This window comes from Amborella trichopoda, chromosome 8, assembly GCF_054954075.1.
Source record: "Amborella trichopoda isolate Santa Cruz 75 chromosome 8, AtrichopodaSantaCruz75HAP2 v2.0, whole genome shotgun sequence".
NCBI lineage: Eukaryota > Viridiplantae > Streptophyta > Magnoliopsida > Amborellales > Amborellaceae > Amborella > Amborella trichopoda.
The window spans coordinates 14,599,275-14,671,363 of record NC_142343.1 but is presented as its reverse complement, the minus strand read 5'-3'; the positions used below and the strand labels follow the sequence as shown (position 1 = coordinate 14,671,363).

At 35.8% G+C, this 72,089-nt stretch overlaps 1 protein-coding gene across 1 annotated transcript; it reads left to right on the top strand.

Annotated features, from left to right (window-relative positions):
• Positions 1-36,554: 36,554 nt before the first annotated feature.
• On the top strand, positions 36,555-48,284 carry LOC18434155 (protein yippee-like At3g55890). The gene is made up of 5 exons (XM_088874593.1): positions 36,555-36,996; positions 47,279-47,322; positions 47,626-47,734; positions 47,836-47,891; positions 48,031-48,284. Exons 1-5 carry the CDS (start codon positions 36,901-36,903, stop codon positions 48,125-48,127), a joined length of 402 nt encoding a protein of 133 aa, XP_088730719.1. The 5' UTR covers positions 36,555-36,900; the 3' UTR covers positions 48,128-48,284.
• Positions 48,285-72,089: the final 23,805 nt, after the last annotated feature.

Genomic DNA, 72,089 nt, shown 5'->3' with positions numbered 1-72,089 from the left:
CACCTAAACCAAATTTGCCAAAAATCAGTTGATTCCTGTCTAGGCTGATTTTGAAGCTATCAGGATGCCACCTGCCAAAAATCATCGAATTTGGGTCAATCTGAGCTGTGTGTCGCCCAGACTAAAAACTGCCCAAAATCGTAAATTTTCAACTCTGGGAGGATCTACGGATTCTTTTGATGCTTCCAGCTAAAATTTGGGTCAAAACGAGGTATTTTGCTATTTTTAATATATTTTTACCAAAACAGGGTATTCTATAGAATTCTAGATCACAAGGCAGGTAGTATGGACTATGGTGGACTATAGTCTGGGGGTTTAATGGGATAATGTGGTCCAAAGGGTTCAAGAATATCACAGAATATGCCAATTTTAAATATAAGGTGTCTACGAATGTGAAAGAAAATAAGGAGTAGCAAATGCTTACACTAAAAGGATGCATACATCGTTTTTCTGGTAGCGATGACACCCAATAACATGTAGAGAATGTGAGAGCTTTGGTAGGTGGCCGGTCTTGCCAAAATAACACGAGAGAAGGCTAGAGATAGGGTTTGGATGTTAGATAGAGAAGTTAGAGATAGATTCCGAAGTCTGAAGCTTAGAGAGAATTTGTGTGGTTCAAACAGTTAAAAATCGGATGGAAAGAGGTATCCAAATGGAGAGAAGAATAGTAAGAGTTTCCAAAAAAATGATAAAGATATTCTAACCGAAGAAGAGTCTCTCCTACAAAGACTCTATGGTCTCAGTCAAATTTCCTCATGCATGGCGGTGTTGTGCTACCTTAAAAAAGAAGCAGAAGAGAAAATAATAATTATAATAAAAGCATAGCATGTGTACAATCAATATGAACATACCAAGGTTGATAAATATGCCACAAACGCAGAAATTACTTTCAGAGATACCCCTTTTTTGTTTTATCTTATATAACAGAGGATAGAAGTTTTAGCAAGCTCATATTTAGGTGCTTCCTTAATATACACCCAAATCATGGTTTTGAAATTTAAGGTGCTTTTATGGGTAAGGAAGCTTGTGTAACTCTAATATCCAATGCGCTGCCAAATGAAGACTCATCCAGGTTCGCTCTCAAAGTGGCCAAGGCTGTTATATACACTTTTTTAGTTCTTCCATGGTGTATAGTTGGGTTTCATCTCGAGGTTCATGTAAAAGAAAAACCAAAAAAGAAGAAAAAAAACAGAAATCAAGACAATATACAATATCAAAAGAAAATGGAAATCAACGTAGAGAAAAAAACATGATTGCCTTAGAGAGAAATAGCATAGTTGCATTTGTCGTGTGTGAAGCACATGTTAAAAGTTGAGATAGAGAGAAATGAGTGCATTATCAATAGAGTAATGCTATTTAAATACCAGTCTCTACGGCATTTATTAAGAGTAAAAATAGAGAGAGAGAGAGGGAGGGAGAGTTGTGGGGTGCATAAGTGAGGGAGAGAAGAGAGAGAGAGATGTGGGTAGTTACGAGAGAGGTAGAGAAAACATAGGAAGGAGAAACGTGCGTAGTTATGAGAGAGGTTGATCAGTCGGTATTTTTTAAAAAAATATTAAAAAAATATAAATAAAATCCCAAAAATAAGGAATTTGATTTCTAATACACTTTTTTATATTTTTTATATTATGGTAAATATTAAAAATCATTTTGGTCATTGATACTTACTTTTATATCTTTCCATCTTTTTTGAAAAAAAATTTAAAAATATCTCTAGGCACAAATCGATTCTTTAAAATCCATTTTTTCCATTAATTTTCAGCTTCATTTGAATGTGTTTTGTTTTAATCACTCTTTATAAGATTTTCATATTTTAGTAGTTTTTTTTTTTTGTTTTAATCAACAATTTGACCGTCCAGGACTAGCCCGGTTAGAACGGTTAAATTAGTCGGTTTACCGGTTAGGCCGGTTAAACCACATCTGGCCCCATGTCGGGTTAACTATTCCGATTCGATTTTGCGAACACTGAATGGGAGAGAAATACGTAGGACAAGGAGAAAAATATGGGAGACATAAATCTGGGGAAGCGAAGAAAAATGTGGGAGGGAGAGAGAGTAAATCATGAAGCGAGAGACGAATTTATTTAAATTAGGAAGAGAAATTATAAATTAGGGAGAGAGAGAAGATGAGGCATCACCACACCAAAAAAGGAGGTACCTAGAAGATGAGAAATCATTGTACTAAAAAAAGGAGTTACCTATTTTTATGTCTTTGCATGAATGTAGGAAGGGAGAATGAGAATGTAGAAATGCGGGAGAGAGAAAAGATGGGTAAACAGATCAAGCAGGAGTCTCAGTCAGAATCACTCTACTTTATTGTGCCACAGCTATTATAAAGAACTTTCCTCCATTCATTACAAAAAAAAGGTGGTTTGCTTTCTTTCAAGCCTACAACGACCCGCCCCATAGCCATCCACTTTTGGTAGACTCGTTCGTTAGTCCATAGACAGGATCATCCACGGCCTCTTTGGTATAGGTAAAGGCCGTAAGAATCGGGCTTGTCTGTCTTGCTGGCAAACCAGACAAGTCCTCACATACTACATTAAGATTACCATCTAAGGAGCTCCGTTTGCTATCCAAAAACTGCTCAACAATAGTCGGACAAGTGGGTAATATTGGGGTGAACCATAAAATTTTGAGTAGAGCTGGATCTAAATGTTAACTAGGTAAGCGTCTTGTAGTAAGGGAGCAGAGCGTCCAATCCAAGGACCACGAGACGGCTAAGGGCTTAGCGACCAGGGAGCATTTAGGCAAATGACTTGGTACCAGGTAACTCGGGTAGCGTCCAATCCAAGGTTCTTTTTCTTTTGACATGAAGGATTTTGAGTTCAGGCTTGTTCCCGACGAATTTTGGAGCCAGGACCTGTCGCCCATCGAGGATTTTGACGAGGCAGCAATCCGCTGGCATGACAAACAAGGGCGGGCATTATGATCAGCAACTCACTCTCTTGAGAATTGCATTGCCGCCGTATATAGCATGGGGAATCTGATTAGCAATAAACCCACATTTAGGAACAAAAGAAAGAATCCATAGCAGGCGGAGCACCCCTCGCCTAGCAGTTATCCTTCTGCAGCCCTTTTCTTGAATTGATTCATCAATTCAAGAGCCAAAAAGGGGTTATATGTATTTGCATGCATGTATGATGGGGAGATAGAAATAAAAAAGAAAAAAGTAGAAGAGTTACCTATTAGTGTAGGATGGAGAGTGAGAGAGAGATAACGGATAAGTGTGGGAGTGTTGGAAAGAAAAGTAAATTAAAAGAAATAAAATACAGAGAACTTTTTGAACCATTTAAGGCACAAAAAAAGCCTAGTGGCAGCTTGGATTCGAGCTTTCAAACTGCTTGGGAAACAAAAATTGTCTGCTTAGCTCAAAATTTAGATGCCTAAGCACTGAAAAAACTAATGCCTTTGGACCTTAGGGTTGTTTCAGTCCCAACTTTTAAATCACCCACTACATTAGTTTTTTGTATTTTGGGTAGTTTGAAAATTCTCAAACCAAACAAACATATCGTTACTTGGCCTAGTCTGAGTGGAGTCGCCTTCGTCCTGCACAAAAAGACCCTAAAAAAGAAAAAATTAAAAATAGGTAAAGAAAAAAAAAAAAAAACTTTAAAAAGCTAAAATTAGTCTACAGAGATAGAAAAAATGAATTTTAAAAAAAAATCAATTTACAGTTTGGGACACTTTAAAAATTTTGAAAAAATAAAAAATAAAAATAGAATTACGGAATCTTTGCCAAAAACATGAAAATCATATAAAAACTTTTGTACAATATTTCTACATTTTTCAAACACTTTTTAGTTTTCTTTAAAATATTTTTATACACCCCGAGTTGTACAGAGAACTGGGGGCTACTCGTCTAATTAACTCACCCAAGTCCAAGTAGACTCTGCCAAGTCCTCAAACACTATGACCCAAAATATAAACCATCTTAAAATACTTTTATCTTATTTTGGGTCGGTACGTACATTTCCCTCACAAATCAGTTTTTGACGAACAATCAAGCAGAAAGAGTGAAATATTAGTTACCCAAGAAAGAGTGAAATATTAATTACCCAAAAAAGAGCTAAATATTTCATTCTTCGTGTTAGATAGTAGAGCACAAAGAACTCAAACTTAGGAGAACGATTTAAGATATGTCTTGTCAAATAGTAGATAATGTTTGTGGTTTCTGATAAACTTGTCTTTCGGTGAATTGAATTACTCTCTCCCACTCTTTCGATAAACTTGTCCTTTTGTGAATTGAATTACTCTCTCCCACTCTTTATGTGGAAAGAGAATGGTAAACAAAGCTTCTTTTCCTGCGTCAATCAGTGCCCAGTTGAGAGATTTTGCCCTTATCAATTTGGAGATTAATAAATTTCTCAAAATTAATTAAATATCCTAATAAATTTACTCAAAAGAAATACTTCTATAAATATTGTGGAAGGGCATTGAGGTCTTCTATTGCAAGATGTTGAGTTGTCATAATCTTTCTAAATTACTATTTTCAAGTAAAGGTCTATCTGTGGAAAAAAAAGATAATGTTACCCTCATCAGCCTTCTAAAACAAACGGTCCCATGAGAATAAGTCTGGGGTATTTACCATACGAACCTTCATATTTATCAAGTTTCGAATGTTTCTAATTATTAATTTAAGAAATAGAGGCAAGAAGAATTGCTTGGTGGCCAAGAGTCCTTAAATTTAAGGAGACTTTGTGATAATTAACTGTACTAACTGCTATTAATATTGGGATTACTATGCCATGGAAAGTTGCCTAAAAAAGCTCTAAAGGAGGGACAGTACAGGGTGTAGAAAGGGAAGTGAAATAAAAGAGTTTCAAAGGGAAGAGGAGAGCATTCGGTGAACCTAAAGGGAAGAGGAGAGCACTCAAATAGATATTTGAAATAGTAAGTATCTTCATAAACTCTCTGTTTTATCTTGTGTGAGAGAGAGGGAGCACAGATGTCAGGAGTCATGGTTATTAAGCAAAGGGATAAGAGAGGAAGGTTGTATAGGTGCTACTGCGGCAAGGTCTTTCCGAAATATCAAGCATTGGGAGGTCACATGTCAAGCCACACAAAGCCTCGTAAGCCGAAGGCCGAGAAGGGGAAGGCACAAAAGCACCAATGCCAGTTGTGTGAGGCCCTATTCGATATGGGTCAAGCACTAGGTGGACACATGAGGCGACATAGGGAATTGTTGATGAGGATCAAAGATCAAACTCAACAACATGGTGTTGGTGAGGCTGAACCATTAACTGATAGCACGACGAACCACAGGGAAGAGTTGAAGTTGATGACACAAGCTCAAGCTAAAGAAGAAGACAGAGAAAATAAAGGAGACGAAGAAGAAGAAGTAATGGAGAGTGGAACTGGTAGCAGATTTGTGCATGCCTTTAATCTCAATGAGCCTCCCGAAGCTTCTGAGATTATTGGAGACTCCCCTATGGTCTGATTCTGTGTAGCAGAGAGAGAGGAGATTATTGGACTATTATTCATTGTTTTGTTTAGGGATTATTAAGTCATGGATTCTTTCTTTTTAGTCATGTTATCTTGGATTGAAGGAGAATGGTCCCTTGGTTCTTTGAAACTTTGAATTTACTTTCTGATTTCTTTCGTTCTTATGGAAAGTATAATCTAGTTGATGGATTATTTTCCTTGAATTTATTTTCTTTGTTGATTTTTTTGTTCGTATTAGAGAAGTACGCCTAAATAGAGTGATGGCAATTCTATTTATCCCCAAAGATTGACGGTGAAAAGATAATGTGATCTTGAAAATATATGTGATAATGGCAACTTCCCAAAATTGGATATGAGTCGGCCAACTCATACGCGGAACCCCTCTTAAACCATCTTGCAAATAGATTTTTAATGATCTAGGTTAAGATGATGAGGAACATTAAAAAAAAAAAAAAAAATTGATTTTTAAAATGTGATTTTTTTGAAAAACTTTCTACACCTTTATAAATCTTGTGAGTTTTTTACAACGATTGGTGAGTCAGCAGGCCCTTGTACGCGCTGACTCGTGAAGGACTTTTCCTCCAAAAATTTTCTCTCCAATCTAATCGTTGGCTCTCACTAGCCTATACCTTCCCCCCTCTCTCTTCTGAGATGTGGACATGAACCATAAACCTTCCTCTCTCTCTGCGGAGATGTGGACATGAACCATAGTAAACGAGTGAGATAATAAATCAGTGCGACAAACGCATTCGCATGTGTGGGCTATAGCATGTGTCGATCTAATTTTTGAAATATTTTAACCATTCGACCACACTTATTCAATATTTATACGATTCATATTCATACGATTTTGAGTGAACAACGTCGACATACTTCTTACCAATGTTGTGAAACCCAATTGTTGGACATAACATTTATCTTACAAACTTCTTACCAATGTTGTAAAACCCAATTATTGGGGCATAACATTTAAAATCCGGGTTGGATCACTAGATCGGCAAATCGAATATTTCTTACCAATTGTTGAAGCAGAACATTTATCTTACAAATCTATGTTGGATCAGTTGCCATTCAAATCGGATCTTTATCGGTCTACATCCGTGATCCAAAATAATATTATAAAATAAATTAAAAATGAAAATCTAAATAGAGCTTTATAAGATAGAGATATAGTGGGGAACTAAAAAATATTTAAAAAAATAAAAAGAAAATTACATTAGGGGATAGGGTGTAAGTGAGCTGGGACATATACTATCCCTAAATTGGTTTGATCCTGACCAATTCCCAGGATCTTGAAACACTGCTTCTTATATTCACTGGGCCTTGAAACAATGCTTCTTATATTGGCTCCATTGAAGGGAAAGAATGAACTCGTTTCATTTTCCTCTGAAAGGAGCCTCTAACACTTACTCCGTAACTACATTGGAGTACAACCAAGCAAACAAAACATCAAGCTAGAAAAGAGTAGTACCCAAAGCGTTTCTATGAACTCGATCAGACAAAAAACATCCAATCGATTTAATAGATTTCTTTTTTTTACCATCTTTATGTTTTGTTGGACATGAATACACTCGTTCTAACGAATGGATATCTTATGTATGCATTGGCCATTCTGGTCTAGATCAGGGGAATCGGATTTGGCCAAACACTAGTCAAATTTTTTCTAATATTTTTCATATTTTCTTTTTCATTTTACAATAATCTGGCCAATCAATTCAACTAACAATCGTCCTGTTAGTTGATATGATTTTGAGGATATATATATATATATATATATATATACATATATATATATATATATATATATATAAAAGTGGAGGAGGTCATGCGCTAAAGCCTAAATTAGAGTCGGTGATAAGAGTTAACCCAAATTTGACCCTCCATGCCACGTGCAACTGCAACTTCTTGTATAGAGTGGTCATTTGTCACATGTTGTTACATGATCTTATGTAATGAAATTAGCTTAATTGGAAGTTCTACGGAATTATAAAGCTATACTTCAAAGCTATATGCTGTTATGGAATTTGATTGACTTTGTAGTGTATAATTCTAAATAAAGGTTCAAATTAAAAGATACTTTTATGGTGTGAAAATAATATATAGTCGCATTTTTTTCTATTATTATGAGCAAGTGGATGAAATGTTTGTATTTTTTAGTTTGAAATATATTGTGAGTTATTTTGAAATGATATAGTTTCAAATGTCATTTTCCTAATTTCTTAATAAGTAGCGAGAGAGAGAATGAGTGTTGGATTTTAGTCCCATATTAAAGATTAGTATAGTGTGGGATAATCAATCTCTTACAGAGTTGTTACGTCTCTATCTCTCACATTAATCTCTTCTGATTTTAGAGGTTTTTATTAACATCTCTCTCTGTTATACACGGACATAAACATACATGTTTCTATTAGCATCTCTTTCTTTTGGTTATACACGAACATATACATACATGTTCGTCTATGAAATGGAATTTATTTATTTTTTAGATAAATAATATTTACTTTTCATTTTTTTAATTTATAGAAAACAAAAGTACATACAGTTAAGTTTTAATTATACGCAATTATAAAAAAAAAATTGCATACAATTAGTTTACAAAATTTTTAATATAATAGTTTACGCTCGAATTTGTACCGAACTCTAAGTGAGATCAACTCAAATATATTGCGAAACGAGTTAGTTGTAAAAATTAGTAGAGAGAGTGGAATAGCTCAAATTATAGGTTTAGGGTCGTGACAGATCTCTAAAGATCTATTTCTCCTCCAAACCTATTGGCAGCACCAGCTCCAGAATCTATTTATTAGACGTTAAAAATCTTCTAAATTTTAAATAAATCTAAGAAATAAAAAAATATCAAGAAAAATAAAATGAAATAGAAAAATAAAGTTAATAAAAGATAAGATAAGATCACATACCTGAAAAACCCAAAGTTAGTATCTGAAATTTTTTAGGAATTTCCTAAGGACTTTTGACTATTTTTGGATGAATTTTTTTCTTTGAGGGGGTATTTATAAGTTTAAACTAGGATTAGGCTTGTAATTAATTGATGTAGTCTCCTAGTTCAAGTTTGATTAGGAATATGATATTTTTCAGATTTTTTCAGAATATTCCGGCCAAAACTGACCCAAAATCTAGTCAAAAAAGGATTAGGGCACATTTAGATATTTGGATATGTCCTACTCAGGCCTTCACGTGTCGAGTCGCGCGTCACGCGCGAGACAAGTATCATGTCGCACATGGGACTAAAATATTATTTTTGTGAGCAATTTTCCCCGGGCCATATCTTTCTAATCGTAAGTCAGATTTAAGAGATTCTTAGATCGTTCGAAAATTTACGATCTCCTCTATAATTTGGAACCACATTTGATCAAATTTGAGTTATTTCTTAAGGGTCTATAAGGCTAGGACTTTAGGATCTCGATTTTAGGTTTTTGGGCGTTAGATTGATGTTCAGGTCAATTTTCTTGATTCATAAGGCTTATGGGTGTCTAAGACGATTATTTGATCGTCTTAGGATAGGTTTGGGGTGACTTTCGAACAATTCTAAGTAGTCTAGGTTCATTATGGCTCAGTTAGTTTACTGTGGTTCTTAGGTCTTAGAACCAAGGCTTGGGAATCCTATTAGGCTTGGGAATCCTATTAGTCAGAATTATACTAGTAACATAATTATTGTAATATATTACAATAATTATATTACAATAATTATATTACTGGTATATTACAATAATTATTAATAATATAATATACTAGTAATTAGTGTAATATACTAGTATATTACAATAATTACTAATATATTATATTATTAGTAATTATTGTAATATAATTACAATAATTTATTATTATTGTAATTATATTACAATAATTACTATTATTATTGTAATTATATTACAATAATTACTAGTAATATGCAAGTGCATTACATGTAATATTTAATATTAATCACTTAAATATATTTATCATTGAAAAAGAATTCAATAAAACATGGCCGTAGAGAGAATTTAATGCATTTATCTTCACAATTGAATATTTTATTAATTAATAATAAATGTGATAAAATATTCAATAAAACATGGTCTTAGATCACATTATTATTAAATTAATAAAATATTCAATTGTGAAGATAAATGCATTAAATTCTCTCACTAAGCCCACGTTTTATTGAAATTCTAACTAAGTGGATTCCTAAGCCTTGGTTCTAAGATCTTGGGACCACAATAACCTAACTTAGCCATAGTGAAACAAAACCCTTTAGAATTGACCCAAAATCATCCAAAACATATCCCAAGACTCTCAAATAATCTTCTTAGACACCCACGAGCCTTATGAACCCAAAAAATTGAACCCAAGATATTTGATGCCCAAAAACTTAAAATCGAGACCCTAAAGTCCTAGCCTTGTAGACCCCTGACACTTAAAGTTTTAGAGAGAAAGATCTTCTTAAAATTTTAGATAGATAAACTATATCAAATTTTAGAGAGAAAAAGTACCTGAAAATTTCTAGAGATAGAAACTTTCTTAAAATTTTTAGAGAGATAAAACATATCATATCTTAAGTTTTAGAGAGATAAAATATCTTAAAATTTTTAGAAAAAAATATTATCTCAAATTTTAAGTTTTAGAGAGAGAAAGTATATAAAAATTTTATAGAGAAAAACTACAAGAAAAAATTTAGAGAGAGAAACTATCTCAAAAATTTTAAACAAGAGAAACTATCTCAAATTTTAAGTTTTAGAGAGAGAAAGTATTTTAAAATTTTAAAGAAAGAAACTATATCAAATTTTAGAGAGAGAAAGTATAAAAAATTAGAAAGAAACTATCTCAAAATTTTTAGAGAGACAAACTGTTTGAAATTACACATTTTAGAAAGATAAAATACTAGAAAATTTTTAATGAGAGAAACTAGCTCAAAATATTTTGAAAGACAACCCATATCAAACCTTAAGTATTGGAGAGAGAGTATTTTAAAATTGGGAAAGGTTTCTATGCTTTCCCTACAACATAGAAGTTATATCCTCCCCTTACCATCAAACCGTCCAATTTTGATCAAGAGAGCCACTCACCGTTTGATCTTAGATCTGACGTCTCAAAGTATTTTATTTTTATTTTTTTATATAAATTGTATGAATATAAAATTTGTTACATGCCATCTTCTCATTCGGGTGCATCTATAAAAAATATTAAAAATAGTTTTTCAATAAAATATAAGGACCAAAATACCCCTTGAATCTTTCAGGGGTATTTTGGTTATTTTATTTTATTGAATACTTTTTTTATATTTTTCACTAGTGCGAGTTTAATAGAGGAATGGACGTCCAAATTTTGGTGTCAAAATATTTTATAGAAAAAAAATTATAAAAAAAATAGTGTAGAGACGTGACATTGTGATTGGGGCAATCTTAGCCCTCCATTCAGAATAGACAGTTGGATAAGGGGGAGGATAAAACTTCTATGTTATAAGGGAAGCATAGAAAGGTTGCCCTTTAAAATTTTATCGAAAGATACTATATCAAATTTTAGAGCGAGAAAGTACTAGGATTTTTTAGAGAAAGAAACTATCTCAAAATTTTTAGAGAGTAAAACTATTTCAAATTCTAAATTTTCGATAGAAAAAATATATTAAAATATTGAGAGCAGTGATTTAAAAATGGATCAGTGCCCCGGATCAGGCACCCCAAAAACCCATCCGGATCGGTGAATCGGCGATCCAGATCAGGAATCGATCAAGTCGGTTGGAATAAACATTAAAAAAATCTAAATAAAATTATTAAAATTCATTATAAATTTTTTTTTTTAGGAATCCAATAAGAAATAAAGGTACTACATTATTAACTTTCATTTTTTCATCAATATGTGAATATTGAGATGTTCTTTCCCTATATGAACTTATATTAACCATTAAATTTACATCACACAGAAGAAAAATCATAGAATTATCATAGATGAAGTATATAATAATATATGGACTACAATAAAGAATTGATTAAATCGATGAAAAAATGGCCACCCAAATCTGGAATTGGTGGAAATCCCTAATCTGCTAAAAAAAAACCCAAATTACTACAACCCAACTAGCTATAATCCAAATTTATTACAACCAAATATATACTGAAATTGAAATTGTTGGTTTATATTTTATAATTATTCTATAATAAAAATAATAACAAATCCAAAATATCTTACAATATCATCTAATTTAAAATATATTATTGACAATTGTAAGAAATAATAGTACATTACATAATTTATAATGTAAATAAATTAATAAATAAAATAGAAGATTTCGTTATCAATGTAGAAATTATTAGAATGTGTACCAATTTTCGAAATAAAACTTTATTTTTTTAAAAGTCTAATTTTTAAGTTTCAAAAATCAAATTTATTTAGGTTTCTAGAATAATCGCAGCTCAAATGCGTGCTTGAAAAGCATGATACTTGTTGTATTATTTTTTATTTATTTTTAAAGGTAATAAATACTTATTGTATTACCTCTTTTTTTTTTTTGACAAGAAAAATAAGAAGACGGTACTCCCCAGGTAAGTTATATGTTTTTGTCGAGGTAATTTTATTTTTTGTCATAACTTTTATTTTTTAGTCAAGGTAACTTTTTTTTGTCAAGGTAATTTTTTTTTTTTGTCAAGATAACTTGTATTTTATTTTTTTGAACAAAAAATTATTTTTGGGCAAGGTAACTTTGTTTTTTGTATGTAGTTAGAGAGAGACGCTTGCGTTTCTTAAAGATAGAGAGAGAAGAACGTTAGTGTGTTTTAGAAAAAGAGGAACTTTTAACGTTGACTTAAGAGGGAGAAGAGGGTGGGATTTGGTGCAATGTTGGACATTGCGAATTGTCCCACATTGAAGAGATGTAGGACGAAAAACTTCTATATAAAGGTTTGCAATAGCCCCACTTGTTAAGGGTTGGTTAAAATGGGGGCCACATGCAGGGTGTAATGCTTCCTTTTTGTCCATGCGCCAGGGCCCACGAGGCCACGATTTGTTCACGTGCTTGGGCCCATGGAGGCACATAATTTTGTGATGTCAGCATGATGTCATGTGACAGATTGGTCGATCTGTGATGTCATATGGGTAGTTCACTGGTCAGAACCGACGATTCCCCTCTAGAACCGGGCTATACCCAGTTTTACATAAGAATCGCCACAGGGTGACGGATTATTGTGTCGATTCGGGCGAGTCCGTTGCAACTCGTCGATTTTTATAACACTAGTTGAGAGTGAAACCATATCAAAAGTTAGAGAAACTTGCATAAACGTTTTAGAGAGATACAGACCATCTCAAATTTTGAGTTTTAAACAGAGAAAGTATATTAAAATTTTACAGAGAAAAACTATATCAAATTATGTTACCAAACAATAGACATGGAAATAATTATAAGAAATTAATTAATTTTTTGTTGTATATCCAAACAAGAGATTTGATGAATCCATAATAAGAATCCTTGATATTGGAAATCCCTAGATTTTCTAGAACTTCAAATATCCCAAATTCTTGATATCCTCCAACCGACACGGGCCCTTAAACAGCGAGCGAAGAAATCCAATCGCCCTTGCTCTAGCCCTCTCTCTCAACTTCCTCTCTCACAGTGAAAAGGAGAGAGGAAGATAAAGAGAAGGCTGACAAAGACTAAATAGATAAAGCTACAAAACAGTATATATGGGTAACCATGTGTTTTATGTTGGGAATATCATCCCATGAGGCAGGGACACCAATGAAATTGTTATTTTGATGAATGGCAGTTCTAGAATATGGAAAATGGTGACTTATTGATTAAGTCTTTTTTCCATAATAAAAGGATCTCATGTGATGGCTTTTAATATAGGAAGGTATTCATCATATCTCTTTCCTAAAAGAGAGATAGAGATGACCCCTTTTTAAGAAGTTATGAGATACACTTCCAAATATGGTTAATATCCCCTTGAGTCGATATAAATAGAAATCACATGAGAGGCTTTGGGTGCTATTGGTTGGTTTGACCAAAATCATCTCTCTTGAGTCATTTTGGGCGTTCATCTCTATCTGGCCATTCTTTGGGCGGACTCTTCGTGGTATATTAGAGATACAGGAAGCCTTCTTTTCCATAGAAGAAGAAGATAAGAGAAAGAAAGTCATTCTTCTCTTAAAAAGATGAAGAAGAGAGAATTTTATCCTTCTCTAAAGAGAGAAGAAGAAAAGAGAGTTATCCTTCTGCTTAGAGAGACGAAGAAGATGAAAGAGAGTCAGTGATCCTTTTCTTGAATCTTTTATTTGTTGTGAGAGAAAAGATGGAGAATAGAAGAAAATGAGATAAAGAGATAACCTTTTCTTTTAAAGAGAGAAAACCTCTAGAAAGAAAGAAGTCTCTAAGATCTGAGAGGGAAATCCTATAGAGAAGTCTTTAGATGAAATCAGTGATCCCAAGAAAGGTTTTTTCTTGGAAGACTATTTTATCTAGTGAGTTTAATAGTGGATTCATCTCTTTCTCTCATGGACGTAAACTTAAAATGTGAACACGTAAATCCAGTGCCAGTAAGATTTATATCTATATATGCTTTATTGTATGTTTTCCCACTCATACACATACACATCGACTTTGGCATTTTTTGTGTTTCCATATTTTTTGGTTCTGCTGCGTGCATCCGCATTCGTATGAGAGGGCTCTAAGTGGGTGAGCCCAACAGGTGATATCAGAGCGTGTTGTCCTTTACCACTATGTCCCCCTTGTCATCGTTTTACGGTATAGTGAACCTAGCGGTCATAGGACGAGTGAGGAAGAACACAAACCCGGCACAACGATCGGGCGGCAGTAACAATCGGATGACACAACGATTAAGCGGGAGTTCACGATCGAGGGGCAGTTCACGATCGGTGGGCAATTGACGATCGAACTGCACTTCATGATCGAGCGGTAGTTGCGATCGGGCAGTAGTTCGCGACCGAGCGGTAGTTGCGATCGGGCGGTAGTTCGCGATCGGGCTACAGTTCATGATCGGGCAGCAGTTCACAATCGGTGGGCAATTCACGATCGGTGGGCAGTTCACGATCGGAGGGCAGTTCATGATCGGTGAACAGTTAACAAAAACGATCGGGCGATAGCTAATCATATCGAACAGGGGATAGACAGTGTGTGTGGATAGATGGATTCATGTACCGGGAGTAGAATGATATCTCTCAATGGTAATAACTGAATCTTCTGGAAGCCACAGATGGAAGATCTACTCTACTGTCGGGACTTTTACGCACCCATTGCAGGGGTAGACACAAGCCCGAAAGTATGACGGACAATGAGTGAAAGAGACTGGATCGAAAGACTCTCGGAACTATCCGACAATAGTTGGAAGAAAATGTGTTCCACCATGTGTCAATGGAGACATCCTCGAAATCATTGTGGGTTAAGCTACATGACTTGTACGAGAGGAAGACCGCCAGAAATAAGGCGTTCTTGACCCGAAAGTTAATGAACATGACGTTCAAGGATGGGGAGTCCATTGCAGAGCACCTAAATGAGGTGCAAAGCATTGTTAACCAACTCGCAACGATGAAGTTGTTTCTGAAAGATGAGCTACATGCTCTGTTTTTGCTCGATTCACTGCCGGACAGTTAGAAGACACTTGTGGTCTCTGTGAGTAACTCATCACCAGTTGGGATAGTGACCATGAGTCAGGTCACTAATAGCCTACTGAATGAGGAGGTGAGAAGAAAAGCTTCTAACACATAGAACTCGTAAGCCCTTGTCAAAAATTGAGGAAGATCCAGGAATGGGGACTAAAACCGATTGAAGATGAAAAGGTGGACCAAATGTTTTCATTGTGGCAAGGAAAGGCACATCAAGAAAGATTACCGGAAGCTCAAGAATGAGCGGTATGAGGACAATTCCATAGATGATGGCAGGAAAACCACTACAGTGACTACATATGTTGTTGTGGTTGGAAACTATGGTGAATGGTGCATTAAAATTGCATCATGCAACTTAAATTGAGTTACGGATATCGGAGCATCGAAATCATTTGGTGGCACATCATACCTCGTCACCTTCATCGGTGATGCTTCATGAAAGGCATGGGTGAAACCAAAAGATCAGGTGTTTGAAATCTTTCAAGAATTTCTACACATGGTGGAAAGGGAGACGTGAGCTGCTAAATTGTCTCGGAGTTAGGAGTATATTATCCACCACCAAGGTGTATTGGGGTGAAGCAGTCCTCACAGCATGCTACCTAAATTGATCCCAATTGTTTTCTTTGGATTGTTAGATCTAAAGGAGAAGTTCGACCATAAAAGATATCTCTTATTCACAATTGATGTGTTCAGGCCATTGGTGCACATGCTAAGAAACAAAGATCCAAGCTTGAATAAGAAATGACTCTTATGCATCTTCTAAAGGTACTCAAATGAAAAGTTCAGCTTAGGTTGTGGGATCCTGAGTACAGGAAGGTGATCAAGGGTATGGGTAGTCTTTCTAGAAGACCTGACTATTGAAGATGTGAAGAAGGCAACACATCCACAAATCTTCAATGGTACAGAATCGGTCACAGTTTCTCTACCATGGTAAATGAAGATTGGGGAGCAAGAGGATGGTTCCAAAGAGTTGACATGTCAGTTCAGGGTGATGTGGAATAGGAGAGCAACCTGTTCAAGAAGCTCCACCCACAATTGAGCAGCCTGTTCAAAAAGCTCCACCCCCTGAGGAAGTCCTCTAAGGGACATAAACCATCTACCAGTTACCTCGTAAGGGGGGCAAATCTATCAGGAAGTCAGGTTGACAAACACAATTGGGTGTAGATTAAAGCTATGTAAGATGAGATATATCCTTACATAAGAATCACACATTTGACCTGGTAAAGCTTCCAAAAGGCAAGATGGCACTAGTTGAGTGTCAGGAGATCCCTTCAACCAAGAGGAAGAAGGAAGTAACATAAAAGTTCCCTATGGGTCGGGTGTATGAAGCACACGTGGCAGAGGCATAATGAGCTCAATTTGAGACTGTTGACGAGTGCCCACTGTGTATAGAAAGTCATAACCGGCAGACCATTAGTCATTATCTTGTGCAAGGAAGGCATTGACCAATGGGTCATCAGTCACCACTTTGACCAACAGTGAATCACTTTAACCACCAGTGACTCTATGAATTGATAGTAACACTGTGAGAAGATTCAAGTATCGCTAATCTTAACGAGGAACACTAGAAAATGGTCAACTTGATATTCAAGTATCTCAGAGGAGCATCCAAAGTGTGTTTGTGCTTTGGGGGAGGAAATGTGTGTTACATTGGTATGCAAATGAAGACATCGCTGAAAAACTAGACTCCAGGAAGTCAATCTCAGGTTACTTGATTACTTTTGCAGGGGGAGTTGTTGTATGGCAATCCAAGCTGCATAATAATGAGAAATTATTGTAACTAAGGAAAATCCATATCGATAGGAGCATGTCGAATATGATGACGAAAACCTTAGCCAAAGATAAGCAAGAGACATAGAGAAGCATAGCTAGCAGGAGTGTCGTTTGAGCACTTGGTTGATCTGTGAAGGGAGACCTCCCTCCTGGGATTGGAGGGGGAGGAATCCCATCCCATAAGGGAGGGACACCAATGAAATTGTTCTTTTGATGAAGAGCAGTTTGGGAATATAAAAAATGGTGATATTGACTAAGTCTTCTTTCCATAAGAAAAAGATCTCACGTGATGCCTTTTGATATGGGAAGATATTACTCTTATCTCTTTTCTAAAAGAGAGATAGAGATGGAACCTTTTTTAGGAAGTTATGGTATATACTTCCAAATATAGTTGTTATCCCCTTGCATCCATATAAATAGAAATCACATGAGAGGCTTTGGGTGCTCTTGGTTGGTTTGTTCAAAGCCATCTCTCTTGGCCTATTTTGAGCGTTCATCTCTTTTGGGTGGTTCTTTAGGCGGACTGTTCTTGGTGTATCAGAGATACATGAAGTCTGCTTTTGCATAGAAGCTGAAGAAGAAGAGGAATAAAGTTATCATTATTTTAGAGATAATAAGAAGACATAGTATTATCCTTCGAAGAGAGAAGAAGAAGAGAGAGAGATATCCTTCTTCTTAGAGAGAAGAAAAAGATGAAAGAGAGCCAGTGATCATCTTCTTGAGTCTTTTCTTTGTTGTGTGATAAAAGAGGGAGAAGGGAAGAAAATGAGAGAAAGATAGAACATTTTCTTTGAAAGAGAGAAAGCCTCTAGAAAGAAAAGAAGTATCTGAGATCATAGAAGGTAATCTTAGAGAGAAGTCTCTAGATGAAATCGGTGATCCCAAGAAAGGTTGTTTCTTAGAAGACTATTGTAACTTATGAGTTTAATAGTAGATTCGTCTCTTTTCCCGTGAATGTAGCTTGAAAAAGTGAACCACGTAAATCCGGTGATAGTGAGATTTATTTCTTTATATGATATTGATGTTTTATCACTCGTACACACACACATCGACTTTGGCATATTTTGTGTTTCCAAATTTCCTGGTTCCACGGCGCACATCCGCATTAATATGAGAGGGCTCTAAGTGGGTGAGCCCAACATTTTAGAGGACATTTGGTATGTGTAAAATACTTTAGTGAAAATATTTTCATGTGAAAGAACTCCTCCATGTGATTAGGTGCGAGAGTTTTTTCACACTAATTAGTCCTAACACATTTTTTCATACCGATTAGCATCCAACTAGTTTAAAAAAAAAAAAAAGCTCCTACACCTAACCACATTCATGTGAAATACTTTCATGGAAGTATTTTTATGCGTACCTTTCTAAATTTCGTACAACAAATCTTGTAAAAAATCATGCAAAATAAATGGACCGTACAAGAGGCCACGGTCCCACACAATTGTATAGCTCTACACTCAACAAACCAATGACGTATTTAATGGGTTTGAATGGTCTAGTACAATATTTAAGAAAAGAAGGATCCGGATCGGAAATAGTTGATCCAAACAAGGAATCAGACGGAGCCGATCCAATTCTCAATCAAAACCATGAATCAGGCCTCTTTCATAGAGCCAACCAGCGAATTTGACAATCAAGATCTGGTCCATGATTTGTATTTTTAATTTTTTTAAATTTTTTTAAATTTTTAAAGTTTTTATTGACCTATACTCGTCAACAAGATAGCCGATCCAGATTGATGATTGCCTAGTTAGGTCAATTTCCCTAATAGCCGGGTCACCCCGGCAATCCGGGACACAAGTCTAGAGTAGTTTGTATCGTTTTCTCGATGTAAGCCGTGATGGTTAAGGCCAGTAGATGCCTCTCTCTAAGCATAAAGCATTTGTGAAATAAATTCTTCATTCATACTTATCAGGAGAGCAAATAATTGTGGTTTGGTAAGCGACTCATCCATAATTTCCAAAAGCAAAGCAAATGGGGCCCATATCACAACACATCGCATCTCACCCCTTACAACTCTTTCTCTCTCGATCGCGAGAGAGGGTGCTAACTATGGAGATTTTGCAGTATCAAATCCTTTTTGTTATTCGGCCATTATTCCAAAGAATCTAAACATTGCGTGATTTCCGCCCGACCCAATTGTTTCTTTGGTCACAAGTGTCAAATCATCTTTAGGACGCTTTCATATTTTTTTCTTCTAAAGAGAAAAGTCTGATACCCTGAATCTCAATAATTCCCCAGAAAATCCTCTCCATCACTGAATCTGGACTGTTTATTTTTGTGACATTTGATTCCAAAAATTTCCAACTCAAAAATTACGATTGTCATTGATATTAATATCACAGTGCATCAAAGATATTTTGAGAAAGTTAATGATTCAAAAAGCACAAAAAAAGAAAAATATTTGCAAAAGTTTTTGTCACACAAACCCCACGTGTGTTTCTTGCCTAGGACCAAGATGTACAAGTTGGTCCCCTGGGACCACCACATAGATATCCTTTTTTGTTTGAATTTGGTAGATTCGGTAGTACAAGGCAGTGTTTTAAGAAACAAAAACGCCGAGTTGCATAGGACTCGCCGTAGTCGACACGGGCCCTACTAAAATAGGAGAGTTGCCCAGTTCTAGAGAAGAACTGTCGACTCACTACAGCGAATCGTTAAATTGACATCACAAGTCACCGGTTTTGTTCAAGAATCTACAATGAACCACCGAGTCGCTACAGTAGCGACTCGTCGAATTGACGTCACAGGTCACCGGTTTTGTTTGACTCGGCGAATTGACGTCACAAGTCACCGGTTTTGTCTAAGAATCTACAGTGAAATTGTCTAAGAATCTACAGTGAACCACCGAGTTGCTGAAACGTCCAATTGACGTCACAGGTCATCGGTTTTGTCAAAGAATCGAATTGATGATGCGAGTTGCTACAGTGAATCGGTTTTGTCCAAGTATCTACAATGAACTGCCGAGTCGCTACAAGGAATCGTCGAATTGACGTCACAGGTCAACGGTTTTGTCCAAGAATGAACCGCTGAGTCGCTACAATGAATTGTCGAATTAACATCACAGGTCACCGGTTTTGTCCAAGAATCTATAGTGAACCATCGAGTTGCCATAGTGAATTGTCGAATTGACGTCACAGGCCATCGAATTGACGTCACAGGTCACCGGTTTTGTCCAAGAATCTACAGTGAACCACTGAGTTGCTGCAATGAATCGTCGAATTGACGTCACAGGTCATCGGTTTTGTCCAAGAATGAACCGCCTAGTCGCTACAATGAATCGTCGAATTGACGTCACAGGTCACCGGATCTACAATGAACCACCGAGTTGCTGCAGTGAATCGTCGAATTGACGTCACAGGATGATGTGAGTCGCTACAGTGAATCCAAGAATCGAATTGATGATGCGAGGCGCTACAGTGAATCGTCGAATTGACTATAACCCGCATAAGCATGCTCACGAGCTCATGAGTCGAGGCTTCTCCACGCATCAAGCTCACGCTTATTAGGATGGTAACCTACATTTTATACTAACTTAGCCTTCCGAAAATTGCCTATGTGGGACTAATTTTTGTGCCTCTCTTGAGCAGGCCAGTCAACCGCCGTAGGATCTAGCGTTTGCGGGTTTGGTTCCATTTAAAGTATGTGTGCCATGTTAAAATTGTATGCGTGTCAATTAAATGAGTATGCTTTTGAAGCAACATGTCCTCTAATTTATGAATTTTAGTGTGGCATATTAATGAGTACGTCATATTTCCAAATTAACGCATGTCCTCTAATTTAGAGTCGAATTGACTATAACCGCATGCTTATGCTCTCACACTTATTAGGATGGTAACCTACATTTTATACTAACTTAGCCTTCTAAAAATTGTCGATGTGGGACTAATTTTTGTGTCTCGTTTGAGCAGGCCACTCGTAGCATCCAGCGTCTGCGCTTTTGGATCCATTTAAAGCAAGCGTGCCATATTAAAATTATATGCGTGTCAATTAAATGAGCATGCTTTTGAAGCAGCATGTCCTCTAATTTATGAATTTTAGTGTGGCATATTAATGAGCACCTCATATTTCCAAATTATAGCATGTCCTCTAATTTATCGTCGAATTGACTATAACCGCATGCTTATGCTCTCACACTTATTAGGATGGTAACCTACATTTTATACTAACTTAGCCTTTTGAAAATTGTCGATGTCAGACTAATTTTTGTGTCTCTTTTGAGCGGGCCACTCAACCGCCGTAGCATCCAGCGTCCGCGCTTTTGGTTCCATTTAAAGCATGTGTACGATATTAAAATTGTATGTGTGTCAATTAAATGAGCATGCTTTTGAAGCAGCATGTCCTCTAATTTATGAATTTTAGTGTGGCATATTAATGAGCACCTCATATTTCCAAATTAACGTGTCAAGCCTCATCAATATATATTTTAATTAAATAAATTAATTAGTGTGACAAATTAAAAACGGCCATATAAAGTTTTTTGTTATTTATTAGTAAAATGGTTTTTTCGATAGGTTTTATTACAATATTTTATTTTTATTTTATTTTTTTATAGCTATTGTGCTTATTGTCGATAAGATTTTTTTTATTTTTTGAATTTTGACATCTTTATTTTTCATTTTTTTGGGTAAAGGTTTTTTGAATTTATATGGTATCATAACATTAGAATTTATTGGTGGTTTTATTTTTAATTTTAATTATATGATATGGAAGAATTTTTTAATCATTTTTTAATCACGTTTACTAGATATTATAATTAATAGTTATATATTGATAACTAAATCTTGTATTTTATTTATTTATTTATTTATTTACATTGGTATTTACATTGAAATTATGTAATTTATTATTTTTCTTATAGTTGTAAATAAGATCTTTTAAATTTGATGATATTATAAGATATTCTAGATTTGTTCTTTCAATTTCACTACATAATTTCAATTTTATTACATATTATTTTTAATATCATAACATTGTGAATTATATTCAATTGATTGTCAATTTATAATTATCATTTGAAAATAACTTGTATTGTTCAATTTTATTGTCAATTATTTAATGCAAATATATATTGTAAAATTTTATGATTCTTTGACTAATTAATTTTTAAAACAATTTGTTGATTGAAACTATGAATTAATCTCAGGTACCCACTAATTTGGATGATTAGTTCTTAGATCGAGTCAATGAATTGTCACACCAATTCAAGCAATGGCACCAGCATGACCAAGATGAAGAACGACGTCATCTTTCATTTTTATTATTAGGTCGTATTTTACGAATTGTATGCTTTATTGTAGTCCATGTATGATAATATACTTCATCTATAATAACTATGTGCTTCTCCTTTTGTGTGATGTAAATTTAATGGTTAACAGTGGTTCATACAGGAAAAGAACATCTCAATATTTGTATATTGATGCAAAAAAATGAAAGTTATTAATGGAGTACCCCAATTTCTTATTGGATTCCTAACAAACTAATAAATTTTAATATTTTTTTTGGATTTTTTTTTTAAGGCTGAATCCGACCGATTCAGCTGATTCCCGATCCAGATTATCGATTCACCGATCTGGATGAGTTTTTGGGGTGCCCGATCCAAGGCACCGATCCGTTTTTTAAACCAGTACAAGGTATATCTTTCTTCTTTCTTTTTCTTTTTTTTTGTTTTTTTTTGTTTTTTCCTGTCTAAAAGTATAAAACTATTCTATAATTTGGTACCGAGTAAAAAGTGTTAGGCCCAAGAAATCACACAAGTAGCAAGGAACAAGGACATTCAAGATTTATTTGCAAGTTCACCTTTAAAATGTTATTTTACATGCTTGATTTTCAATGTTATTCGGTTATGGAATGCCCATCTCTCTCCTCTCTCTTCAATCTTATTCGAACAAGGTTTTAGTGAGTCAGCCGACTCAACTATGGGTCTTCTTAAGCATCAATTTTGTGCCTCAACTATTATTGTGGGTCTTCTTATGCATCAATGGTCCATCTTTCAGATAAGACGTCTAAAAATAGCGTCTCCGCTTAAAGTTGAAATGGATAGTAGAAAAATTTCAAACAGCATCATTTTTATGTTTCAAAAAGGAAAAAAAAAAATCCACATTCATGAATATCATTAAGGTTGAGATTAGCAAACTCTCAAATTTTGGATCCAAAATCCATCTTGAACCAGAATTTTGGTTGGCCGACTCAGCAAATACTTTTTCCTTTTATTCAATTAAGATGTACTTTCTTTTTTTTAACATCAACTATTACTTTCATTAAATAAAAGAAAGCAATGTTAGGTTTATGTAGCCATTAAAAGCTTTATGAGTGCTTGTAAAATGAAATGATATAGTGGAACATGAACTCAGTGGGAGTGTCGTCTCTCATGGACTATAATAAGCAAACGATGTTTGTTGCTTCCGAACTGTGATTGACGATCTAGGCCAGTCGGTTGGAAAAAACTCATGTTGCTTGGGCATAAAGAATAAACCGATAAAGATTCTAATGGGTTAGCCCTTGATGAGGTTAGAGCACATGCTTGGATGAGTGAGCCAAGGGACTGTGTGACCCCTTTGTGTAATGGCAGCCTACAAAAACGGGGGTCAAAGCCTCATCCATGTGCCATCACATGACATGCATATCAATAGATCATTCAGAAACGCCAGAAATCCACTTTTTAGGGTGCAACATATGCATGTACGAGAGATACCCCTATGCGTCATAGAGTTGTAGTCGCATCAGGTCTTAGTGACTTTGACTCGTCTTTAGAGGAGGACCTGTAATGCACGGACTGAGATAACGACCTATTGGCTCATCGACCAGACTTTGGTGACTCATTAATGAGCCCTTGCATGGACTGTGGGTCATGGGAAACACTGGGTTGATCTGATAAAGCAGGTGTGGTCTGTAGTCTACGGTTGAAGGTGGAGTCCTCCATGATTGTTGATTCAATTTGGATCATTTTCCCATCAAATTAATTTAATTGTATTTGTTTTATCACAATAATTATTTTAGAACTATTATTTGAATTTATATGAACCACTAAATATTTTATTTATATTTTTTTGATTTATAAAATTAATTATATTAATTTTATAATAGTTTAAATATTCAAATAATATTCTAAAATTCTTTTATTAATTTTAAAAATATAAAAATACCATGGGAGCCTATTGTGCATATGGGCCCACAATATTTCTAGAAGGTGGAGCCTATGAGTGCCTCCCTTGGGTGGCACGCCCCACCCTTATTCTCTTTCCTACTTTTATGGTGATATGACATGTGGCTATATGGTTGGAAGATATTGACCAAATATTTACTTGATATATCTTTGAAACATTTTGTGGAAAGATTGAGTAAACTTCTGCTATTTTATAATATGAACAATAGAAATTAGATAAAATTCTATTAATGGGAAAATGGTTTAGGAAATGGGGATAAGGATTCATGCACCTTCCATAAATGTTGATGGCTTAGATCTCTCACCCCACAAGTCACCCTTGATCGACGGTCCATGTTCAATCACACAAGAAGAGGCAAGCCAAGGAAAACCCTAAGAAACCCTAATCTTGTTCAAGTCTATAAAAAAGTGATTGTCTCTGCCCAAAATCTCTACACTTTATCTTTTTATCTCTCTCTCTTAAAAAGAAAATTTCTCTCTCTCTTAAGAAAGTTTCTCTCTCTCATGTTTGATCTCTCTCTCCCACATTGTGAAAAATGGGCTAAGGGTTTAAGCTATGGAGTTCTACTCTCTTAAATCTCTTATCTATGGATTTATAGCTAAGGGTTTTAGGCTTAGCAAAAAGAGAATCCACTCAAACTAGGTTGTTAAAAGAATTCACCTAGGGTTAGAGTTTGTGATCAAAGGGGTTCATGTTCCATCGGTGTAGCTTGGCCTAAACTTGCTTTCCCGATTGAGATTGAAGGTTGATATTTGATCCCGCGCTATCAGATGGTGGTGACTCGGTGTGGGCTGTAGCAAGCTTGGCTGAGGTAATCTCCGGCCCTCTTCACTTTATTACTTGCAATCTTATCTTTATATTGTCAAGCATAGTATATAGTTATTTCAATGGCATCAAGTTTTAAGATCTTGGTTTTATTGTTAGGTTGATTTTATTTTGAAGTATATGTTGTTGTAATAAGTCCACCTGTAAGTGATCTTTTGTCAAAATAAAAAAGGTGAAATTAAAAAAAAAGAGAGTATATATATATATATATATATATATATATATATATATATATATATATATATATATATATATATATATATATATATATATTATTCCCTGATAAAAGATCACATAGGTCTTTATTTCATTGGTATCAGAGCTATTGGCACGTGATGTCATTAGTTGTTTTTTCTATTTATTGAGTTTAGATCAAGCTTGAGAATGAGATATAAGAAAGCTAATGACCTTTGTGGTCAAGAAATACACCTACAGTTAAAAATTATTGAAATATTCCAATATCGAAAAGGCACTCTGCATAATGGGTATTTTGGGTTAGTTTGGAGTAGTGATATAAAGAAGATAATGATGTATTTTTCTATTACATATTCAGTGATATTGTGTGTCTTTAAGAATAGGATCTACCTGCAAAATTTCAATAGGAGATCCTAAGAAAATTGAGAGTTATGGAATCAATAATGAAAGATGTTAGTTTTGACCTTACAAAATTTAGGAACTATTTATTGAGTTTCGTGATTTTTCCCTCCAAACATTTGATTTTATTTCTTGCTGAAATTTTATTGTGACTCATACAATTGAGTCTACTTTCAAATAAAAAAAGGTTTCATCAAGAAAGTCCATATGGTTTGAAAGATACGATCAATTTATTGAAAGTGTTGTTTTCTGCAATGAAACCTATTTCCATGACTTGAAAGTCATGATTTTATTTCTATCCTTAATAGAATTTTTTATGGCTCACACTAAGTTTTTACACTTCCATTCTGATACTAGTTTCTAATAAAATTTATTTGAGGGAGAAATATCTATGGGAAGATAGGAATAAAAATTTTGGATTGAAGAGAGGTCATCTTGAATTTTCTTCAATTTGGTATGTTCTTTATTGAGATATGAATATCTATATTTATCAAGCCTACTTAACAAAGTGATATAAGGCTTGTGGAAATATATGTGTTACTATTATGTGTCTACTTTCAAACAAAATTGGTTTGAAAGGGAAACTCCATGAGGGGAGAGAAAAAATACAATTTTACTAGATAGTGTTCATCCTGGAATTCTGCAGTATGATTTATTTTGTGATGTGAATGTCACTTATTTATTTCTTTGAAAAAAAATATTATTTGGGATTCACATCTTGATGTTATGATTTGGTTTTGAGTCTAATTTTCCACATAAAAGATTTCAAGAATAAATTCTTTGAGGATTGAGAGAAATAAATATTTTATTGAGAGGTGCTCAACTTGATTTTCTGCTGAGAAAATCACATTGTGACGTAAATGTCACTAAAATGAAGACTCAATAAATGATATGATTGGAACTCAGCACTATTATATATTTTTTAGTCTATTTCAATACTCAAAAGGATTTGAAGATAAAGTATTTATAAGTTGAGAGATATCATATTTTTATCATGGGATGCTCATGTTCTATTTTGTAGTAAATTAAAAGATGTGTCATGTTAATGCACATTTATTTCAATACTCAAAAGGATTCGGAGATAAATTCTGTATAAGTTAAGAGATATCATATTTTTATCAAGTGATGCTCTCGTTCTATTCTGTAATAAATAAAAAGATGTGTCATGTTAATGCACATCTTTAGATTTCTATTTATGGAGACCTTTTTAGGGCTCATTTAAAAAGGTTTTATAGTTTACCATGAGTATAATTTATTATAATAAACCTTCAAAGAGAGATAATACAGAGTTGGCGAGATAAGACACTTTATATATAGAGAGACTTGGAGGTAGCACAGAAACGCTAAAGATCAATAGGAGAATCAAAATTTTAAAATCATGGGATGAAGAAGATTATTTCTTTACGGTGTGAGACATGGCGAATCCAAGTGCCAAAAAGATAGACACTTCATGACATGTGAAATCGATGACCAATATATTGTTCATCAGTTGGTGCTCTTCCAATATCATAAAAGCTTGTTAAACAAATAAAAACAATGAATCAAGAAAGCCTATATACCACACTACATGGTTTTGAGATATGACATTTATCCTATATTACATGGTAAGATCATATAAGAAAAGAGGATTTAATAACCGTTTTATTTTAACTTTTATATACTTATTTGGTTTTTGGCTATTTGTTTTATGAATATGTATAGAGTGTATGGACATTAGGTGACAGGTGCTAACAAATTTGAAAGAACCGGTTTTGAAGACCTTGTGTTTTTTGTGCCTCCATGTGCATGAGTATGAACTATTTAAGGTAGTGATACACGTGGAGATGCGGTTTGATTGAGTATGAAACATGAGAGATGGGTGTGACTCATTCAAATATGTATGCACGAAAAAGAGTGTTCTGATGGAACTCGGTCTTAGTGACCATCCTCCCAATAATGTCTATAATATGATGTATTGCATGTGATGATAATCTCTTGATATAATATTCATATTTGCCAAAAAAATATAGTATTTTGTCAAGTCTTTAATTACTATTCTTTTGTCATGCTTTACTTTGGATAAAATAATAAGATGGTACTTATGATTTGCTTTTGTTAATGAATTTGACTTGGTAGAAAATTAAAAGTGAATGCAGTAAAATGATTTATGAAGGCTAAGCATCTATTTTAAAATTAAAATGAATGATTTGAGAAAGACTTAACACTATGAATATGGTTTTAAAAAAAAAACCACATAGTCTTGCAAGGTCCACCAAATATTTATGCAAAATCATTTTACATCATCATACTATTATCTAAATATTGCTTAGAAATGCAAGTCCACCAAATATTTATGCAAAATCATTTTACATCATCATACTATTATCTAAATATTGCTTAGAAATGCGTATATATATATATATATATATATATATATATATATATATATATATATATATATATATATATATATATATATATATATATATATATATATATATATATATCAAGTCAATTTATTTATTTTTATTAAAGAGAAAAACATTGTGTCATGAATGTATTTATAAAATTGGGAGAAAAACTGTCATGCACTGTTTTTTTTAAATACCTATATACCTTGACCCATGTTTCTTATAATTTAGAATCCTCGATTACCTAATACCTTGAACCATAGGAAATATTGTAGGAAGGTCATCTTGTTAGGATTCCTTGACACATGTTGTATTGATTAGATAACTTGGTTTATATGGATTTACTACCAAGACGACTATTGTAGTTGAATATTTGTGATTCAAGAAGGTTTTGCATATTGTGAAACCAACGAGCATTAAATTACATATTGCACGAAACTTGCTATGTTACCTCATGATATATGCATAAGAATATTGAGAATATATATGTTATATGTGCAATAATTGAGTGGGAACTGCTACAGTCCTATGTTTCTTTTAGCTATTTGGATACAGGTGCAAGTTATCTCACGGATCCAAATGATGTAAAGTCTACATCTAGATATGTGTTCATGCGTTGAGGGGGTGCAATTTCTTGAAAATCAAAGAACAAGATGTGGTGAAATTGTCCACAATGGAGGCAGATAACGATTTTTTGTGAAAACACGATGGTGATATGCGTGTCAAAAGAGCCATAATTCCATAAGCACTCCAAGCATGTAAAATCATGTTTCTATCCTCTGAGGAATGAGGTGAGATTGAGAAAGATCGAGATCCAGATCAACTAATTATTTTTGTGGAAACACCTGCTAGTATTTGACATGCAAGATGGAACAACAAAGTAGAATGTTGTTCACTCATGGAACCCGGATGTGTAACACAGGTTGTATGGCTATAAAAGGGAGCAACTTATTCGAGCCCATGAACATACGACCCATACGATGAGGGTACGTGATGGTCTTTTGCGACAACAAGTTTGTGATTCGCGATGTGAATGAAAGATGGGCTATGACCACTTTTGAGATCAGATCTGAGCAGCAAAGAGACAAAAAAAAAAGGTGTTGCTTCTATAAGTCTTTTTGAGAAAAGATTGGTGGTGAAAGCTATGATTAATGTATTCATAGAGAATAAGTGAAAAATGCTTGAGAGAGATATTGTGATTGGGAGAGAGAGATGAGGATGAGAGAAAGTGAAGAAGAGAGAATGTAAAACCTTCAAAGGCCAAATGAGAGATGTTGAGTTTATGTGGTAATTAAAGGCTTTATAAGTGCTTGTAAAATGAAATGATATAGTGGAACATGAACTCAGTGGGAGTGTGGTCCCTCGTGGAGCATAATAAGCAAACGATGTTCGCTGATACCAAACTGTGTTTAACTATCTAGACCAGTCAGTTGAAAAAAACTCATGTTACCTGGGTATAAAGAACAAACAAATAAGGGTTCTAATGGGTTGGCCCTTAATGAGATCGGAGCATATGCCCGAATGAGTGAGCTAAGGAACTATGTGACCCCTTTGTGTGATGGTGGCCTACAGAGATGGGGGCCAAAGCCTCAACCATGTGCCATCACAAGGCATGAATATCGATAGATCATTCAAGAAAGCCATAAATTCAGCTTTCAGGGTGAAGCCTATACATGTGCTAGAGATACCCCTATGCACCATAGAGCAGTAGTCGCATCAGGTATAGGTGACCTTGACTCGTCTTTAAGGAGGACTTGTAATCCACAGACTGAGATTGTGACCTATTGGCTCATCGACCAAACTTTTGTGACCCAGTAATGAGTCACTGCTTGGACTGTAGGTCATGAGAAACACTAGGTCGGTGTGCTAAAGCAAGTGTGATCTATAGTCCACAGTTGAAAGATGGAGTGCCCCATGATTGTTGATTCAATTCCTAAACCATATGGATCATTTTCCCATAAAATTTAAAATTATTATTTAAATTTTTATGAACCACTAAATATTTTTTTATAATTTTTTATTTATAAAATTAAAGATATTGATTTTACAATGGCTTAAATATTCAAATAATTTTTTATTAATTTTAAAGATATAAACATACCATGGGGGCCCATTGTGCACATGGGCCTACCATATTTCTAAAAAGTAGGACCCATGAGTACCTCCTTTGGGTGGCAAGCCCCATCCTTATTCTCTTTCCTATTTTTGTGGTGATGTAGCATGTGGCTATATGGTTGGAAGATATTGACTAAATATTTACTTGATATATTTTCGAAAGATTTTGTGGAAAGATTGAGTAGACTTGTGTTATTTTATAGTATGCAAAATATTTTAATTAAATTATTTTATCTAATTTCTATTGATGGGAAAATGGTTTAGGAAAGGGGGATAAGGGTTCATGCACATTCCCACAATGTTGATAACCCATCTATAGAATGGATGACTCAGATCTCTCACCCAACAAGTCACCCTTGATCGATGGTCCATGTTCAATCTTATAAGAAGAGGCAGGTCAAAGAAAACCCTAAGAAGCCCTAATGTTATTCAAGCTTATAAAAAATGGATTGTCTCTACCCAAAATCTCTACACCTTATCTTTCTATCTCTCTTTCTTAAAAAAAAAGTTTATCTCTCTTATGTTTAATCTCTCTCCCTCCCACATTGTGAAAAAGGAGCTAAGGATTTAAGCTATAGAGTTCTTCTCTCTCCCATCTCTGAACTATGGATTTATGGTTAAGGGTTTTAGGGTTAGCAAAAAGAGAATCCATATATCTCAAACTAGGTTGCTTAGGAAATTCACTTAGGGTTTGAGTTTGTGATCAAAGGGGTTCATGTTCCATTGGTGTGGCTTGGCCTAAACTTGTTTTCCCTGTTGATATTGAAGGTTGATCATTGATCTCGTGCCATCGAATGGTGGTTACTCAGTGTGGGTGTAATAAGCCAGATTGAGGTAATCACCAACACTCTTCACTTTTATTACTTGCAATCTTATCTTTATATTCTCAAGCATAATGTATAGTTATTTCAATGACATCAAGTTTTAAGATATTGGTTTTATTGTTATGTTAATTTTATTTTGAAGTATATGTTATTGTAATAAGATCACCTGTAAGTGATCTTTTACCAAAACAAAAAGGGTAAAATTTTTAAAAAAATAAAAATAAATTATTATTCCCTTGTAAAAGATCACCTAGGTCTTTCTTTCAAGTAAAGCTCCAAAAGTATAATAATAAGTAAAGAGAGGAAGAAGCACATGAATACAAACAATTGAGCAGCAAAGAGGAATGACATGAGAAGATAATTCACCTTCTATCAAACCTCTTTAGATGCCAAAAGTGTACTCCTTACTTCCATGAATGACCAACCTTGACTACCAAACATTGCATTAACCCTAACCTTTAGGGATCCTACACCACCAACTGATGAAGGACCCTAGGTAAACCACACAAATCAAATTCTAAAGACATCCATGTTTGAACACATTTTTCATCGCCTTGGTCCCTGGTAGGAAGCAGGTTAATAAAGCTTACGAAACACTGGAAAATTCTCGAAAGTCTCAGAATGGCCCCAAAATTGCTCAAAATCGTTATTAGCACTTCAAAAGACCACCTGCCAAATTGGCCTCTAACACCCTGAAACGGACCCTACAACTGGAGCTACATTTTTGATGTCTCAAATTATTATCGGACCACCTCCATTGGATCCGGCATGGTCGAAAACCTCTATGGGCCAAGTTTCGGCTTGATCAGACACTCCATAACAAAGATATGAGCAAAACATTGAAACAGGAGATGCCGCATACTATTCCCGTATGGCCTCACTGCACCAAAACACCATTAAAGGTAGTTGTTTTTATAGTCACGAGCATTCACTTTCAGAGCCCGTAACTTACTCGTTCCAACTCAGTTTGCCCCAAAATTGGATGAGCGTATTAATCTCATCTAGACGAACAATTTGATATGTGGCACGCCTCGAGATAATATTTGAGCAGGGAGAAAAGCTAAAGAGAAGTTGCCAATCCATGAAGAAATTGCAGAAAATTCAATAGTGACACGTCTCACTTGATGAATTAAATCACGATGCTCACACAACGAATCGACGCAAAACCAATTCCATTGTGTGTTTAAGGTTCAGGGCTACCATTGGACCGAACCACGTACATGATGGATGGTCAGATTTCATGCATGAAGCCGATGAAGTTACTAAAATTATGGCCTCTAGATTCTAGATTCTAGCAAAAAGTCAAATGTTGCAAAATCTTCGCTTGAGCTACAAATCGCGTTCTGATTGTTGTCATGCAATCGTGACGTCATGCTTAGTGCACTATAACGAAGAAATCACAGAAAAACATTAAGGACAGACCGCACTATCGATCTGAAGTTTCCAAGATTCAAACAAATTTCAAGCCTCGTGATCATGACTCAAAAACATGATTCATGGCTCGAAGTTGATATCAAAACAATAGCCATGTCGAGCCCTATAAGAAAACAATAATCTTTTGATCAAACGGGCATCAGAACAACCCCGGTCAGCTACGAAAGATCACACAACTTCTCGGGCAGCCACAGGGACTGTTATGGAATTCTACATATTGTTAACAGGGGCAAAACAGTTTTTTTGCACCCATTTTTAGAATTCCTTTTAATTCAATTAAATCTTAATTTTCAGCAATTAGGTTTAATTTTGATCAATCCACCCATGTTTGGGCACAACTCTATATAAACAGGCACTGCCTCATTATAAAGGATCGGCATGCAAACCCCCCACCACCTCTTGGTCTTGAGTGAATTCTTTGAAGATTCAATAAAATTTCGATTCCTTGCTTGAGTATGTGAGTATGTCTTGGAGAAAGAGAGAGGAGAGAGAAGAAAATGGGTGGTATCCTTCAGGCAGGCAACTTTTTCTCTCCTCCCCTCTCTTCGTTTATCAAACAAGGCCTAGTGCCGGTTGTCGTTTCTCTCTCTACCAGTCGGCGTGGCCTAGTGTCGGGTTGGTCTCCTCACTCTTCTACTACAGTCGGTGAGGCCTAGCGCTGGTTGTCTTTTCTCTCTCTACCAGTCGGCGAGGCCTAGTGTTGAGTGGGTCTTCTCCCTCTTCTTCTATTAGTCGGCAAGGGCAAGCACCAACTGGTTTTCCCTCTCTTCTTCTGTCAGTTAGTGAGACTAAGAGCCAGTTGGCTTCCTTCCTCTCTTCTTATTTGACACAGTCGGTGAAGCTTATCGCCGACTGCTTCCTCTCTTTCCTATCTCCTGAACTAGTCGGCGATGTCTAGTGCCAACTGTATCTCCTCTTCTTTCTTCTCTCTCCTTCCGTCTATCGCCTTCCTCTCTTTAACCATTCCTTTGCTGCTTTCTCGTTCGACAAAGAGGGATTGAGGTTAGCATCTCATGGCAGTCCTGTCATATAGCCGTAATGTGGTTGTGCCAGGTTCGCTTGCCTGCTTTACTTCCACGACAGAGCGACCATCGTGCCTAGCTAGTCGATATCGGCAATAACGTCTAGCAGCGATCTTGTGAGCTGGTCTCAGTTATCGAGCCCGTTTCGCCACCACGTTATGTCAATTATCCACTACTCTAGTCATTGCCCTGACCTTCTCACTTGGTTGAATTCTTCTCTCCCCCCGTCTTCTTCTTGAATGTGCATGCTTGTGTACGCTCATCAGAGAGGAAAAGGGTGAGGTCTGACCCACCTGTCCCATAACCTTTGCCATATATGTGTGTGATTATAGAAAACAAAAAATAAGAAGAATACGAGCCAAGGGAGGAGATTCTATACCAGTTTCATTACTGGGGGGCTTTCTTCGTGATCTAAGAAGACGCCCACGCGAGTCAACCCGAGGAAGTCCTAAACCCACATTTTAAATTCCTCTCTTACCGGTTGGTAACACCTGCCCTCATTTTTGAACGAGGTTCCCGAGAGAGCGATCTCACGAACGTCCCAGGTCTTCCCCGAAACCCGAGACACGAGCCGCCCGATTCCCCAGCGCTCCGAGATCGAGGCACCTAACCAATCCACCTCAAAAACCTCTCCTGCCCCACCCAACTCAAAAACCTCTCCTGCCCCACCCTTCTACAATCACCTCAAAAGCAGGGGTTGCTCTGCGACGACGCCAAAGAGAAAAGAATAGAGCATAACAGTGCACCAGAGGGTAGTGGAACAAAATCAACGACCGAAAAGTAAGGTTTTAAAGAATGGGCTAAATAGGAGTGGAAGAGGAAATATGAAAGAGAGAGGGAGATTCAGGTGGAAGGGCAAGAGTAGAAACAAAAGGGAGCAAAATAATAGAAGGTGGTGGAAGTGGATGAGGATCTAAAAAGCAAAGACCACCCACCTACAATCTAACTCTGTAATTTTAAATCTTTCTAAATTATTTCCTCGCATGAGGGAACAAGTGTCCAATATGCTTGCATATGAACGCAGTATACACGCTCTTCTCAAAATGGAAATTGTGAAAGTGAGAAAGAGAGGAAAATGGTTTCATCAGGCTGCAACTTGTCAAAATAAGTAAATCCTCATCTCATAACTCATCGAAAATTGCAAGTCAAGCATTGGAAAACCTTTATATCGATCATCTCGACTTGGGCATTATGGTTGTTAAAAAAATAGAAATTATCACAAATATACCTTAACTATCGTCTATTTAGAAAAAAACCTTTAACTTTCATAAACTTCGCCTACACTTCTTTCTTTTTTTTACCAAAATAACCTTTACAGTAGTCGTATTACCGTGAAGCACAATTACAGAACTTAAAATACCGTAAAAACTAGAATTTTATACGACATTTTAAGTACTGTAAAAAACTAACCATGTTTTATGACATTTTAAATACCGTAAAAACTCATGTAATATGACATTCTATACTTATATTTATCTCTTTTATCTTATTTATAGTTATCTCTTTCATATCTCTAATTCATTTATCTCTTCTTTCTCTCTCTAATTATTTTTAATATTTATCTCTTATTTCTCTCTCTAATTCTTTGTAATATTTATCTTTTATTTCTCTTTCTAATTCTTTTTAATATTTATCTCTTCTTTATCTCTCTATTTCCTTTTAATATTTATCTCTTCTTTTTCTCTCTATTTCTTTTTAATATTTATCTCTTCTTTCTCTCTCTAATTCTTTTTAATATTATCTCTTCTTTCTCTCTCTAATTCTTTTTAATATTTATATCTTCTTTTTCTCTCTAATTCTTTTTTATCTATTATTTTTCTCTCTAACTCTCTTTCTCTCTCCAATGAGATTTGCATGACAACCTGTGCGTACGTTATCATCCCTTATAAAAACTCCCTTCAACCCCATCCCCTATGAAAATTAGACCGAGTCAAACTCCCTTCAGCCCCATCCTCTATGAAAATTAGATGGAGGCAGATTTTATAATCGTGTTTGTTGAGTTGATGAAGTAAATAAAGAGAGAAGGAGAGTTAGTGAGAGAAAGGGTTTAGAGATAAAAGAGATAAATATGAAGATGAGAAAATGGTTTATGACATTATGAACTCACATAACATGGGTTAGTTTTTACTTTACTTAAAATGCCATATACAATGGGTTAGTTTTTAAAGTACTTAAAATGCCTTATAACATGGATTAGTTTTACTGTGATTATTTTTGTAAAAAAACTTTCAAAATTAAAAAAAAAGGCTGTGGATGAAGTTTATGAAGGTTGAGAGTTTTTTTTTTTTTTTTTTCTAAATAGATAAAAATTGACCTATATTTATGATAATTTTCCTAAAAAAAATTAGTATTTCAAGCTTTAAAAATAGGTATATTGCATCAAATTATCTAGACCGTCTATTTTACCTTAAAAATGAGTGTTCGTATATAAGCAAAATCATTACCATTTTTTGAGTTTCAAATTTTATTGTTAGCGTTGAAAATTGATTTTAGAGCAATCACAAAGATTTATGTCGCCGAAAGTATATTCCAAGAATTTAAAGTGAGGCGTTATTTTGTTTTCACAACTCTTAGGCCTTTTAAAAACTTCATCGGAAGGAAAATAGATCGTGCCCAACGAAGTTCCATGAAAATTGGTCAGGAAAACCAAGACTCCGATTTCTCACAACGGAAATTGTAAAACAACATAGACTACAGGAAGAGAGAACGAGAGAGGTGTCGATTGGAAGAGAAAAACAAAACCCAAGCAAATATAAATCACATAATGAATGGGTTTCAAGACTCATAAGTATATATGCGCCTCCCATTAAATTTCATTTTAGATGATGTTTTTTTAATTTTTTTTAGATTTCAAGATGATTATAAAAAAAAAAAAAATTTAAAATTTAAAATAAACAAAAATTTTTAAAATTAAAAATATAAATTAAATATTTTTTTATGCACCATCCATATCAATTCACTTTAGAGAACATGTTTGTGAGTCAGGAGACATACATGGTTTCCATGCGGCCAGCTCTCATATTGTAGAAATACTAGCATGACAATAAATATACTTTTTAAGTATAATTTGATCTTAATTTTAAAAAAATATATAAATTTTAAAATGGGGATCATGAATATCAATTTTTTTTAAAAAAAAACGAAGGATAACAATTATATTAAAAAAACATGTGAACCATTAGTTCCATTTATTTTTATATGGACCACCGGTTTGCATCCATCTATAGGATGGATGCTGGACCGCATACTGTAGAAACACGGTCGAGACCGCATGAAGCGGTTTACCATAATAATAAATGAAAGGAAAAACCCAGCGCACCAATCACCTCTATAGAAATTGCTCCACCTCTCATGTTTTCCCATTGCCCTTTAATTCTTTTCAGGCCTTGCTGCCGTTTCCGCTTCTTCATTCGTGGTCCCAAGGTAACCCAACCTTTCATCTCTTTCCAATGGATGAAGGCTCTTCTGCGTTTCGGAAGAAGTTTGAAAACACTTGCACAGTGTAATGTCTTTGTATTCATGGAATCAACCTTTTGAGGGCTTTGCCTGCTTTCCCTTCTTGCATTTTCCTTTGATTTATTCAGGAATTAGAGAGAAATAGTTTTCTGAATTTCTTGTGATTTGAGGGTTTCATCTCCCTCTATCTTCCCCTCTACCTCCTCTACCTGTTTCCCTCAGTTTGGGGCTTTAAGGAGAAGCGGGGGCTAATGGGGAGGCTGTTCATGACCCAGTTGTCCGGTCGGATTTATATCTGCTTTGCTTGCCATTGCCATCTTGCCTACATGCATGATATCGAGTCGAAGGTATTTAGTTTGTATCTCCTTCTCTTTTTAATCACTTGATGATCATGCTCTTGATGTAGGTTTTCAGTCACAATTTCGAGTAATTGACTCTAGACTTTTATGGTTTTCCTGGTGGTATTATTATTAATTGGATTAAATGCAATCTCGCATGTATTCCATAATGAGTTCTGAATACATTAAAGTTTTTTGGAATTCATTCTTCCATGTAAATGAAAACCCCCTTAATTATTTTGTTCTTAATTATATCTGATGAAATCACGGTAACAAAATTAGTCGAGCTTGCTTTGGGTTTACTTCATCTAGCTTTTCATTTTACTAGTTGGAGAGAAAAGATGCACATTTTTGCAATTTGCGCGATCTGCTTCTTTGCAAGATCTTGTTGCCATGATATTTACTAAGAAAGTATGGTAATCCAGCATCCTTAGAAAATACCATACGTTAGTTGGTGTTTAGGGATACTTGAGAGACCAAGAGGGCGTCAAGGAAATGGATCTAGCAATGCTCATCAAGTGCCATTTTGTAGTATCTGATAGTGATCAAACATTAATATGTCATGGTTGTAATAATGAATACTTTGACAAAGTCTATCCTGTGAGGCACAAGTTGATCATTTAATCTGTATTGTGTTTGAGATTCGGCTAAAAGGAAATATAAAATTAATCATGAGAATTTTGGCTCACTTTAGAAACTTGAAACTTGGAGACTTTAATGGAGTTCATAAAAAACATCTTTATGAGATTTGAATTCCGTGCTGGATGACCATGTGTTAATACTGTAAGTATTTGGAACAGTTCTCACACCCCACCCGCCCCCCCCCCCCCACCCTACCCCCCCAAAAAAAATAAAAAGTAAAAAATTGTAGGTGTTTGGAGTTATGGAAATTTCTCAATTTTGATGACATTCTTCGAGGTTCACTTTATTGTTTTTCCAAATGTAGTTTTGAATTTTGTTATATGGAAGCTGGAAATCTATTGCAGTGTGGGTTTAGATAAGAGAGAGAATTATAGAATGACACTCGAGATATCTAACCAGAAATCTAATTGACATTTCTTTGATATTTAGTACAAATCCCACATGCTTTTGCACTTGTCAATCACGTCCAAATTTATGAACATTCTATTTATTTATGTGGAAAACTTTACCAAATGTGTGAACGGTCCTACTACGCGGTCCTGTAGGTTGTCTGTTAGTAAGAGGCAATTCATGTATCTTGCAACACTTCATGTTTGAAAGTATTTCCAACACCTCATGTTCGTGTTGTTTCAATGTAGCTTGAAGCTTGTTCTTGAACTCTTCTCCAAAACTAGATAGCCTTTGGAGCAGGAGGCAGAGAAAGTTCCCAAAATATCTGCTTGAAACTCTTTTTTGGAATGCCTAGACTTTAGGGTCAGAGGATGGAGGGAGGTTGCGACTGTCACTCAAGATACCTACTTGAAACTTAATGATATGATTGCAATAATATCCTACCTGTCATTTAAGAAAGTTTCCTTTTCTACATTTCTGAGTCGAGTACAAATGTTGGAAATGTTGTCACTCATCACAATATATCTTCTTGTTATTCTAACACTTTGTTTTTGTTGTTCGTTTTGGTACAATTTAGTAAAAATGTATTTGCTCAACCTATGGTATCATTTTGAGTTTTAAAACACTGATGATACTGCCTTTTATGGTTATACCATGCTTCTCACTAGCTAATTTGTTAATTGAGCTCCAAATCCCTTTAGGTGTATTTCTCTAAGCATTTGATATACAGATTGTGAGAGAAATTTGAAGGCAAGAAACTGTTAATCCACTCTCAAAATTTGTCTGATGAATCGGTGTGATGGCGAGAGTTGGCAAGTACCACCTTGAATTGCAATGCCCTATTCATAATTTACCTTTCACTAGACTGGACCTTGAAGCAAGCATTTGTGGTCCTAGCTGTTTAAGCATGCCATGTCGTGGTGTCAACCAATATCTTTTGGCATATTAAGAACTACTACACCTTTGAACAACTTTGTCCATCTTGCAGCTTCTTCTCATAGTTGCTTTATATACTTGGTGCTCTGAGGTGCTCAGTCATACTGGTCCAAATGTCCTTGACTTAGCATCCAAAAGTAACTTCCTAAAAACTGTCTTATCTGCCATTCCTAGCTATATGTCGATGCAACTGACAGTCCCTTCAAAATGTGTTAAACATTTTCAAACTTTAATGAATGCTCATCACCGGTAGATCTAGGGATGAAATGGCCCTCAAAGCCCAAATATCCATTGGTGTTTAGGTGCCTTGCCCTGCACAACTTCTATCCAAAACACAATCATTTAGTTTTGGCAACCGAGCCCATTGTTCATCTTGAGTCAAAGATTGTGATTGGATGGTTCACCTCCAAAGTTATGGGTGTGACATATTTTGCCTCAACTGTAAACCAGAATAATAGGTGTGATGCCAGTGCGTGGGTGGCTGAGTGGTCTTGACCATTTAGGTGACTGTGTTCAAGTTCGTTGTCGTCCCAAACCAATTTGCATGGGTGATTTGTTAGAAGTATTTTGGTTTTTTAAATTTTGTGAAAACATATTTAGTTTCTACACATAATTATCACATAATTTTGTGTAGAAAAAAATGATCACATAATGATTGATTAATATTGAGAAATAGGAAGTCTAGATTTGAATTGCTGTAAGGGTATGACTGCAGCGTGTTTTTGAATGATTGTTTGAGTGTGAGTGAGTGTACAGACACACTTGCTGGGGCTGGATTGGATTCGATTTCATGAAATTCACAAATTATCAAATCCACAAAAGGTTGGACTGGATTTGGTTTCTTGATATTTCAAAAGTATTGAATTCGTAGGAATAACCCCTTCAGTGATCACCCCCCAAATGTGAGGGAGATAGGGCATTTACCAAGGCAAGCACCTATACTTAAGTGTACTTGTGCGAGCCTCAATATAGCCTGCCTTGGTTGGGATGTGTGGGTTGCCTTTTGACAATGTTCAAATTGAGTATAGCTTAAAAAGAAGGGAAAATTTCTCCATATCCCCTATTTTTAAGTTTCATTTCTTGATAAACCCAAGGTTTCAAAAGATATCTTCTAACCCCCTAACCACTTTAAACCTATTTTTTAACCTAAACAAATGTGAAAAAGATATTCTCTTTCTAAACCCAATCCTTTCTCTCTCTTCACTTATATGCCCCAAACTTTTTTGTTTCTCTCTCTTCTTGCATCTCTCACTCTCTTTCCCCTCCCGTATTTTTCCAAACACCTCTCTCTCTCCTCCTAGTAACTTCTCTCTCCACAAAATCTAACACAATCCTTTCTCTCTCTTCACTTATATTCTCCAAGCTTCTTTTTTTCTCTCTTCTTGGGAGGAGAGAGAGTGAGGGGAGAGAGGTGGGAAAGACGGTAAGAGAGAAGGGGTATGGGGGAGACTAGAGAGAGAAAGAGAAGTTTGGGAGGGTGGTTTTTAGAAAAGGCATGTTTTTTTAGATTTGTTTGGCTTAAAAAAGCAGGTTTAAATTAGCTCAAGAGGTTAGAAGAAATAAAATCTACAATTTTTATACCTTAAGATATCTTTTAAAACCTTGGGTCTATTGTGAAATGAAACTTAAACATAGGGGGTATGAAGATATTTTTCCTAAAAAGAAATGTTACTATCAAATTTGACAAATTGATCAAACATCCAAGCGTGGCATTCTGTTGGGAACCACAGGTTGAGCACTAGTAGTCAATACTTTCCCATTCCAAATGGATGTGAGCTCACATCCTTTTTCAGCCTGATAATCTATGGGGATGCATGCTGTTTTTCATACAGTGAACTCTGTGAACCAGTGTTCAAGAACTCGGCTGAGTCAACTTGGACTTGGCCATGGCATATGATCGCGGTGAGATCCCATGTACCCTGTCGGGTACATGGGAAGGTGAATAGTACTCCGGTGAGTACTATTCATACTCATCCGAGTTCCATAGAACTTGGGTGAGTACTGTAGAACTTGAGCTTACTCGCCTGATTTCTATTGAACTTGGGCTGGTACAAACAATACCCTCCTAAGTATTGTTCATTTCTTGAAATATATAAAGGGGGCAGAAATCAGCCGTTCGTGAAAAACTCATCCCCCATAGCCCATATCTATGTTATTCGATACCAAATTCGAGATTTAGGTTTGTTCCATCCTAGATCTACGAAATAAAAATTTTAGATCCGACAAAAAACACTCCGATTTCTTCCATTTCCAAGATTAAAAAATTGGGGATTTTTTCCCGAAGTTTTGAAAAATTTGATTTCTTCGATTCAAGTTGCTGATCTTTGATGAAATTCAAAACATAGGACCATAGTTTGTTCTTTTTTTTGGATTTTCTAGAGCCTCGGATTTCATAGGGCACAATTTTTCTGTTTTTAATGTTCTAGTTTTTTTATTTTTTTCCATAATTTTTCCCCTACTTTTAATTTTTTTTTCCAGAGCCCATGGTGGAGTCGGGCTTAACTCGGGCAAGTGCACTTGGATTGCCCGAGTAACTCGGATCGGGCCAAGGCCGAGTCCACGTCTTGAGCCAAGTTTCAGATCATTGGTGTGAACCATTCCTCCGCTCATTGTCTGCATTGGAGATGAATGATTATCCCTCTGGTCCATTGTTGACAATGGATGGTTGATGTGTTGTATAGTCTAAACAATCTAAAAAGTTATGATGCGCAGTTTATTGTTTGCAAAGTGCACGCAGCATTGTTCATGATGGGATCTTGTACTATTTTCAAGGTGCTATTTTGTTTGTTGGCTCAGATGTAGGATAGCAACCTTTTTGTTGCTGAACTAATACTGAGCACCACACTTGCATGTTAGACTCTCTGAATCTAAGAAACATGGCCAGAATGCCAAGCCTGATGTATGTTGAGTTTCTCTTTCAATCACGAAAACAGTCTCTCTAAAACACCAACTCTAAGCTCAGCTGGAGGGAGCCTAACTCTCTGAGGGCACTAGTTGATCACACTGATTATTCAGTTTGAAAAGCAAGCGAGTGCTCTGCTTAATCCACTTTGATATTCCCCTAAATTGTTAAATATCTATGCAATAATCCTAGAAGTTGTGGATATCTTCAAAAGGAAATTGGGACTCTATAATATAAAGATGCAGGATAGTGGGTTTCATATGGGAAGGGAATATAGTTAATTAAGATTGAGATGTGATGATTGGGGTAATCAGTTGCCAACCCCAGATTGAAATGAGAGGTAAGTAAAAGGGAGGCATCCTTGATTTAGTTATCAGGACTCATTGGAGAACCCAACTGCAGGATCCATTCATCAGATTATTGTGGTGGATTGTGGTGCTCTGCTCTCCTGATCCAGGTCTTACTGAACTCATAACATATTTGTAACATGGATTAACTAAAGTTGCAATCCTAAGATCTTGCCTGAAGTATTATTGCTTAGGCTCAATGAATGAGAGTCATAATGTGATTGGTGTTCAAAACTGGAAGTATGAGTCAAATTCATTGGTTGTGATCTCTCCTCTAACCACTTTTCGTAGTATTCATTAATATGGAGAGATTGATTTTCGCCATGGGAACTATCTTCCCTATGCATGTTTTAGATCATCTTGCTGAGCCCTGTACTCAGCTTCTTCATGCCATGTTCTGCTGCCATTTGTTGCTCTCAATAGTGGGTTGGAGACATTGGGTAATGCAGCTTCTCAAAATCTTGGCATATGGGGGGAGCAAGATCCCAATCCCTCAGGGACCGGTCAATATAATTCACACCCATTTAAATAGATCTTTTATAAGGGAAATTTTTTTAATGCATATCGATCAAAAAAAGAAAGTAACTATGCTGCAAAATCATCTTCTACATATTTTCCTTAGGGAAAGGAGATGCTTTAGTCCATATCGATAAAAAAAAAAGTCTTTAATGCATGTGGCCCACTTATCAAAAAAATGCATGTCAACTAAAAAAGAAAGAAATATTATCCTTGCATGCTGCATTTTTTTTTATGGGAAATGACAATTATATTCATATTGGGAAAGAAAAAGATAAAGATAACTTATATATATATATATATATATATATATATATATATATATATATATATATATATATATATATATATATATATATATATATTCATAATCACATTAAAGAAGGGATGGTGGCCCAAGTTTAGTTACTTTGGACGAAAATTCATCTTTTCTTGCTCTATATTTATTATCTTTCTAAGTATGCTTTAGTTTCTTTCTTAATATATAATAAAGGGGTAGGGGAAGAAAGGGCAAGACCTATTGTGACTGAAATATATTCATGTCTTTATAAATTTATCTTGCATGCTGAACTTTTATATGATGACACTTGAATTAATAAATGAGTTTTGAAATTTACATGAGAAAACATATTTGTATGTAAAATAAATATATTCCTGATATGTTTGTTGCGTATCTACATATAACATATAAAAATTGCTTCTTTTTTTTTCTTCCAGATTTTATATATTCATTTTAGTACACTCCGACAATGGTCTGAAACTAGGGAGCTTCTGCCTACTGACAATCCCATGCACCTGCACCGGCTCCTGCTTCCAACAACTGTGTTGCACCTATTACCTATGATAAACACAGAAGGGTTAATGCACTCACAGTGGTCGCTACCCCTAACTCCAGTTCCCCTAGCACCCATATTCTACCAGACAAATCTGATTCATAAAGATACACTGTGTTATAGTTGTTTTACTAAAATGTACTTTATAATTCTTCTAGAAACTGGCATTCACTTTCTTTGTTGAGCCCTCAGCCCTGGACTCATCAACTGCTGCTATAGCTGGTTTGTGCTCTTTTACCTCTTCGTTTCATGGACACCTGATTATCTTTCGTAAACATCTGTATCACATTCCAATTGAACGTATTCATGCCTAATGCTTTTGTTGTATTGCCCATGTCGGTTACCGTAAGCCTTTTTCCTTCATTTACTTTATTTTTTTCATTTCTTTGAGCTCCCGTCTTATTTCCCATAGTTGTCTGAACCATTCTGGGGGTGTCACCATAGCATTTTCAGTTCAAATGCAGTTAGGGGTCCTTTTCCCCTTGTTCCTCTCTTTCAGGTCTTGGGACACTGCCTCTTCTCCTTTTCTTTGTACAAGTCTTGGGCGCTTTCTCATGCCCAGTCTTCTCATGTATGTTTTTCGTATACTCATTCAGCTTACCTCTTACTTATTCATGTTTTTCAAGTCCTGGGTTTTTACGAGTGACATCGTTCCCTTGGCTTTCCACGGTTCGCATCTTCTCCTTAGCCTCCAAGCTAATCATCCCTCCTCATACTTTAACACATTTAGAACATCATTATCAAAACATTCCATGCAAGTTGAGCTTTTTTGTACAATCAGCAGTGGGTCTGCCCTGAAACAATTCTCACCCATGGCCTCCATACAGTAGCTAGCACAGCGGATGGAAGGTAGGACATGATCGTAATTGGAGTTCTGTCCACATTTCTTACCATTATCATTACTTGCTGAACTATCATATGGAAGTTCCACCTTGAATATTTATATGATGGACACAGAGTAAACTCCAGATGACTGCAACGACAACGCCGCCGTCCTTTCATTTCTTTCGTCCTTTTGCAATCCAATAGCTGGCACATCATCGCAGTTAGTTTTTGAAAAAGAGAAAAAGGTATGATAAAAAGCATAAAGATATATGCTAGAATAACTTACAAGTATAAGCTTGTAAGATGATATTAAAATAGAAAATGGTAAGTCATCTTGGTTTGTTCTGTTCAAGGTTCAAGGGTCGAACCTTGACCTCCCTCATGTGAGCTGCATATCTACCACTAGACGAAAGGTTAAGGCACCACCGAATTACTATCAGGTGATATGTACGTTTACTGCTGCCCAGATAAACTTTCATGACACAGCAACAGCATTCAAGTTCTAAGTGGTCATTTTACTTGAATTTCACATTGAGTTCTATGATTATATTTGATGCCATAGACATGGGAGTTAGAAACCTTGGTATTTATTGTAAGAACAGTCTTATTTAAGGGGTGGATTCACAGTTGAGCTACTATGATAAGTTAACAAGCACAAAGCAGACCTGCTCTAAAACATCAAGGACCTTCTTGTGGAGGAACTAAAGTATGATAAACAGTCATATGTGTCATTTGCTACTTATTCGATATAGGTATCATGATGTTTCTCTAATTGTTTGCAATGTTATGGCTTTATCTGCCTTGAGATTCATGAGGTCAACATTATACTTGCCGTGTCCTGTTGTTTTTATCAAAAGCTAAAGTGAGTAAACCATCCAGTCTGACTTCAATTCACTCTCTGAAACATAGATACGAGGATCGGGATCGGGACTGGTCCAGTATAGGATGGGGTTCTGGGATCAGAATGGGAGCAAGGGACTGTGAAAGGCTGGAGGGTCCGTAGGTTTGGGATTGCCGTCTGTACACCCCAAAATTTAGGGATTGAGATCCCAGTATGTTGAGTTCATCCCATCTTCTAGGGATTGAATGATGAGTTCTACAAGTCCACGCACCATCTGGTTAAAAATTGAGTTCTTCGAGTGCACTTAACTAGGGTTCCAATCAATATAATATTATAAATAATTAATGGATTTTTTAATCCTAAATTTTTTAAAAAATGCTAGACATCCAACCATTCTATAGTACTTTAATATTTTTATACTCCTTTGAGTGTAGTTTATATTTTGATTAAGTACTAAAAAATTAAAGAAATTGAAACTTTATGAAAAAATTCAGGAAATTGGATCATTATATAATTCATGGCTGTCCTTCTTTCTTGAATAAAAAGTATTAAGATAAGTATTGAGTTGAAGCTCAAGGTAAACTGTGACCTGTTAAAGATCCCAAAAGGGTCGGTATAGTCTACCACCATAGGAAATTATGTGTGAGCAAAAAAACACAACTAATGTATTATATGATAGTTAATGTATTAACTACTGCAAAATGGCCATTACTTAGCATTAAGATGAATTTCAAGGTTCGAACTCATGACCTATTAAAGAGGGCAAGACGGGCAGTAGAATCTAGCACTATAAAGGAATTGTGATCCCACGTTGGTGGAACCTTGGTTCAGTTTACCTATGTACCCTCATATATGATGCAAATGGATTTGTATCTACTGTTAATTTCCCAATAGGAAGGATCAAGATCCTAAAGTCTATAAATCACATAGAAGCATGATCTGCCACCTTGGAACACAAGAGCGAGCTTCCGGAGCGAGATATGGTTGGGAGATCCTAGTAACTAACTATGCTGTGAAATAGCTCTCAAAAGTGAGCTTTTGAAGTCTGAGGCAAACCTTTCACGTGTGCAATAGTATCAGGTAAAGAATGTCTCAATTTAGAGGATTGAGGATTTTACAATGGAAGTTCTTATGTGGTGCTTGTACCCTTGGTTGAGTACCGGACCGATGGCAAGTTGGTGGGTGGGAATACAGGATGTTATGGTGAATGGTTTGGTAATGGTGTTGGGTCCTTGAATAATTTGTTGGTGCTGGGTCCTTAGTCACTAGTTGCCCCATCATGAGGTCTGTGTTGCTTCACAGCCTTTTTCAACTGCATAAGTAATGGACTATATGCTGCAATTAAGCATTTGGTCTAATCCTCTTCGGCTTGTTTGACTGACTACCTTGTCTTGGGACAACATATGGTTGCCTGTTTGTAAAATAGGTTAGATCTTAGTCATTGACGGGTACAAATACAATTCTATCTGTAGCGCCCAATAGCCTCAGTACCCTCATCAGGGTTATTTAGAGTTGAATAACCTACAATCTATTATATCATTTGGGTTTCCTACAGTTTCAAGGTTTCCCCCAACTGTCACATGTCTGCAAGGAATGGTTGATGACGTTGGGCCTCTGTTCAGTGCATCAAAAAATTCTACAGATTTTATGCAGAGGAAGGACATATCCCAGCTGTCTATTGTTGACGTCAGAAAGACGATGTAAACTGTAATGTCAGAAATAGTACACAGAGAGCCTTTCTATAATTTTCTGCTTGTATAAAACATGAATTTATGTAGTAGTATTTACATGCTTACCTCTACTACATCATAGAATTGAAAGAATTGAAACAAAGACATTTTCAAGGATAAGTCATACAAAATGATATACGGGAACATTCTAAGAAATTGTCTGAGGTTGGAGTATGTCTACAGTTGAATTCTACTATATCTTTGCTTTGAACTTTTATTTAAATATGTCAGTGAGTTCCATTTCATATAAAATTCTCTCTCCAATTTCTAGTGTTTCCAGATTTTTCTTCTCTCTTGTTCTTACTTCTATTGAACTTGTTCTTGGTCAGAATTTCCAAAGCCGTAATGGGAAGGCATACCTCTTCAACCGTGTGTAAGACCTCAGAAAATAATCCTCTATTCTAATTAATTTCGTAATTAACAAAGATAAACTGCATGTTGTTAATTTCATTGCCTGACTCTTAAAAAGGCAAGTTTGTTGTTATTTTTGTTCTCTCTCATCCACTATAATTATGATTATCTTACGTATACCATAAAATGCCTATCCCACGCTGTACAAAATGCATCACTTGCTACTGCATGAATTTCTCACACATTTCCAATTAAAAATATAACTTTGTTTAGGAAATTTGGATATTTAACTGAGAAAACTATTATTTTTGGGGCCATCATGGAGTGTCAATGTGTCTACTGGCATCTCAGAAGAGAAAATGATGACAACAGGCCCTCACATTGTTGCAGACATTTACTGTAACTTTTGCTTCCAAGTTGTGGGCTGGAAATATGTAAGGCTTTCTCCCTTCTCTCTATAACGTTGGATAGTGAAAAGCTAGATTTGGGTAACTGGGTTTATGGCCAAGGTTTGGTAACTCTATAGCTGGTGCAGGAAGTCGCCTTTTCAAAAACTCAGAAATACAAGGAAGGAAAGTTCATTCTTGAACGGTGAGTGCCAGTTTGCCTGGGATGCAGTTGGTTTTCGTTTACATTGTTGTTGGTGCAGTTCATGTTGATTTTTTAATGAGTGAGAAAATTGGGTACGATAATCATGGTTCTCTCTGTTTGTGATATGGTCTATAAGCAGTGCTAAAGTGATCCCTAGATTGATACAAGGGGATGGTCCAGTCGCTTTACCTGTCGTAGATCCGAGTGCTAACAGTAGTGATGCAGAAGAAGCGTAATGGGTGGCCACCCACTTGAAAATGCGGATCCATTCACTTTGTAAATGATATTAATGTGTACAAAATTCTATCTTTTATGCTGAAGTGACTTTTATGCTTGATCCAGTTTCTGTACTGCCACAATTCAACTTGGAAATTTGAAATTCACTTTCCTCTCTCTCTCTCTCTCTCTCTCTCTCTGTTGGCTAACTCTTTGCCCTTGTATTTGTCATAAATTGATCAAATGTAACAATTCTTTTTGCTGGGAGTGGTCATAACTCATGAGGGTAGTCCTGTACAAGTATTTATGTGTGCACATGCATGTGGGTAAGAGAGAGAGAGAGGAGAGGTTTGATCATCTAGGTGTGCACATCCCTAGATTTTTTGGGGCATGTTTTGGATATGGCTCATAACTTGTGGGTTGCTCAACTTTCGATGTGGGGCACACCTAAACTGGTGTTTGTTGCAGGGTCGCCAGGATGAGGGCTTTTCTTTTTGTGGTAATTATTGCTCTTCATCAATAGTTGCTATGCCAAGTAGAGCTGTTTGATTACACGCTCCATGGCAACTGTCTCGTTCTTGTCCATTGTTCTGTTTGTGATCGGTGTATCTTTACGTGTATTGTCATTGTCTACTATGTTAATTTAAAGGGATGTGTAATATATTCGGGTCAAATTTATATGGTGGTTAGGTACTTAAATGTATTTTATTTATATTTAATTTTTTCCATTATTTGTACATATTTTACATATAAATATCTAATTTATTCATTATACTAAACAAAAAAAAAGTCTGTAATCTTCTCCCGAATCAGTCGAAGCACCAAATTGCTTCATTTTTCTCACCAAACCGAAGAAGACTTCGAAGCGAATCTGACAACATTGGTGCCAACATGTATGTTGGTATCTGTCAAGTGTCGGCACATGCTCAAATCCCAGGACACAGGTAGGTATCTATGTTTCATAGGTCTTAATGTATTCATTCAGAATCATATGATCGAACCATACACACAGAAAATAAAAACATTTTTTATTTTATTCTAAACTGCTTTTATTATTCTAAAATATTTTTATTTTAAAAATAAAATATTATTCATTGAAGAATGACTTTCCTAAACGAAGAGAAGCCAATTACAAAAATAAAATGTGTCTGAAAGTGTCGATTGTGTGCTTGCGTCCACCAACTGTCGACATGTGGTTAGACTCTTGACACACGGGTCATCTTTCATAGATTGAGAGACGTGGGAATGGGTTGGGGAATCGGTGTTTAGGGGGAACATGTTGCAACATAGCGTCCCACCCTCCATCCTATAGTTAACATATCAATACTGATTTCTAAAATTAGTTTGTTCCACTAGAGATTTGAGTTTATCTTGCTTTGAGATTGGCGCTAATCCGAGCGAAATTGTTTGGCACCCACTGTGTGGTCTTCGAGTTTCAGATCTGTGTATTTTGGCCTTGGAACGCTTCTTGAAATTTTATAGTAGCTTTTCCCCATAAAACAGAAATCACAGAAGTTGAAAAATGCTAAAAATCACCCAGAAAGACCCTGAAATTCAATCCAGGGTTCTTTGCATAGAACGTGTCGGCCATCAGCGTGACACAACCCTATAGAACGTGTCGCCCATTAGTGTGACACAACCCTTATCGAGCTGCACGACACACCTAGTGTCACGTCGAACTGACTATGAAATTTTTTTCGGCAGCCCGTTCTTGCAGTTGATTCAACTTATTCTGATTTTTGGCATTTTTGTTTTTCTTGTTTTAATGTTATGTAATTCCAGAAAAAAATAATAATAATTAAAAAAAAGATAGAACTTAGGTATTTTCTTTTCCTTATCTTTTCACATTTGATCTTATCTGCTTTAGTCTTATCTGCATAGCTTAGAACTTTTTGACTTTATTTCTTTAAAGATCTTTACCTTTTATGTGATAAAAATGAAGAAGAAAAAAAAGATATACCTAGATTTTCTCTACTTTATCTATTTAGATTAGATTTAATCTTATCTGCTTAGTTTAAACTATTTGAACTTATCTCATTAGAATAGATATTTTTGTTTGTATTTTTACCTCCTGCATAAGTAGGTAGGCTTGTCTGCATGTGCTTGTTTGACCAGACTTATCACATACACCACTGAGTCTTGATCTTACACACTTGCCCACACACAATCAAACATACCCTAGAATCTTCAAGTTTTCGAAAACCCCTATATCGACACTTAAATCGTGCGGGAACCTAATTTCGTGCACAAAGCATTGGGAATGTGCCAATGTTGAAGCAAAATGCCCCTCTGGGGAAACTCTGACCACAAAACAAGCCCACAATAGTAAGGACCAGCCTTGGCAGATAACTATAGCCAAACGTTATGTGGGTACGTATTAAGCCTAGCCGATTTTTACTTTTTAATTATTTAGGAAACCCACCAAACCCAGCCTACCTATAGTCTCTCAGGCTAAATTGATTTCATACTATTTTAGAATCCTTAATTTGTTGCAACCTAGGTTTAGAAAGTCATGTCTGTAGTCCATAATGACTCGGATACCAAGTCCACCACCTCTATTAGACCCCTTAGGCCGAATCGACCCATAGGGCCTTAGAGATATGTTCCCTAGGCTTACCCTACTCCTGGTGAGCCCAATTCCGATTCGAGTGGGTCCATAGTTCCACATCCTGGCTTTAACCTAGAAAGCCCACTCCCTGTTCAGCCAAGCTCAACAACTCAGGAGGTTTGTACGGCCTGCAATACTTTGAATAGTCAGGGCATTCGACCCTGTGCTGCTCGTAAGAAGGTGGGGTTGCACCATCCTTCAATGTCTAGATCTAAGGGAAAACCACTGAGTTCCACACCATAGATGAGACCCTGGTTCCCCCTACCCAAGGTGAAAGTCGGGCCCAAAAAGGTCAAGGACCATAAAAAACCCACTCTAGAGGCTCTAAAAGCCAGAACCTGAGCTCATCTAATGAGGGGCATGCACCCTGAGTTTCTTAGGACTCATCTAGAACTTAGCCCTGAGTTTTACGAGTCTTTCTCAACTGAGCGCCTTAGGAAATTACCTTTGATCAAGACAATCTTGAGGCGTGCTATCCTGGTTGAGCCTGGTGACGCATCTAGGGTATCAAGCTAGTGCTCAAGTCATCGTTAGCTCTACCCCATTGGCGAGGTAGCATCGCTGGACCATCTATCCCGAACATTTTGTAGAGTTGGCTCGACCACGGGATCGCTCATCTTATAACCTTGAGTCTAGCCCTAACCCACCTCAGGCTACATATAACCACCCACTAATGCAGTCTTTCTAGGCTGCCCTGGCTACGTACTGTCACCTGCAGGCGGCCTATTCAGCCCCTGCACACCCTGCTACCCTTCTAACCAACTGCAACAGTTAGCTCCACCTAACACAGCCATAACCACGGCCTTTAGTCATCCTTATCCGAGGCACCTTGCACAACCTACCATTGTAGTCCACTTTCAGTCGCTAGCCCCGTCTTATAAGCTCCCAGCTCCATCGGCTCAGGTTGCCCCTCAGACCTATTCATAGTACCCTCTAGCTCAGGCCCCTCTATCTATGCCATCTCCTTACCCGATTTTAGCCATTCCGACTCAAGCCCCTCCGCTTGCACCATCTCCTTAGCCAGCTACAGCAGCCTTGTAGGCTCAACATACTCCCACTATTACTCATGCGCAGCATGATGTAGTATCAAGGGAATTACACAAGGTATAAAAATTAAAAAATTCAAAAACTCCTTACATAAACTTTCATTACTTCTTGGAATAACCCTTGTTCGCTACAAACTTTATGAATCAATGACTACAACATTCTTCAACAAAGGTAATGCTCTTATAGATTGAGCAATCATTTTTACAACTTTGAGTATAGAAAGTACAATCAAATAAAAACGAAGTTCATAAACTTAAGCATCCCACGGGAAGTCGATTTCTAAAAAGGTTCGCCATGCCAAAACCGTGGCAGAATTAGAAGAACCCTTGACTATCATCCACACCAATAGCGCAAGAAGGGTCGGATCAAGATCAAATCACGAGAAGCTACTTAATCACCACATGAACATTTCTCACACACAAACGGGGACAAAAAATCTGATCAAACAACTTTGGGAACACCGATCCAAAAGGGATACAAAACGGATCCCAAACTACCTCAAAATGGCGTACTTTGGGTTCGACAAAAAGGCTCAGGCTTCTACTCAACCAAGGGCTTCAAGGGAGTGAGCTAGGTTCATAAGAGGAACCTAGTGCTCACTGTTATGTGGGATTTTAGGAAAGTTCCAGCTGCATAATAGTTAGCATTAAGTTACAAAAAGACTACTAACTTAATGTACAAGTTCGAGTAGGAAGGGAAATAACTAAAGAAACAACTTGAGAAAGCAAGACGCCAAATACCTCATTGTTGTAGCTCAATTCCAGCAGCATATCAGTTACAAAAAAAGTAGGTTCTCACACAATGGAGTTGACGTGGGAGATGTGATGGTCCTACTTCCATTATAATGGAAATGGTACATCAAGGGGGAGAAAATTCAACTCAAAGAAGCAAAGAGAGTGAGAGATAATTCAGGTAGGGCATGCGCCTAATGAGAGAGAGGTTTGGTGAGATATTTCATTAAGCATTCAAGTGCAAAATGAACGAGAGATACTCCTTTTTATAGGCAATTCATCAGAGAAATACATACTTAATGGTTGGATGATCCATGGATTGTGAGAGGCTAAAGATTTAGCCTAACTAATCATCATTGATGGGTGTCGCATGGATTGTGGTTAAAGTACACACCACTATTATCACACCACATACCACCTTCACTTAATTTCAAATATTACATAAGTGTCCCTTATCCTTAAAATTCAAATTTTATGTAATCTCCACCATTGATTTTTGTCACCATTAAATCTCATCCATCTATGAACTAGCTTAATCACCAAGCTTCAAGTGGGTGGGGTGTGCCCCCTACGTGACTCCTTAGTATGTAGTTCACTTCACGCTCAACTAGTGTCACTTTCAAGGTAGAGAACATGTTATAAACTTGTCCCCTCATCACCTTCCCACCAATGTGATTACACCAGATGAGATTTAAATAAAAAATACAATCCAACAAAATAAGGAATAAAAATAATTAATAGTTTAATGAAAAATCAACCTCTGCACTCACACATGTTACCACACATGTGAATTCACACATGTGCTAAAAGCATATTACACATAACATGTTTATGCGATCTATCCATACAAGGGCATCCATGCCTCTGCCTAAGGATTCCATGTCGTGCCCATTAGGCTATGATGTGGCACCACATAGTTGACACGTTTGTGGCGACATTTACGATTTGTGTGTCACACATATCACATGTACACCTGTCCTCAAATGGATATTTCACAAAACAATTTTGTCAAAGCATTTTATCATGAAATAAAATTTGAAAAAAGTATTTAAAATCGTGATAAATTATTTTTCATTGTTTCTAGCCAAAATATTAAGGTTTGGAACTTCCAATAAATCTGGGGTAGAAAAACTCTGTTCGGCAAGTGGTCAGGCTGTATGGTACTCCACTAGGCTAAAACTCGAAAGCGCAATCCAACTTCGACGCCTATTTGATTGTTTCGAGGCTCAGCTCTATATAAACTTTTCCCATATTTATATAACTAACTATTTTCTAAAGGCTTTTTTAAACGGTCATAAAATATGCTCTTCACTAAAATATTGTAACCTATTTACTTTTCAATCCTTGGCGTCTCTCTCTCACTTGTCAAACCTTTACGTGTCTCTCCCCTCTCTCTTTCCTCCTAACAACCTCTCTCTCTCTCTCCTTGGTAACAACTTTTCTCTCTACTAATATTCTCTCGTTACAAAGTTTGTTCCATTAATAATTCCACTAAAATTATCTTTCTCTACTTAGTACGAACAAATAATTCAACTAAAATTCTCTCTCTCTACTTAGTACAAACAAACACTCAACATGAGATAGGTTCTCAGTATTACATATTTTTGCCGCAATAATGAAAAATCATAATGCAATTTCTACTGTTTCTTTTAGAAACCTAAAAACCTAGAATTTTGAGAAATTATATTTTTTTCTAAAAATTTTTTGGGCCGAAACTTGCCAATCAGGTCGATTTTTCGATCTGGATTGCCGATCAACCGATTCGACATAGTTTTTTGGGATGGCCGATCTGGGTCACCAATCTGTTTTTTTTAACCTTGGTTTTATAGACCAATGTGACCTAGAAATGCATGAGGCAGTTGTTTACATCAATCAGAGGTCGACAGTTGTTCCCACCACACCTTGTGGCGTAGATCTGATGTACGGCGCGTAGCAAGTTCCAACGTGACGGGCAACTGACCCAAGCTAGGGTAGATTTCGTTGAGATTGTGATTTTCATGATTGGAAACTGCTATATCGAATCACTGATAAACCAACCATTTTTTATCTAAGGTCTTTTAAAATAGGTTTTTTATAGGATTTTTTGGAACTTATGAGCCGGAGTGTGGTCTGGATATAACTATGGTTTATTGTGTCATGTGGTGTACTAGGTTGATGTGATCTTTAAGGGCTTAGAAGGCTTGATTAAGGCTCTTACTATGCATTTAAGGAGTCATTTTCTATACTTTGATATTCAAAACTCCAAGAAAATATCAATGCAAAAAATGGGGTGTGTACAAAAAATGGGGTGTGTATAAAAAAATGGGGTGTGTACAAAAAAACGAGAGAGAGACAATGGGGTTTTGGGGGCGGGGGGACATGCAGCAAGTGGGTGGCCATGTGCCCCCACGTCTCTTCCCACTGCGTTTTTTTTCTAGGATTTAAAAGTTATAAAAAGGTCTGTGCCCAGCTCAAGCTTCAAATGAGTTTTTCAGGTTGGGTAGGGTCTGTTAGTAAATATTGATGGAGCGTGGATGATATCAACCCAAGATCAGAGAAAAGTGTCATGAGGCTGGTGAACGCAAATCCCAGATTTTTCTTGCCATTTTTGAGAGGGAGAAGATGAGTTGTGCGTTTACAGATGAAGCTATGTGCTTCTTTTTTTCTTGTTGCGTTCTTCCTCTCTCCGGATTCCTTTTTTATAGGGAGAAAAAAAGAGCTTAATGGTTGTCTTTTCAATGGGTTTATGAGAAAGGGTGTTCTCTGATTTTAGGGATATTCATGCAACGTTCATATGGACGTTGGTTCATGTGAACGTTGGATCTGATAAGCATAGGATTCCTCAAACAATTGTAGGCCTCTCAACCCACAATTGTAGGCAAAGTCACACTACGCCTAATGGCCATACGTGTTAACATCTCCCACTAGGCCATGACGGCTGAGTGTAATAAGTCACATGCATTATTCCACTTCTAAGTATGACCTTTAAGAAAATTTCTTGTCATGAGGTTTTTCTCACACTTTCATGGATATGCCTCTCATAACAAATGTCCAGCATGAGGATTTTCATGCTTACGTGGATTTGTCACTCATGAAAATTGACTAACTTAATTATTTTTAAGTCCCATTAAGCTAGTGTTCTTAGACAATAGTTCAACACTTAGACCTTTTATTAATAGATCAGCGATCATATTTGATGAGGGCATGTAACTAATGGTTACTTCACCTTTCTTAACTACATCCTGGATGTAGTGATATTGAAAATCGATATGTCTTCTTTTAAAGCTATTTTTTTCACTTTGAATTAATTTAATTGCAGCTTGATTATCATAAAATATTTGGATTGGTCCGTCGATTATTTGCAGCTTCAAGCCATCTATGAAGCGTTTTATCCAGACAGAAAAGTACAAGCAGTGCTACATGCAATATATTTTACTTCCTGTATGTACCTAACTACACATCCTTGTAGACTAAGAAACAACTGCTCCTCCAAAGAGCAAAATATGTCCTGAGGTGGACTTACTACCTTATCCCCAGGAAAATCTGCATTTGAATATCCTATAACTTCAAACTTACCTGCTTGAAAATAAAATTTTAGAATATTTGTTCCCTTAATGTATCTTAGAATTCTTTTTACTGCTTTCCAATGTGCTATGCTTTGATTACTTTGATATCTACTAACAAGTCTTATAGCATAACTCAAGTATGATCTTGTACATCTTGCTGCAAATACCAAATTACCAATAGCTTGTGCATAGGGAATGTTAGATTTTTCTTGTCATTCTACTGGGCAATCCTTCTTAGACAACTTTACTCCCTCTTCAACAGGAGTAGACAAAGGCTTACAATTTTTCATTTGAAATCTTTTGAGAACAGAGTCAAGATATCGCTCTTGGCTCAAGCACAACATTATTTATTTTCTATCTCTAGTTATTTTTATGCCTAGGACATAGATGCTGCTCCCATATCTTTTATCTCAAATTGAGAAGAAAGCCATGACTTAGTTTTATCAATCATTTCTAAGCCATTTCCAGCTGTTAGGATTCATCTACATATATATTGTGAATTTACTCTCACTCTTCAAGACATACACACAATGATCCAATCTATTTACTTCATATCCTATCTGTAGGATGACATCATGAAAAGTTAAGCACCATTGTCTTGAAGATTATTTTAAATTCTATAAAGATTTATTTAATTTGTATACTTTATTTTCTTGACCTTTAATTATAAAACCCTCAGGTTGCTTTATGTAGATGGTTTCCTTTAGTTCACCATTTAAGAATGCAGTCTTGATATCCATTTAGTAAAGTTTTAGGTCATAATATACAATGATTACCAAAAATTCTAATGGATATAAACGCTGCAACTGACGAATAAGTGTCGACATAGTCGACTCCCTTTCTTTGGGTAAGGCCCTTTATTACTAACCTAGTTTTAAAATTTATCAATTGATCCATTAGATTTTAATTTCTTTTTAAGTACCCATTTAGAACCTATAAGTTTCCTATCTGATGGTAAATCACATAAATCCCAAACTTTATATTTCTCAATGGAATCTAATTCCTCTCTCATGACACTAAGCCATTTTTGAGATTCTTGTGACTCATAACATGATTGAAGTCAAAAGGGTCATCGATTTCATCTAGGTCAATAAGGTTGTCTGTCTCCTTGACTTTTTTTGACCACTTAGCATTGCGTATGTGGGTATTTCAATATCATCATGTTGATCAAGGTTATCCATATCCACTGCAAATAGTGGTTCTAAATCATTTATGAAATTAAGTGGATTATCATTATCCACATCTTGTATGTTTTCTTCAATAAAATCTTCTAGGAACTCAGCATCTCTGTTTTCAATGAGGCTCATATCTTTATGATAAAATCAATATCCCTTTGATCCTTCAGGGTATCCTATAAAATTGTAAACCATAGTTTTGTTTTCTAACTTATTTCTATTCTGATATGGAATTAGGACATGAGCAGTCGACCCCCACTTCTTTTATTTGTTTGAAGTCCTCGAAGATACTCTTTGAGCTTGTGATATGCCGATTAGCACATGAGTCTACCCATCATCCTTTGATGTCGTGATCTGCCAGCAAACACTAAGAAAACCACACAAACAACTTTATGCCTCTTGCTTCCATTCCCGCTATTCTTTGGATTTTGCAGGTTCTTATTATGTGGACAACGATTTTTGAAATGACCTGGCTGACAGCATAAGAAGCATTTTGGCGGTCCTTGTTTAGTTTTTTGGTTGTAGGACTTAGTTCCTCTATTTTTTAAACTATTCTTCTTTTTATTAAACTTCCCTTGAAATTTAGGCTTGGGTTGGTTAGTTTTAGAAGGTCTTTGAGCAAGCATGAGCTCACTCATTTTATCTTTGTTTATATGTTCTTATTTTAAGGCTAGTTGCATAGGTAGGCCCCCTAATGTAAGATATTTGACATTTAACCTAAGTGCAATTGTTACCATCCTCCATTAAGGTGGAAGGCTATTTTAGATTGTGGAAACTTGCACGTGCTTAGAGACTTCATTATCAGCAATGACTAAGTCCTTAGTCATAACAAGCATTTTGTTTACATATTCCACTACATTATTACCCTCTTTCATTTTGAATGTGATATATTGATCTAATAGCAATTGGATGTGTGTTTCAGAGGTTGAGTCATTTCGTTTTTATTGCCTCCAGCATTTTCTTTGATGTTTCATGATGCTCGAAAACCTTAATAAGGTCATCTTGCATAAATGTTAACATGAAAGTTTTTGGTATGAGGTCATCTTCTAAAAATTTTTCTAACTTTTTTTGTTTTTTCAATTGGTTTATCACCAACTACTGATAGATCATCTTTTAGTACATATATGATTCTATCTTGGATGAGGAGATATTCCATCTTCCTCACCCACATCCCAAAATTGTTTCCATTCAATTTTTCAACTTTAGAAAGTTTGGCCATTACAATTCTACTAGCCATTTGCTAATGATTAATCTCAAATCAAATTATGTGGTTAAGATTCCATTTGATCCATTATCTCTCTCTCGAGAGGCTAATTTATCTATGTATTAGTCACTAAATGCATATGATGCAAGTTGACGCACTCTCTCCTAACACTATCATTTAAACAAAACATACTCCAACCGTATTCAAACTAGAAAAAGATTCCCTTCCTAGAAGCAGATCCTAAGTGTTAACCCCTCATCCGCACGGCAGTTCTAACACCAAAAACAGAACCTTTTTCTTTTTTGGTGGATTGTTAGGGAGATTTGAAGCCATGATGTCGTACTGCAATTGTAAGATTCGAACTAAGTTGATTCCCCTGAGTTCCATCTATTTCAGTAGCAACAGCAATCAACCAAAGTACTTAAATCTTGCCTTGCTATCAGTAAAAGTCAAACTTAGTTTACCGAAACAAAAGTAGAGAACTCACTTCAATTCAAGTTTGAAACAGCAGAAATCATAAAATCAGTGCAATACCACACACAGAACCATTATCAAATGAATCAAAAAGATTCTCATCTTTTAACTTGAATGAAAATAATAAGCACTTGTTATCTAGCCAACGATGTGGTAAAGAACAAAAGTTTGATGGAACGTAACAAACATAATAAGAACGAAATACAATAACTTCATAAATCACATACCAAATGGAAAATAACAACATCAATAGTACAAGAAAATTCTATAAATTTCGACATACCCAATGAAATTATCGAAGTGGGCAACTGAATGGTATATTGGAAAGATCATTTAAAACAAGCACGATATCTCCAAAACGCCTTCTCTTCAATAAAGACAGGCATCCATACTGTGATGAAATAGATGGATTCTTAGACAAATCAGGAAAAGGCTGGTTCATGTCCTTTGACATACCAGCTCGGGGTTTTCCCCGAGCACGCTTATGAGGTTTCCTAGACATTCCTACACCCACAGAGTTTCATTTGTCTCCTTCGTGTTTTTATTTTTCTTGTTTTTTGACGAGAGCACAAGGTTTTGTGGGCAGGCAACAACATTTGTTCCTCTTAATTGATCGAAGAGAGAGAGAAAGAGCGTTTTGTGGTAGGGGCCTTTTGAGAATGTCGTGGGATCCAATCCTAAACCCCTATTTTTATGGATTTTGAAGAGAGTAAATCAAAGTGATCAACTAAAAATAATTAGGTTGTCAATCACAGTATCATATATCTATATCACAACTTTTCATACAAAGGGAGTACACGCATAAAAATGGCATAGAAGTGATTTGAAATTGATTAATACAAAAAGAGTCCACGCATGCTTATCCTTTAATTAATTAACATCGTGAACCAAGATAACACTGTCAACTAAGATAAGATGGCAGCAGGTGATATTTGAAACACTATTTATGCACAAAAATAATAAATTTGAAGCACGATTTATACACAAAAAAAATAAATTTGAAGCACGATTTATACAAAAAAAAAATAAATTGGGCATAGATCGTAACAAACAAATCACTTAAGATCTATCGTTAAAAAAAATCCAGAGTAAAAAAAATAGGGAAGATGGAATCTGGATGCTTTGATAACGATATTAGTAAATATTGATGGAGCGTGGATGATATCAACCCGAGATTAGAGAAAAGTTCCCTGAGGCTCGTGATCGTGGAGCGCTGATTTTTCTTGCCCTTTTGAGTTGTGTTTACTGATGAAGCTATGTGGTTCATTTTTTTTCTTGCGACGTTCTTCCTCTCTCTGACTCCCTTTTTATAGGGAGAAGAAAAGAGCTTAGCAGTTATCTTTCCAACTAGTCTCTGACAAAAGGGTCTTCCCTGATCTTAGGGATTCATCCAATGTTCATATGGATGTTGTTTCATGTGAACGTTGGATGTGATAAGCATATGATTCTTCCTACAATTGTAGACCCAAAATCATTGTTTTCAGGCCAGGGTATGCTTTTCCACAAATTTTTGGGTCTATTTTAGAGTCGGGCTCGGGCTGGCTTGGTGGCAGTCCTAAGTGCAGGTTTAGTTTGGTTTAAATCAAAACATGCATATTGTATATAAACTCTACATGGCTTAATTTTTCTTAAGGATAATTGATCCAAGTAGATAATCTTACTGTTGTTCTCCTCTCACTCTAATAGAGATCAAAATCTGGTGCTATAAATTTTAAAAGTTTGGTTTGAATTTTTATTTTTATTTAGTAGGATTAATTATTAAAAATATGATTTTTGGGTTCGTTTGATCCGTTGTTTTTTGTTTAAGTCTGTTTTTTTTTATATAAGAGTTGGGATAAGTCCCTTTTTTTTTATTTTTTATTTTTATGAGTGGGTTCAGAAGGTTTATATTAGGTTTATCTTCTTCGTTTATTTGGAAGAAATCTTTACAAAGAGTTTCATCTAAAGAGATGGACGTGAGACCGAAATAATAGGAGGTAGGGTTTCATCTAAAGAGATGGAATTGAGATAAATGGAAAGAAAGATACGATTTTTTTTATGGTTATCTATTAGCAATGAAAATAAGTAGAAGGATGGTTTTTTTGTTTTATTAGAAGGGGAATCATTTACGAGATATGGACTTATCATTTGGAATCACGTGGGTAGGATTTGAATTAGGTGGGATTCTTTTAAGTTTTGTGGAAGCAAAACGCCTTTAAAAGGAGGGCGTGAATTGTGATTGATTTAGATTGAATTTTGATTAATAAAAAAAGTGTTTTTTTAGATAGAAAGAAACTTTTTTTTGGGTGTTGTTTATTCGTATCTGCACGTTTTTGTTCTTTCTTTTTGCGATTTCCTTTATGATTTTATCTCTATCTTAAACGTGGTTAATTTGTCGAGTGTGTTCGCCAGTAATTTTATACGGCTTCATGTGCAGATCAATACGGCTTCATGTGCTGATCAAAATCTGGTGGCTACAAATTTTAATTTTATTTTATTTATTTTTATTTATAATTTGGGTAGAATTCATATTTTTGTTTATTAGGGTTAATTATTAAAAATAAGAATTATATCCAAACTCTAAAAATAAAATTAAAATTTGTAGACACCATATTTTGATAAGCATTATTAAAAATAGACTTATCCCAACTGATATATAAAAAAATGGACTTATACAAAAAACGACTTATCAACCTAACTCCAAAAAACCTATTTTTAATAATTAACCCTAATAAATAAAAATAAAAATTCAAGCCAAACTCTTAAAAATAAAATTAACAAAAATAAAATTAAAATTTGTGGCCACCAAGATTTGATCTACATCATTTGTCTTCTTAAAGAGAAAGAGGCATTTTTAATAATTAACCCTAATAAGAATTCTAACCAAAATCTAAAAATAAAAATAAAATTTTTGGCCACCATATTGTGATCTGCATCATTTGTTTTCATAGAGAGAAAGAGGCCCTTTGTGTGTGTTGTTTCTTCTCTTGAGTTTGTGGACCGTGCCAAAATACTCGTATCCGCACATTTTTGTTCTTTCTCCTTCTGCTTTCGTTCACGATTTTATTTCTCTCTCATAAACGCGGTTAATTTGCCAAGTGTGTTCGTCGGTAATTTTCTATTGCGTCAGGTGGTATCAGAGTGCAGTCGATTCCTGTGGATTGTGGTGTTTGCCGATTGGTTTCGTGGCTTGTGGACAAAGTCAATGGCCGGGCATTGAGACTCTACCCATCCAGCGAGAATGAAACCTCCGAGCTCTCTAAGAGATAGAGAACAAAAGTTTGAGAAAAAAAGTAGAAGAGCTGACCCTGCGCTTGACACAAAAACTAGCTTCGATACACTATGATGACAGTAGTGAGTTGAACACTATTTTTGAGAACCCTTTCCATATCAATGCTCTATGTCGGGAGCCTCATGGTTAGGAGAATGATCTATTTCATTATGGTTGGGAGATTGATCTACCTAAGTTTGATGAAGAATCAGTTGAAGATGAAGAACGTGTAGTTTTGGATTTTCAATCAGGTTACCCCATCTTTGATGATGTTCCTATTTTTTTAATGAAGAACAAGATGAAAGAAAAGAAGTTATCCTTGAGGCAGCAAGGATAGTTGATATTTTTATTAATGGAGAGATGGAGAAGCAAGAGATCAAGCCTACGGAAATACTTGATGACGAAAAAATGAAGGAGAATCCATTACTGAAGTTATATCAGTTATCGAAAGTTCTCAGCATGAAGATGTTTCCTTCGTATGTTTAAGGGAAGAGCACAAACAATTCTTATGGATATACTATTCCTGGAGGGTTTTTTAATTTGTGTGTAGAATGATTGCATTTTGATTAGTGCAGTAACCCACAGGTGGTAGGATCGTGTCTGTAATCTTCGGGTAGCAGATCCAATTGAAGACGGTTGCGAGGAAAATCTCATCTTAGCCCACTTTAAAACTCGATAACGAGTTTTATCCAACCAGGGGATAATGATGCATATCAAAATCTGGTGGCTACAAATTTTAATTTTAGTATTGTGATTTTTATTTTTAGAGTTAGGGTAAAACTATTATTTTTATTTATTAGGGTTAAATATTAAAAATAGGATTTTTTGGGTTAGTTTGATAAGTTGTTTTTGTACAAGTCTTTATATATATATATATATATATATATATATATATATATATATGAGTTGGGATAAATCCCCTTTCTTATGAGTGGGTTTGGAAGGTTTATATTAGGTTTACGTCCATCTTTTATTTGGAAGAAGTTTTTAGAAGAGTTTCTTCTAAAGAGATGGACGTGAGATAGAAATAATAGGAGGTGGCATTTGAATCACGTAGATGGAAAGAAAGATAGGATTTTTTTTAGGAAAAATTTCGTATAGAATCATAATTCCTCTTATTATTTCATGTAGACTATCTTTCTGTTTTTCTTTCAAGCGAAATAAAGAAATCCGTAAAAATTTCACCATACCCCCTCATTTCTTATCTCCCTCTTTTATTGACTTTTGATCATAAAAATTAGCCCCAACAAATCTTTTTATACCATTTAATATCAAAATTTTTTTTAACCCCTTTTTTCCTTTCCACCCATTAAAAAACATTTTTGGGCTAAAATGATATAAAAAGATTTGTTGGGGTTAATTTTAAAGATCAAAAGTCAATAAAAGAAGGATATAAGAGATGCTGGGTTATGGTGAAATCTTTAGGGATTTTCTTATGCAGCTTGAACGAAAAACGTGTCACAACCCTGCTCCTTGACCCCTGCCAGAGGGCAACAGAGCGCGGGATCGCGACCGGAAGTCGCGAATGTCACTCAAGTGGGAGTGGCTCAATGCATGAAACACAAAATCGAGAGCAAACCATGTAAGAAAACTAAAATAAAGCCATACAACCAATAATTGTCAATCCAAAAGTACATCTAATTCATATCTTCCCAAATCAAAGTCTTTATAAGTTCGTTAAGGTACTGCTGGCCCAAAATATACAAAATGAGGAATATATCATATCACATCACTGAAATCACCAAAACATACTGCGGAAGTCTTCAAAATACGGCTTCTCAAACTTCTTGATTTCAGGCTTTAGGCCCTTTAAAACTGCCACCCACCTTAAGCACAACTGCCCCCACCCTTCACCATACAGTTATGAAATTAAGATGGAATGAGTTAAAAGCCCAATAAACAGATCACTACCCTTGCATTCATGACTATCAATATATACATATTAACATGCTCATAGTTCATCAGACATCGTATTTTGTCTTATAGAGTAATGTCACATATTAGAGTGCACATGAAGGCTATATAAAAGAATCAAAATCAGTTAACAGAGCATTACTTGCATATCACGGTTACAGTTAGATAATCTTACAGAGTACAGAATTCAGATTTCAGACAAGCAAAATAGAGTAATTAACTCTCGAAGTAGAAATCACAGTGATTAGGCTACGCCAATCCCGAGCTTGGGACTTCTACCCTTATTCGGGAGGGTGGACAATGACAAGTAGATGCTCTACTTGGTTATGTCCTCACTCACGTACACATCCCCAACGCGTTTTGGGGTTTTTGATAGGCTGAGGCCTTGCAAGACACTGCCCTCTTACTCTCTCACCACTAGAGGACGTTACACTACCAAAGAGGTCCCGATGGATAGTGCCTAGAAATCTTGGGGGGTGCGACCTTCCCAAGTAAAATCAGAGCCTAACTCCCTTCCTATCACCGGGAGTCAGGGAAAGATCATGTGGCAAGTCCATGCTCACATGTCATGGTGTGGCAAGTCCATGCTCACACTTATAAAATAAGAGGGCTCACTACCAATGGAGAATCCATTGTGTAGCGGTCAGAATAAGAGTCGTTATAACAGAAGTAGAGCTCATATAACAGAAGTCAGAGTTCATATAACAGTAGTTAAAGCTCTTACAATAGTAGTTAGAGCTCTTATAGCAGAATCATAGTTCATATAACAAAATCATAGTTCTTATAACAGATTCATGGTTCATATAACAGAATCAGAGTTCATATAATAGAATCATAGTTCATATAACAAAATTAAACAATATCGGTGTAACAGAAATCACAATATTCAAATAACAAAATCAGACAATGAACTACCAATGGGGAACCCATTGCGTAGTGTTCATTTAACATAATCTGACAGTATCAGTATCAAAAAATGGCCAGGTTAATATCAAAGAATAGCAATTTCAGCAGCATAGAGCAACAATATCAGTATCACGGGGTAACAATATCAGTGTCACATGATAGCATTTCCTGTAATTTCAGATAGTGATATCCTATCATTACAGGGCCATAACTTTTGATTTGTTTAGAATTTAAAGATAGTTCCAAAATCAATTTTATGTTAGACACAACTATCTTTCAATTAGGGGTGGTTTGAGCCCAATTTGACCTTATTTGTCCCCTCAAAAGAACCTAAGAATAGAGACACTTAGTCTGAAATCTGTTGTGCAATAAAGACGCTGACATATCTTTAAAATTTCACCCATGTTTCAAAATGAAGAAGGAACCTCAAAAAGTGCTCGACATGTGAATTAAAGATGATTCTTAACCGGTTCCAATGGCTGGGGTTTGGGCTAAAATGGATACTTTTTGTTTGCCAAATTCAGTGACATCAGAGGCATTAAATCTGTGCTTTTTCTAAAACTGTTCACAGCGACATACCTTCATAAAACGAAGCATAACTTTCAATCTAAAGAGAATTTCGAAATATTTTCTACATGCCACTTTTATCTCATTCAAAGATATTTCAAATGGCTATGGTTTGGCAGAAAATGGACATCATTTGGCTAGTTAAAATCGATAAAAACAGTGGTTACTGATGACAAATCCAGGAAATGACATACCCTCTCATTTCGAAACATAACTTTATTTTTGTAAATAATTCCAACAGTGGGTAAAAACAAACATTTTACTAGGCTCATGTATCTTTCCAACGGTTATAGTTTGAGGTCAATCAGACACCATTTTTTTGTTTAAAGGCCTCCTTCAAGAACACACATATTCTTGGAATTTCATAGTTGTATTTAACAGGTGTCTAGACTGCCTTCCATAACCATCATTTCATAATGACGAGCATGATAACATCCAGTCTCTCACAATGTGAGCACACATAACATACATTTCTTATATAATCTAAGAATCACAATTCCGTTCTTACACTCTCATTATTATAGAACAAAAACCCTCAATACAAGGGTTCATGCATTCCCATGACTACAATACAAGGGTAATGGATCCACTTACCTAGTAAACAATGGGGCCTCCTCAAACCTTTGCTCACAGCTCTCACCTGACTAACAGTGACTGCTCACAAAGTCACTCTTCCACTTTGTGTCTTAGAGAGAGAGAGAGAGAGAGAGGTAAGAATAAGGGGAATGGGTAAGAGAAGAGCCTTAAGTACTCTCATGGTTGGGGTGGCTGGCCAAGTTGTCATCAAGGGGCTAAAAAATCTGAACAAGTGGCACTCTCCTCAACATGCATTATACAAGTGTTACTTCTAACTCATGCATGTCAGAGACAGCCGGCGCCGGCACTCTACGCAGCCGGTGCTGGGCAACCGACGCTGACACTTCTTCTCCTTCGCAGCAGGCACAGGACAACTCAACCGGTGCTGGGAAACCGGCGCTGGCGCTTCTTCTCCTTCATAGCTGGTGCTGGACAACCCAACCGGTGCTGGGCAACCGGCGCTGTCCAACCGGCGTTGGCTTCTCACTCCTACCCAGCCCACGCTGCACAATTCAACCTGCGTTGGCCACAACTTCTATTCTCCTTGACCCGCCATGCATTCTACCTGCCAGGAAGAGTTTGGGTCGTCACAAAATAAAAGGAGGGTCTACTATGAAATAATATGAGGAATTAGGGTTCTATAAGAAATTTTCCCTTTTTTTTAATGGTTATCTAGTAGCAAGGAAAATAAGTAGAAGGAAGGTTTTCTTGTTTTATTAAAAGGGGATCTTTTAGGATATTTAGACTTATATTTTAGAATCACGTGAGTAGGATTTGAATTAGGTGGGAATAGATAATAGTTTTGGTAAATATCTTCTTTTAAGTTTTGTGGAAGCAAAACTCCTTTAATAGGAGCACGTGAATTGTGATTGATTTAGATTAAATTTTGATTAATAAAAAAAAATGTTTTCTTAGAGAGAAAGAGGCAATGTTGTTTCTTCTCTTAAGTTTGCGGTCCGTGTTGGAATACTCATATCAACAAGTTTTTTTTTTTCTTCTTGTGATTTCCTTAACGATTTTATTTCTCTTTTAAACGAGGTTAATTTGCCGGATGTGTTCACCGAAACTTTAGACTGCATTAGGTGCTCAAATGATGCTACAAATTTTAATTTTATTTGTAGAGTTTGGGTAGAATTCTTATTTTTATTTATTAGAGTTAATTATTAAAAAAAAAAGAATTCTACCCAAAATCTAAAAATAAAATTAAACAAAATAAAATTAAAATTTGTAGCTACCAGATTTTGATTTGCATCATTAAAAATGGACTTATCCCAACTTATATATAAAAAAATGTCCTTTTACAAAAAATAACTTATCAAACTAACCCCAAAAATCTTATTTTTAATAATTAACCCTAATAAATCAAAATAATATTTCTTCCCAAACTCTACAAATAAAATTAACAAAAATAAAATTAAAATTTGTAGCCACCAGATTTTGATATGCATCATTAAAGATGCCCTTTGTGAGAGTTGTTTCTTCTCATGAGTTTGTGGTTCGTGCCAAAATACTCATATCAACACGATTTCTATTATTTCTTTTTGTTATTTCATTCACAATTTTATTTCTCTATCTTAACTACAATTAATTTGTCTGATGTGTTCGCCGATAATTTTGTACTCCGAAAAGTGGTATCATAGCATAGTTGATTCTTTTGGATTGTAGTGTTCACCGATTAGCCTCATAGCTCGTGGATCGTGGTGTTTGTCGATTGGCTTCATGTCTCGTGGACAGGTTCTATGGTCGGGCATCGGGACTCAACCCATCTAGCGAGAACAAAACCTCCGAGCTCTCTAAGAGATAGAGAACAAAAGTTTGAGAAGGCAAGTAGAAGAACTGACTCTACGCTTGGCACAAAAACTGGCTTCAATACATTATGATGAAGGTAGTGGGTTGGACGCTATTTTTGAGAACCCGTTCCATACCAATGCTCTGTGTTGGGAGCCTCATGGTTAAGAGAATGATCTATTTTCTTATGGTCGGCAGATTGATCTGCCTAAGTTTGATGAAGAACCAATTGAAGATGAAGAATGTGTAGTTTCAGATCTTCAATTAGAATCACCTAAGTTTCCTCATCTTTGATGAAGTTCTTGTTTTTTATGAAGAACAAGATGAAAGGAAAGAAGTTGTCCGTGAGGCATCAAGGATATCTAAATTTTTTTTATTAATAGAGAGCTGGAGAAGCAAGAGATCATGCCTATGAACATACTTGATGGCGAAAAAAATGCAGGAGAATCCATTATTGAAGTTACATCAGTTCTCGAAAGTTCTCAGCCTGAAGATGCTCCCTTGGTACGTTGTAGGGTAGAGCATAAACAATTCCTATGGATATACGATGACCCATTCTTTGAGGGTTTTTCAATTTCAGTGCACAATGATTGCGTTTTGATCAGTGCAGTAACCCATAGGTTGCAATATTGTGTTTGTAATCTTCGAGTTGAAGATCCAATTGAGGATGTGAGGAAAATTTCATCCTAGCACACTTTAAAGCTCAAGGACGAATTTTCTCCAACCAGGGAGATTGATGTATATCGAAATCTGGTAGCTATAAATTTTAATTTTATTTTTGTTAATTTTAGTTTTAGAGTTAGGGTAGAATTCTTATTTTTATTTATTAGGGTTAAGCATTAAAAATAGGATTTTTGGGGTTGATAAGTTGTTATATATGAGTGGTGATAGGTTCTTTTTTGCATGAACTGGTTTAGAAGGTTTATATTAGGTTGAAGAAATCTTTAGAATGAGTTTCATCTAGAGAGATGGACATAAGATCGAAATAATAGGATGTAGGGTTTCATCTAAAGAAATGGAATTGAGAAAGAAATATTAGGAGGTGGCATTTTTTTTTTTTTGGGGTAATTTAGTGAGGGAAGACGTGCCCCTTCCCATTTTTTTCAATAGATTACGGAGTCACATTATATAAAGAGATGGAATTGAGAAAGAAATAATAGGAGGTAGCTTTTTTGTTTTGGGTAATTTAGTGGGGAAGACAAGCACCTACCCATTTTTTTGAGTATATTAGGGAGTTACATTTTGAAGGTGTTAATTAGGGGTGTCAGCTGTAGGAATGGATACCATGATGTGGTAACTGGGTGTGAGGATGCTACCACGAAAACCCAGCCCCTTTCCTAATAGGAGGGTGGCATTTGAATCATGTAGATGGAAAGAAAGATAGGATTTTTTTTTATAGTTATCTATTAGCAAGGAAAATAAGTAGATGGAAGGTTTTTTTGTTTTATTAGAAGGGGGATCATTTAGGAGATTTAGACTTATCTTTTGGAATCATGTGGGTAGGATTTGAATTAGGTGAGAATAGGTAATAGTTTTGGTAATGATCTTCTTTTAAGTTTTGTGGAATCAAAACTCCGGAAAACGTGAATTGTAATTGATTTAGATTGAATTTTAATTATAATATTATGAGACCTTCCCACACCCATGTGAGTAGGACCCTAAAGGATCACCATTAAATTTTGACGCAGATCTCTGAAAAAGTTATCAATAAACCCATTCATCCAATTCCCACACCCATATCATAACTTTTCTAGAGATTTGTATTAAAATTTAATGGTGATCCTTTGAGATCCTACTCACATGGGTGTGGGAGGGTCTCATAGTGTTATTATTCTTTAATTAATAAAAAAGTTGTTTGTTTAGAGAGAAAGAGGCTCTTTATGGGTGTTATTTCTTTTTTTGAGTTTGTAGTCTGTGCCGGAATACTCATATCCGTACGTTTTGGTTCTTTTTTCGTGTGATTTCCTTCACTTCGCCTGTAATTTTATACTACGCCACACCCTCTCCGTACACCGAAGTGAACACTCCCTCCCTACACGAAAGTGAAAAGAGATCAAACTCCTAGCCCTATCTAAAACTATGAGCTACCACAAGTTCCATCCTAACAATTCGGCTATTTTCTTTTTTCTTTTTATTTATAGATGCTCTCTGTATTTGCTGCGATGCGTGCAAAATTGGTTGACACGTACGTCCTGCATGACTCTTTCCTAGCCTTGTTTGACCTGAAATGGTTCGTGCACCTTAAACACCCAAACCATTCTTCATCACCATGGATAGAGACATAATTAGCATGTTCGCATCAATAAAATTTATAGTATCGTTTCTGTTTTATTAAATAAGAACTAACTTACAAATAGAGGAAAATTACTACTTGAGTAATCAATTTGAAGAGATTTGAGTCTTAAAGTGGACTAATTAGTTCTATATTAATTCAGAAATGAACAAAGGGCCAGGTAATTCAGATTTTGTACTTTAACCATGAAAATGAAACTTGAATATATATAGAAAAAATTATGTCCTTGCCGTATTAAAATACGATAATTGCGGACTAGTACAATTTTATGGAAATATTATGTATAATTATACTGGTCTGAAATCCCTTGTACCCCCTCAAGTTTAAAACTTTGGGACCGTTAGCGCCTCATTATGTTTTCCTTTGCTTTTTCTATAAATTTAATATTTTTATTTTATAAAATGCGAAACCCATCCATTAGTTAGCTCCCTTCCCTTTCTCTTCAATTGCCCAAAACAAACCTTACCTCCGATGACCCCAATCTACAAATTTAGACTTGACAAGAAAACAAAATTTTCTTTAATATTATGACCTATTTTACAATTGTATCAATATCTTTTGAACTTGCAAAATGATTCATCAAAATTTTTATGACTATTGTTAATGTATTATTATGATTATTATTATTTCTTTCATTTAATAAAGTTATCAATATATATATATATATACATATAGAGAGAAAGAGATAACTGTCCCAAAGAATACAAAAGCTACATTTTATAGGGGAGGTCACTCATTGAGCAATTGAAGGCACATATGGTAACTATTGCATGTTGCAGCCTATGTAATTTGACAAAACATATTAAAAAAATGATGATTTATTAGAATTAAACGAGGATGGAGATGTGACCTGTATGCTGCTAGTAGCTTTTAGTATTCACATATGTGTTTCAAACCAATCTTCTAAACCAATGTGTATGAACCATCAACCAAGAGTGCATGGCAAGTCCATCATGTGGTCCATCAACTAGGATCGGGTAGGGTAGCCGAGCCACTTAAGTGATGGCATGTGCCTACCTCATTGGGCCAATTTCGGTCCATGGGTTTCATTGTTACAGACTTTTGTAGCGACCGAAACAAATATGCTAGAGCCGAGGCTCCCCAGGCATATGATCTCGCGCGATCAAGATCTTCTAACAAAGTTAGGTATCTCTTAGGCACTTCATTACCTTTCGCGTTAGAAAAGATGGTCTTGCCAACTAGGTAGAGTAAGTAAGCCCTCGTGTGTCGCTCAGTAACAGCCTATATAGCACGTTCAGGTAGCTCCATGAATTTTTTTTTCAACCAGCTGAACTTAAGTATCAACAGTCTTCCCTTCTCTTGGCAATCTCTGAGCCATTCGTTGAAGTATGTGGTATGGGCCGGATTACCATTGATATTCAGCTGGTGAATCTACCATATACTATACAATGTTGGCATCATCTCTCTGATGCATGTTGTCATGTGGGTGGTGTTTGTTTCAAGAAACAACCTTTCTGACATAGCCGCCATCTGAGGTGTAGCTCTGCTAGTTCTACCAATGGCAATAAACCCATCCTTTTCACAATCCCATGCTGCTTGTCTGTAATGGACCAGGCCTGACGGCACTAAAAGACTCCTCAATATAAATTCTTGGTCTCTCTTGTAATAAATAATGGAACTTTAGTCAGTAATCGTTAACAATGTGCATATGATGTAAAATTTAATAGTATACGTCATCTACTCCAAAACTGACATAAATGAGAAGATTTGTCTTTACCTTTCCTTTAAACACCAATTTGGAAACGTGATTCTCTTTCAGGTACAATAGGATTTCATACTCTGATCCTCCATAATTGTTTCCTTGGTTTGCCATCTTATATACAACACTAAATCCCAATTTAAAAAACGAACTTACTAACCACGAGAAGTTGAGCACCAGAGAA

What these genes read in the sequence shown, in the direction of transcription:
- LOC18434155 (XM_088874593.1), top strand. Translation starts at nt 36,901, where the DNA reads ATGGGGAGGCTGTTCATGACCCAGTTGTCCGGTCGGATTTATATCTGC. An exon ending in TGCATGATATCGAGTCGAAG is followed by an intron (nt 36,997 to 47,278) that starts GTATTTAGTTTG and finishes GTTCTTGGTCAG; the next exon opens with AATTTCCAAAGCCGTAATGG. An exon ending in GCATACCTCTTCAACCGTGT is followed by an intron (nt 47,323 to 47,625) that starts GTAAGACCTCAG and finishes GCCATCATGGAG; the next exon opens with TGTCAATGTGTCTACTGGCA.